The 72,089-nt window shown below is 40.8% G+C and overlaps 1 protein-coding gene across 1 annotated transcript; it reads left to right on the top strand.

The window, feature by feature from the left end:
* The first annotated feature begins 25,074 nt into the window (after positions 1-25,074).
* Positions 25,075-70,907, top strand: Fermt1 (FERM domain containing kindlin 1). The gene is made up of 15 exons (XM_045157706.1): positions 25,075-25,135; positions 29,528-29,698; positions 32,735-32,968; positions 34,634-34,780; positions 36,165-36,378; positions 38,748-38,850; positions 44,701-44,808; positions 45,722-45,853; positions 48,849-48,898; positions 57,570-57,694; positions 58,891-58,997; positions 60,988-61,209; positions 61,437-61,561; positions 65,990-66,131; positions 68,149-70,907. Exons 2-15 carry the CDS (start codon positions 29,548-29,550, stop codon positions 68,320-68,322), a joined length of 2,034 nt encoding a protein of 677 aa, XP_045013641.1. The 5' UTR covers positions 25,075-25,135; positions 29,528-29,547; the 3' UTR covers positions 68,323-70,907.
* Positions 70,908-72,089: the final 1,182 nt, after the last annotated feature.

Genomic DNA, 72,089 nt, shown 5'->3' with positions numbered 1-72,089 from the left:
ACTCCAGCTCACAGTATAACACAGAGGGATTGAGGTGGGCACTCAGCATTGGTGAGACTGGAAGTGACCCCAACAGGTAACAAGCTGACTGATTTAAAAAAAAAAAAAAAAAAACCAGGTTCATAGGCCTGCATTAGAAGAGCTAATCTCTCCATATCAGGGCAGGTTAAGGGTTACATATTCTTGGTTGGCTATACCATTTTTAGATAAGCTGCATGTGGGGGTTGAATATTGTTGCCTTTGATGCTTTCAGATTTATAGGGCCTTTGTCTTTTCCTTCTGTCATTATTGGGCATAGGGTCTGATTCAGATCCAGGCTAACTTGGAACCCAATTCAGAACAGAAATCTCTACCTCCCAGCTGACAAGATTAAGGGTGTAGAACAACATACACCCTTAGGGATTTTGGCTTTATAAGACTGTTGTTGTTGGTTTTTTTTTTTAATCTCCATACCCAGTGTTGGTTTTTCTGTTTTGCTTTTTTTTTTTTTTTTTTTTGGTTTTCAAGGTAGGGTTTTGCTCTAGCCCAGGCTAACCTGGAATTCACTATGTACTCTCAGGGTGGCCTTGAACTCATGGCAATCATCCTACCTCTGCCTTCAAAGTGCTGGAATTAAAGGTGTAGACCATCATGCCTGGTTTGCTGTGCTGTTTTTTATTGAATGTATATATTGCTCAGTTGAAGTTTAGAATTTGCCAGTAAATTGTTCCATCCAGTCCACTACAATACTTGCTTAGCAACCAAACTCAACACCTAGGATTATTTCTACAGCTGGATTGGGGAACAAGAGCTAAACCTAGTACCTTTTTATTTTTTTTAATTTTATTATTATTATTATTAATTTTTGTTTTAGTTTTTCGAGGTAGGGTCTCACTGTAGCCCAGGCTGACCTGGAATTCACTATGTAGTATCAGGGTGGCCTCAAACTCATGGCAATCCTCCTTTCTCTGCCTCCTGAGCACTGGTATTAAAGGCGTGAGCCACCATACCCAGCCTACACCTGGTACCTTAAACTCATATCCTGAAAGTATATCAAATATATCTATCAAATACATATTGATTCAGAATGCAAAAATCACATTATGATACAAGGAACACAAAGAATCAAGACAATACAATCCCACCAAAAATTGTAAATCCATCAGAAATGATCACCAATAAGACGACGTTAGATGAAATGCCTGACAAAGATTTCAACAAAAATAATATCTATACTCGAAGAAATTAAAGGAATGAAAGAATAAAATGTTTGTCCTGAGAGAGAACAGAGGAAACAAGCTTAATAAAATAAGGAGGTCATTACAAGACATGAGTAAGATATAGAAATAATGAAGAAAAACCAGGCAGAAATTTTAGCTCTGTGAACTCAGTGAGTCAAGTAAAAAACTCTGGAAAGTCTCACAAGTGGAAAAGATGAAGGAGAGAACAAAATATCTAAACTAGAAGACCAGGTGGCAGACTGATACAATCCAAAAAAGAGAAAGACAACCTAATAGCAAGGTATGAATGGGAATTTCAAGATATCTGGGACACTATGAAAAGATCAAACATAAGAATTCAGGATATAGTAGAAGGAGAAGAATTTCAATCCAGAGGCTTAGTAGCATTTTTGACAAAATCATAGAAGAAAATTTTCCCTAAATTGGGAAAGAAATGCCAGCGACGATACAAGAAGCTTTTAGAACACCAAACAGTCAAAACCTGGAAAGAAACTCTCCTCACCCTGTTATAATTAAATTACCAAACACGCAAACCAAAGAAAATATATTAAAAGTAGTTACAGAGAAAAAGCAAGTCACCTACAAAGGCAAGTCCAGAATAACAGCAGATTACTCAACACAAACATTAAACACCAGAAGGGTTTGCAATGATGTATGCCAAGTTCTGAAAGATAACAATTGTCAACCAAGATTAGTTTATCCTGCAAAGCTATCTATCCAAATTGATGGAAAAATAAGGATATTCCACAACAAAAACAGGCTAAAGGAATTTATAACAAGTAAACCAGCTCTACAGAAAATGCTTGAAGAAATTCTTCATGCTGAAGAGAAAGCAAAACACACACAGGAAGAAATAGGAAAAAAATAAACTACACTCAAAAGTTAAATCAAGTGAGTAAAGGGAAAACAGGAAATACTACAAAATGAGAAGAATGGCAAGAACAAATGTATACCTTTCAATAATAACTCTTAATATCAATGGCTTCAGTGCCCCCAACCAAAAGACACAGGCTTGCAGACAGGATTGAAAGGCATAATCCTGCCATTTGTTGCCTCCAGGAAACTCATCTCTCAATAAAAAATAGATACTGTCTTAGGGTGAAAGTATAGAAAAAGTATTTCAAGTAAATGGGCCAAGGTACCAAGCAGGGGTTGCTATCCTAATATCTAACAGGATAGACTTCAAACCAACATTAGTGAAGAAAGATAAAGAAGTTTATTTTGTACTGATTAAAGGAACACAAACAGGAGGACCTTACAATCTTAAACATATATGTACCTAACATGGGGGCTCCCAATTTTGTCAAACAAATACTATTAGACTTAAGCTCATAGATAGCACCAAACACAATTGTAGTGGATGACTTCAATACCCCACTCTCATCAATTGACAGGTCATCCAGGCAAAAAATAAATAAATAAATAAACAGAGAGACATCCAGATTAAATGATGTCAGAGAACAAATGGACCTAACAGATATAAACAAAATATTCCATCTACATGCTACAGAATATATATTTTTCTCAGCAGCACATGGAGCATTCTCTAAAATAGACCACATATTAAGACACAAAGCAAATCTCAACAAATAAAGGAAAATTGAAATAATTCCTTGTACTCTATCTGACAACAATGGGATTAAACTGCAAATCAGCAACAAGAAAAACTACAGAGCATGCAGAAATTCATGGAGACTAAATGGCATACTATTGAATGATCAGTGGGTCATTGAAGAAATCAAGAAGGAAATCAATGGGCTGGAGAGATGGCTTAGCGGTTAAGTGCTTGCTGTGAAGCCCAAGGACCCCGGTTCGAGGCTCGGTTCCCCAGGTCCCATGTTACCCAGACGCACAAGGGGGCGCACGTGTCTGGAGTTTGTTTGCAGAGGCTGGAAGCCCTGGCACGCCCATTCTTTCTCTCTCCCTCTATCTGTCTTTCTCTCTGTGTCTGTTGCTCTCAAAATAAATAAATTTAAAAAAATAAAAAAAAATAAAAGAAAAAGAATATCACTTAAAAAAAAAAAAGTTTGTATAAGAAGGAAATAGAGACTTCCGGTTAAGATGGTGGCGTAGGTACCACACCAAAGCAGCCTAGGGCGGAAAAAGACCACAAAAACTCAGCAAAATACACACTGTTACTAAAAAGTGAGGTGTATAGGAAATTGAAGTGGCAGCAGAGAAGTAGAAGAGTTCCAGAGCATCCAGAGCCTGCACAGGCGGGAAATGCGGCTCCGGCAGCTCGGCCAACCGCCGTGGTCGCGGCGCAACAGAAAACCGCCAGACTCGGCTCGAGCCACAGAAAAAGCCAGGTGCTGGACCATTCCCTCACACCGGCGCTCTCCGCAACTCGGGAAACGTGAGTGGAGAGCGGCAGCGAGCAACAGAGGAGCAGACCACGAGGTTGAAGAACGCTTGGAGCAGCAAGAGAACCAGAGCAGCTGCGGCTCCTTCCCCTCCCCCACCGCCTGAGCCCAGCTCCGGCGAACAGAGCAGCGACCCCGGACCCGGACACACCAACTTGGGCTGACAGCGTGACCCAAGCAGGAGCAGAGTTCGGCAGCAACATCAGTGGCACCAGCATTGGTAACAGCAGCCCCAGCAGCAGCAGACCCAGGAGTGGCAGCAGCAGCAGACTCGGCAGAAGCAGCTTCAGGGGGAGGAGTGGCAGTGGACAAAGCAGCAGCAGCTTCAGCAGCAGTGGTGGCTCCAGCAGTGGCAGCTATAGCAGCAGCAGAGGCAGCAGCACCAGCTCGGTTTGCCCTGCAGGAAAAGCAAGGGCACAGCTCCAGAAATCAGAACAGCAGCCCAACTATCCAGGCAGCAACTTGACTAAGACCAAAATCATCCAAAGTAACTGGGATTGCACCAGGGAAGGGTTTCACTTGGTTCCTGACTTGGATCCCTGAACAGACCAGAAATCTTAACCTCTTTGTAGATAGAGGATCTGGGCATTATAATAACTACTCTTGATACATACTTGGGGCTGTTTTTGATTGAATGTGTACAGTGTTTAGTTAAATTTCAGAATCTACCTGTATTTTATTCCACTCAGCCTGCTTGAATACTCCTATAGCAGGGAAACTCAACCCCTAAGAACATCTTTGTAGATACTCTGAGAGTCTTAAGAGCCACACCTAACACCTTAAGGTCCTACCCTGAAAATATATTACATCAAATCAATTGATACAGCTAAGAATACACAGCTAGCTAGAAAATCCAAGCATTAACTTAATCCAAGATGCAAAAATATATACATTATAAGACAAGAAACACTAAAAAGCAAGACTATATAAATCCACCTAAAAGTATTAATGCATCAGAAATGTCCTCCAGTGAGAAAGAGTTAGAGGAAATGCCTGAGAAAGAGTTCAAAAGAATGATCATAAATATGTTCAAAGAGGGGCTGGAGAGATGGCGTAGCGGTTAAGCGCTTGCCTGTGAAGCCTAAGGACCTCGGTTCGAGGCTCGGTTCCCCAGGTCCCACGTTAGCCAGATGCACAAGGGGGCGCACGCGTCTGGAGTTCGTTTGCAGAGGCTGGAGGCCCTGGCGCGCCCATTCTCTCTCTCTCCCTCTATCTGCCTTTCTCTCTGTGTCTGTCGCTCTCAAATAAATAAATAAAAATTTAAAAAAAAAAAAATATGTTCAAAGAGGTCAAAGAACACATCAAAACAATCAAAGAAGAAATCAAAGAGGAAATCAAAGGAATCAAAGAAGAGGCAGGACACCAATTTAATGAAATAAAGAAGGCAATACAAGACATAAATAGGGAAATAGAAATAATAAAGAAAAACCAGTCAGAATTACTAGCAATGAAGAACACAGTTAATGAAATTAAAAAAACTGTAGAAAATCTCACCAATACAATGGATGAAGGAGAGGACAGAATATCTAAGCTAGAGGACCAGGTGGCAGACCTAATGCAGTCCAACAAAGAGAAAGACAAACTTATAGAAAAGTATGAGTGGGAATTTCAACATATTCGGGACACTATGAAAACATCCAATATAAGAATTCAGGGCATAGTAGAAGGAGAAGAATTCCACTCCAGAGGCATAGTAGGCATCTTCAACAAAATCATAGAAGAAAATTTCCCCCAAATTGGGAAAGAGGTGCCAATGCAGATACAGGAAGCCTTTAGAACCGCAGCCAGACAAAACCCAGAAAGAACCTCTCCTCGCCATATTATAATCAAACTTCCAAACACACACACCAAAGAAAAAATATTGAAAGCAGTTAGAGAGAAAAATCAAATTACCTACAAAAGCAAGACCATCAGGATAACAACAGATTATTCAACACAAACTTTTAAAGCCAGAAGGGCTTGGAGTGATATATTCCAAGTTCTGAAAGATAACAACTGTCAACCAAGGTTACTTTATCAAGCAAAGTTATCCATTCAAATAGATGGAGAAATAAAGACATTCCATGACAAAAGTAGGTTAAAGGAGTATTTGAAGACAAAACCAGCTCTACAGAAAATACTTGATAGAATCCTCCATGCTGAAGAAAAGGAAAAGCACACATATAAGGAACCTAGAAAAAACAAGCAATACTCAAATACTAGTTAACAGAAGAGAGTGCAGGTAGAAACAGAAACACACACACACAAAAAAAATGGCAAACATAAATACACATCTTTCAATAATATCTCTTAATGTCAACGGCCTCAATGCCCCGACGAAAAGACATAGATTTGCAGACTGGGTTAAAAAGCAGGATCCTACAATTTGTTGTCTCCAAGAAACTCACCTTTCTACAAAGAATAGACATTATCTTAGGGTGAAAGTTTGGAAAACGGTGTTTCAAGCAAATGGGCCTAGAAAACAAGCAGGGGTTGCTATCCTAATATCAGACAGGATAGACTTTAGTCTGACGTTAGTCAAGAAAGATAAGGAAGGTCACTTTATATTGATTAAGGGCACACTCCAACAGGAGGACATTACAATCCTAAACATATATGCACCTAACATGTGGGCTCCCAAATTCGTCAAACAAACACTATTAGAACTAAGGTTGCAGATAACACCAAACACAGTGGTGGTGGGTGACTTTAACACCCCACTCTCATCAATTGACAGATCATCCCGGGAAAGAATAAACAGAGAGGCATCTGGACTAAATGAGGTCATAGAAGGAATGGACTTAACAGATATATACAGGACATTTCATCCAAAGGCTGCAGAATATACATTCTTTTCAGCAGCACATGGAACATTCTCTAAAATAGACCATATATTAGGACACAAAGCAAATCTTAAAAAATTCAGGAAAATTGAAATAATTTCTTCCATTCTATCTGACCACAATCGAATTAAACTACAAATCAGTAGCAAGAAAAGCTATAGAGCATACACAAAATCATGGAAACTAAACAATACACTACTAAATGATGATTGGGTCAATGAAGAAATCAAAAAGGAAATCAAAAAATTTATAGAGTCAAATGATAATGAGAACACAACATACGAAAATCACTGGGACACAATGAAGGCAGTTCTAAGAAGTAAATTTATAGCCTTAAGTGCCTATATTAAGAAATTAGAAAGGTCACAAGTAAACGACCTAATGCTTCACCTTAAAGCCTTGGAAAAAGAAGAACAAGGCAAACCAAAAATCAGTACACAGGAAGAAATAATGAAGATTAGGGCATAAATTAATGAAATAGAAACAAAAAGAACAATTCAAAGAATTAATGAAACAAAGAGTTGGTTCTTCGAAAGGATAAATAAGATTGATAAACCCTTAGCAAACCTGACCAAAAGAAAGAGAGAAGAGACACAAATTAATAAAATCAGAGATGAACAAGGTAACATCACAACAGATTCCAGAGGAATTCAAAAAATCATAGGGACATACTATAAAAGCATATACTCCACAAAGTATGAAAATCTGAAAGAAATGGATGATTTCCTTGATCTACATGACCTACCTAAATTAATTCAAAATGAGATTAATCACTTAAATAGACCTATAACAAGCATGGAGATACGAAGAGTTATCAATAATCTCCCAACTAATAAAAGCCCAGGCCCAGATGGATTCACTGCTGAATCTTACCAGACTTTTAAAGAAGAGCTAACACCATTGCTTCTTAAGCTTTAACAGGAAATAAAAAAAGAAGGAATTCTACCAAACTCCGTCTATGAGGCCAGCATCACCCTGATACCAAAACCAGGCAAAGATAGAACAAAAAAAGAAAATTACAGACCAATGTCCCTCATGAACATAGATGCAAAAATTCTCAACAAAATATTGGCAAACAGAATACAAGAGTATTTCAAAAAGATCATTCACCCTGACCAAGTAGGCTTTATCCCAGAGATGCAGGGATGGTTCAATATATGCAAATCTATAAATGTAATACATTACATAAATGAGTTGAAGGACAAAAATCACATGATCATCTCATTAGATGCAGAGAAAGCATTTGACAAAATCCAACATCCCTTCATGATAAAAGTCCTACAGAGACTGGGAATAGAAGGAACATATTTTAATATAATAAAGGCTATTTATGAGAAGCCTACAGCCAATATATTACTAAATGGGGAAAAACTGGAAGCTTTTCCACTAAAATCAGGAACAAGACAAGGGTGTCCACAGTCCCCACTTTTATTTAATATAGTTTTGGAAGTCTTAGCCACAGCAATAAGGCAAGAGACACACATAAAAGGGATACAAATAGGAAAGGAAGAAATCAAGTTATCATTATTTGCAGATGACATGATTCTATACATAAAGGACCCTAAACACTCTACTAGCAAGCTGTTAGAGCTGATCAAAACCTACAGCCATGTAGCAGGATACAAAATAAATACACAGAAATCAGTAGCCTTCATATATGCTAACAACAAACACACAGAGGTTGATATCAGAGAATCACTCCCATTCACAATTGCATCAAAAAAAAATAAAGTACCTTGGAAGAAACCTAACCAAGGAAGTAAAGAATCTATACAATGAGAACTTTAAAACACTCAAGCAAGAAATTGCAGAAGACACTAGAAAGTGGAGAAACATCCCTTGTTCCTGGATTGGAAGATTCAATATTGTGAAAATGGCGATCTTACCTAAAGCAATCTACACATTTAATGCAATCCCTATCAAAATTCCAAAGGCTTTCTTCATGGAAATAGAAAAAACAATCCAAAAATTCATTTGGAATCACAAAAAACCTCGAATATCTAAAATAATACTGAGCAACAAAAAAGAGGCTGGTGGTATCACCATACCTGATTTTAACCTATACTACAGAGCCATAGTAACAAAAACAGCATGGTACTGGCACAAAAACAGACAGGTAGATCAGTGGAACAGAATAGAAGACCCAGATGTAAGCCCAAGTAGCTATAGCCACCTGATATTCGATAAAAATGCCCAAAATACTCATTGGAGAAGAGACAGCCTCTTCAGCAAATGGTGTTTTGAAAACTGGATATATATCTGCAGAAAGATGAAAATATATTCTTCTCTCTCGCCATGCACAAGAATTAAGTGCAAATGGATTAAAGACCTTAGCATCAGACCGGAAACTCTGAACCTGCTAGAGGAAAAAGTAGGGGAAACCCTTCAACATATTGGTCTTGGCAAAGACTTTCTGAGTACAACCCCAATTACTCAGGCAATAAAACCACAGATTAGTCACTGGGACCTCATGAAATTACAAAGATTTTGCACTGCAAAGGACACAGTGGAAAAAGCAAAGAGGCAACCTACAGAATGGGAAAAAATCTTCGCCAGCTATATATCTGATAGAGGATTAATATCTAGGATATACAAAGAACACAAAAAGTTAAATAATAAGGAATCAAACAAGCCAATCAAAAAATGGGCTATGGAGCTAAATAGAGAGTTCTCAAAGGAAGAAATATGAATGGCATGTAAGCATCTAAAAAAATGTTCTACGTCACTAGTCATCAGGGAAATGCAGATTAAAACTACATTGAGATTCCATCTCACTCCTGTCAGATTGGCCACCATCATGAAAACAAATGATCATAAATGTTGGCGGGGATGTGGAAAAAAAGGAACCCTTCTGCACTGCTGGTGGGAATGCAATCTGGTCCAGCCATTGTGGAAAACAGTGTGGAGGTTCCTAAAACAGCTAAAGATTGATCTACCATATGACCTGGCTATAGCACTCCTAGGCATATATCCAAAGGACTCATCTCATTTCCTTAGAAGTACATGCTCAACCATGTTTATTGCTGCTCAATTTATAATAGCTGGGAAATGGAACCAGCCTAGATTTCCCTCCACAGATGAGTGGATAATGAAGATGTGGCACATTTATACAATGGAGTTCTACTCAGCGGTAAAGAAAAATGAAGTTATGAAATTTGCAGAAAAATGGATGGACCTGGAAAGGATTATACTAAGTGAGGTAACCCAGGCCCAGAAAGCCAAGCGCCACATGTTCTCTCTCATATGTGGATCCTAGCTACAGATGACTGGGCTTCTGCGTGAGAATGAAAATACTTAGTAGCAGAGGCCAGTAAGGTAAAAAGGAGACATAAAGTGTAGAGAAAGGAAGGGAGGAGGATACTTAATAGGTTGATATTGTATGTATGTAATTACAATGATTGTAATGGGGAGGTAATATGATGGAGAATGGAATTTCAAATGGGAAAGTGTGGGGGTGGGGAGGGAGGGAATTACCATGGGATATATTTTATAATCATGGAAAATGTTAATAAAAATTAAAAAAAAAAACACAACCAAAAAAAAAAAAAAGAAGGAAATCAATAAATTCATCGACTCAAATGATGATGATAATACCACATACCAAAACCTTTGGGACACAATGAAGGCAATGCTAAGAGGGAAATTTATACCTCTTAGTGCCTATATTAAGAAATTATAGAGTTCACAAGTAAATAATTGAATGCTTCACCTTATGACCTTGGAAAAAGAAGAACAAAGCAAACCAGAAATCAGTATATGAGAAGAAATAATAAATAATAACAATTAGGTCAGAAATTAATGAAATAGAAACCAAAAAAAAAAAAAAATCCAAAGAATCAATTAAACAAAGTGTTGGTTCTTTGAAAGGATAAACAAGATTGATAAGCCCTTAGGAAATCTCAACAGGAGAAAGAAAAGAGACAAAAATCAATAAAATTAGAGACAAAAAAGGTATGCCTTTAATCCCAGCACTGGGGAGGCAGAGGTAGGAGGATCGCTGAGAGTTCAAGGCCTCCCTGAGACTACATAGTGAATTCCAGGTCAGCCTGAACTACAATGAAACCCAAACTCAAAAAACTCAAAAAGAAAACAAAAAAAAGAATATATACATATGCCTCTAAGTTTGAAAATCTGAAAGAAATGGATGATTTTCTTGATTCACATGGCCTACCAAAATTAAATCAAAAGGAGATACACCACTTAAATAGACCTCAACAAGTACAGAGATCCAGCAGCTATAAAAAGTCTCCCAAATAAAAAAAGTCCAGGTCCAAGTGGATTCACTGGTGAATTTTGCCAGACCTTCATGAAAGAAGTAACACCACTGCTTCTCAAACTTTTCCATAAAATAGAAAAGGAAGGAATTCTACCAAGTTCCTTCTATGAAGCCAGCATCACCCTGATACCAAAACCAAACAAAGAACAAAAAAAGAAAATTCCAGACCAATATCCCTCCTGAACATAGATGCAAAAATTCTGAACAAAATATTGGCAAACAGAATACACGAATATATCAGAAAGATTATTCCCCCTGACTAAGTAGGCTTTATCCCAGACATGCAGGGATGGTTCAACATATGCAAACTGATAAATATAATACATTATATAAATGGACTGAAGGACAAAAATCACATGATCATCTCAATAAATGCAGAAAAGGCATTTGACAAAATCCAACATCCCTTCATGGTAAAAGTATTACAGAAACTAGGAATAGAAAGAACATATCTCAACATAATAAAAGCTATTTATGACAAACCTACAGCCAACATAATACTAAATGGGAAAAAAACTTGAACCTTTTCCACTAAATTCAGAAACAAGACAAGGGTGTCAACTGTCTCCACTTTTATTTAACATAGTACTGGAAGTCTTAGCCATAGCAATAAGGCAAGAGACACTTATAAAAGAGATGCAAAATGGAAAGGAAGAGATCAAATTATCACTATTTGCAGATGACATGATTCTATACATAAATGATGCTAAAGACTCCAGCAGCAAACTGTTAACACTGATAAGCACTTTTAGCAACATAGCACAATATAAAATAAATACACAGAAATCCGTAGCTTTCCTATATGCCAACATCAGACACGTGGAGGATAAAATCAGGGAATCTCTCCCATTCACAAATGCCTCAAAAACAAATAAAGTAAGGGACTTCAGGTTAAGATAGCAGAGTAGGTGCCAAGCCAAAGAAGCCTAGGAGGGAAAAAGACCAAAAGCACTCAGAAAAATACACAATTTTACTAAAAAGTGAGGTGTATAGGAGATTGAAGCAGCAGCAGAGAAGTAGAAGAGATCCAGAGCCTGCACAGGCCAGCAAAAGTGGCCCCAGCACTTCCGCCAACCACAGCAGCAGTGGTGGCACACCAGAAAGCCGCCAGGCTCGGCTCGAGCCGCAAAGAAACCAGGTGGGGGAACTTCCACTCAGACCAGAGCTCTCCACAACTCAAGAAACGTGAAGGGAGAGTGGCAGTGAGCAACACAGGAGCAGAACACAAAGTAGAAGAACACGTGGAACAGCGAGAGAACTAGAGCAGCTGTGTCTGCCTCCCCTCTCCCACCGCCTGTGCCCAGCTCCAGCAAACAGAGCAGTGGTCCTGGGACATGGCCACGGCAACATGAACTGACAGTGAGACCCAAGCAGGAGCAGAGTCCGGCAGCAACATCAGCGGCTCCAGAACTGGTAACAGGGGTCACAGCAGCAGCAGATCCAATAGTGGTAGCAGTGGCAGACCAAGCAGTAGCTACTTCAGAGGCAGTAGCGGCGGTGGATGCAGCAACATCAGCTTCAGCAGCAGCAGTGACTCTAGCAGTGGCAGCTACAGCAGCAGCAGAGGCAGCAGCAGCAGTGGACCCAGCAGAAGCAGCTTCAGCAGTAGCAGTGACAGATGTAGCAGCGGCAGCTTCAGCATCAGCAGTTCCAGCAGCAGGGGTACTGATCTACAGGGCCACACTTGCCAGGCTCGGCTTTCCCACAGGAAAAGCCAGTGTCTAGCTCCAGAAACCAGAACAGCAGCCTGATGCCCCAGGCAGCAGCTTGACTGAGACCAAATTCATCCAAGGTAACTGGAATTGCACCAGGGAAGGGTCTCACTTGGTCACAAGCTGACTTGGATCCCTCAACAGACCAAAAATCTTAACCTCTTTGTTGATAGAGGATCTGGTCGTTATAATAACTACTCTAACATACATACTCGGGGCTGTTTTTGATTGAATGTGTATACTGTTTAGTTAACTGTTAGAATCTACCTGTATTTTATTCCACTCAGCCTACTTGAATACTCCCATAGCAGGGAAACTCAACTCCTAGGAGCACCTTTGCAGATACTCTGAGAGTCTTAAGAGCCAAAACGAACACCTTAAGCTCCTACCCTGAAGATATATAACATAACATCAATTGATACAGCTAAGAATACCCAGCTAGCTAGAAAATCTAAGCATTAACTTAATCCAAGATTCAAAAATATACACATTGTAACACAAGAAACACTAAAAAGCAAGACGATATAAATCCACCTAAAAGTATGAATGCATCAAAAATGACCTCCAGTAAGAACGAGTTAGAGGAAATGCCTGAGGAAGATTTCAAAAGAATGATTGTAAATATGTTCAGAGAAGTCAGAGAACAAATCAAAGGAGTCAAAGAGGAACTCAAAGAGGAAATCAAAGGAATCAAAGAAGATGCAGGACACCAATTTAATGAAATAAAGAAGGCAATACAAGACATAAATAAGGAAATAGAAATAATAAAGAAAAACAAGTCAGAATTACTAGCAATGAAGAACACAGTTAATGAAATTAAAAAAACTGTAGAAAATCTCACCAATACAATGGATGAAGGAGAGGACAGAATATCTAAGCTAGAAGACCAGGTGGCAGATCTAATACAGTCCAACAAAGAGAAAGACAAACTTATAGAAAAGTATGAGTGGGAATTTCAAGATATTTGGGACACTATGAAGAGATCCAATATAAGAATTCAGGGCATAGTAGAAGGAGAAGAATTCCACTCCAAAGGCATAGTAGGCATCTTCAACAAAATCATAGAAGAAAATTTCCCCCAAATTGGGAAAGAGGTGCCAATGCAGATACACGAAGCCTTTAGAACCCCAGCCAGACAAAACCTGGAAAGAATCTCTCCTCGTCATATTATAATCAAACTACCAAACATAGAAACCAAGGAAAAAATATTGAAAGCAATTAGAGAAAAAAATCAAGTGACCTACAAAGGCAAGCCCATCAGGATTACAGCAGATTATTCAACACAAACTATAAAAGCCAGAAGGGCTTGGAGTGATGTATTCCAAGTACTGAAACATAACAACTGTCAACCAAGGTTACTTTATCCTGCAAAGTTATCCATTCAAATAGATGGAGAAATAAAGACATTCCATGACAAAAGTAGGTTAAAGGAGTATTTGAAGACAAAACCAGCTCTACAGAAAATACTTGATAGAATCCTCCATGCTGAAGAAAAGGAAAAGCACACATATAAGGATCCTAGAAAAAACAAGCAATACACAAATACTAGTTAACACAAGAGAGCACAGGTAGAACAAGAACCACACACACAAAAAAAAATGGCAAACATAAATACACATCTTTCAATAATATCTCTTAATATCAACAGCCTCAGTGCCCCAAACAAAAGACATAGGTTTGCAGACTGGGTTAAAAAGCAGGATCCTACAATTTGTTGTCTCCAAGAAACTCACCTTTCTACAAAGGATAGACATTATCTTAGGGTGAAAGGTTAGAAAAGGATGTTTCAAGCAAATGGGCCTAGAAAACAAGCAGGGGTTGCTATCCTAATATCTGACAAGGTAGACTTCAGTCCAACATTAGTCAAGAAAGATAAGGAAGGTCACTTTATATTGATTAAGGGCACACTCCAATAGGAGGACATTACAATCCTAAACATATATGCACCTAACATGTGGGCTCCCAAATTCGTCAAACAAACACTATAGGAACTAAGCTCACAGATAACACCAAACACAGTGGTAGCGGGTGACTTTAACACCCCACTCTCATCAAATGACAGGTCATCCCGGGGAAAAGATAAACAGAGAGGCATCTGGACTAAATGAGGTCAAAGAAGGAATGGACCTAAAATGGACCTAAAATATACATGACATTTCATCCAAAGGCTGCAGAATATACATTCTTTTCAGCAGCACATGGAACATTCTCTAAAATAGACCATATATAAGGACACAAAGCAAATCTTAAAAAATTCAGGAAAATTGAAATAATTCCTTCCATTCTATCAGACCACAATGGAATTAAACTACAAATCAGTAGCAAGAAAGGCTATAGAGCATACACAAAATCATGGAAACTAAACAACACTACTAAATGATGAATGGGTCAATGAAGAAATCAAAAAGGAAATCAAAAAATTTGTAGAGTCAAACGATAATGAGAACACAACATACCAAAATCTCTGGGACACAATGAAGGCAGTTCTAAGAGGTAAATTTATAGCCTTAAGTGCCTATATTAAAAAATTAGCAAGGACACAAGTAAACGACCTAATGCTTCACCTTAAAGCCTTGGAAAAAGAAAAACAAGGCAAACCAAAAATCAGTAGACAGGAAGAAATAATAAAAATTAGGGCAGAAATTAATGAAATAGAAACAAAAAAGTACAAAGAATTAATGAAACAAAGAGTTGGTTCTTTGAAAGGATAAACAAGATTGATAAACCCTTAGCAAACTAGACCAAAGGAAAGAGAGAAGAGACAAAAACTAATAAAATCAGAGATGAAAAAGGTAACATCACAAGAGATTCCAGAGAAATTAAAAAAATCATACGGACATACTATAAAAGCATATACTCCACAAAGTATGAAAATCTGAAAGAAATGGATGACTTCCTTGATTTATATGACATACCTAAATCAAATCAAAATGAGATTAAGCACTTAAATGGTCCTATAACAAACATGGAGATCAAAAAGTTATCAATAATCTCCCAACTAAAAGAAACCCAGGCCCAGATGGATTCACTGCTGAATTTTACCAGACTTTTAAGGAAGAGCTAACACCATTGCTTCTTAAGCTTTTCCAGGAAATAGAAAAAGAAAGCTACAAAGAGTTGGTTCTGTGAAAGGATAAACAAGACTGATAAACAATTAGCAAATCTGACCAAAAGAAAGAGAGAAGAGACACAAATTTAAAAAAAATCAGAGGACTGGAGAGATGGCTTAGCGGTTAAGCGCTTGCCTGTGAAGCCTAAGGATCCCTGGTTCGAGGCTCAGTTCCCCAGGTCCCACGGGTAGCCAGATGCACAAGGTGGTGCACGCGTCTGGAGTTCGTTTGCAGAGGCTGGAAGCCCTGGCCCGCCCATTCCCTCTCTCTCCCTCTCTGTGTCTATCTCTCTGTGTCTGTCACTCTCAAATAAATAAATAAATAAATAAATAAATAAATAAATAAATAAATAATTTCAAAAAAAAAAACAGAGATGAAAAAGGTAACATCACAACAGATTACAGAGAAATTCAAAAAATCATAGGGACTTACTATAAAAGCATATACTCTACAAAGTATGAAAATCTGAAAGAAATGGATGATTTCCTTGATTTATATGACCTACCTAAATTAAATCAAGATGAGATTAATCACTTAAATAGACCTATAACAAGCATGGAGATACGAAGAGTTATCAATAATCTCCCAACTAATAAAAGCCCAGGCCCAGATGGATTCAGTGCTGAATTTTACCAAACCTTCAAGGAAGTGCTAACGCCATTGCTTCTTAAGCTTTTCCAGGAAATAGAAAAAGAAAGAATTCTACCAAACTCCTTCTATGAGGCCAGCATCACCCTGATACCAAAACAAGGCAAAGATAGAACAAAAAAAGAAAATTACAGATCAATCTCCCTCATGAACATAGATGCAAAAATTCTCAACAAAATATTGGCAAACAGAATACAAGAGTATTTCAAAAAGATCATTCACCCTGACCAAGTAGGCTTTATCCCAGAGATGCAGGGATGGTTCAATATATGCAAATCTATAAATGTAATACATTACATAAACGGGTTGAAAGACAAAAATCACATGATCATCTCACTGGATGCAGAGAAAGCATTAGACAAAATCCAACATCCCTTTATGATAAAAGTCCTACATAGACTGGGAATAGAAGGAACATATCTCAATATAATAAAAGCTATTTATGACAAGCCTACAGCCAATATATTACTAAATGGGGAAAAACTGGAAGCTTTTCCACTAAAATCAGGAACAAGACAAGGGTGTCCACTGTCCCCACTTTTATTTAATATAGTTCTGGAAGTCTTAGCCATAGCAGGCAAGAGACACACATAAAAGGGATACAAATTGGAAAGGAAGAGATCAAGTTATCATTATTTGCAAATGACATGATTCTATACATAAAGGAACCTAAAGACTCTACTAGCAAACTGTTAGAGCTGATCAAAACCTACAGCCATGTAGCAGGATACAAAATAAATACACAGAAATCAGTAGCCTTCATATATGCTAACAACAAACACACAGAGGATGAAATCAGAGAATCACTCCCATTCACAATTGCATCAAAAAAAATAAAGTACCTTGGAAGAAACCTAACCAAGGAAGTAAAGAATCTCTACAATGAGAACTTTAAAACACTCAAGCAAGGAATTGCAGAAGACACTAGAAAGTGGAGAAACATCCCTTGTTCCTGGATTGGAAGAATCAATATTGTGAAAATGGTGATCTTACCTAAAGCAATCTACACATTTGATGCAATCCCTATCAAAATTCCAAAAGCATTCTTCATGGAAATAGAAAAAAACAATCCAAAAATTCATTTGGAATCACAAAAAAACTCGAATAGCTAAAATAATACTAAGCAACAAAAATAAGGCTGGTGGTATCACCATACCTGATTTTAACCTATACTACAGAGCCATAGTAACAAAAACAGGCATGTAGATCAGTGTAACAGAATAGAGGACCCAGATGTAAGCCCAAGTAGCTGCAGCCACCTGGTATTCAATAAAAATGCCAAAAATACTCATTGGAGAAAAAACAGCCTGTTCAGCAAATAGTGTTGGGAAAACTGGATATATATCTGCAGAAGAATGAAAACAGATTCTTCTATCTCGCCATGCACAAGAATTAAGTGCAAATGGATTAAAGGCCTTAACATCAGTCCTGAAACTCTGAAACTGCTAGAGGAAAAAGTAGGGGAAACCCTTCAACATATTGGTCTTGGCAAAGACTTTCTGAATACAACCCCAATTGCTCAGGCAATAAAACCACAGATTAGTCACTGGGACCTCATGAAATTACAAAGATTTTGCACTGCAAAGGACACAGTGGAAAAAGCAAAGAGGCAACCTACAGAATGGGAAAAAATTTTCGCCACCTATATATCTGATAGAGGATTAATATCTAGGATATACAAAGAACTCAAAAAGTTAAATAATAAGGAATCAACCAAGCCAATCAAAAAATGGGCTATGGCACTAAATAGAGCATTCTCAAAGGAAGAAATACGAATGGCATATAAGCATCTAAAAAAGATGTTCTGCGTCACTAGTCATTAGGTAAGTGCAGATTAAAACTACATTCAGATTCCATCTCACTCCTGTCAGATTGGCCACCATCATGAAAACAAATTATCAAAAATGTTTGCAGGGATGTGGAAAAAGAGGAATCCTTCTACACTGCTGGTGGGAATGCAATCTGGTCCAGCCATTGTGGAAATCAGTGTGGAGGTTCCTAAAACAGCTAAAGATTGATCTACCATATGACCCAGCTATAGCACTCCTAGGCATATATCCTAAGGACTCATCTCATTTCCTTAGAAGTACGTGCTCAACCATGTCTATTGCTGCTCAATTTATAATAGCTGGGAAATGGAACCAGCCTAGATTTCCCTCCACAGATGAGTGGATAATGAAGATGTGGCACATTTATACAATGGAGTTCTCTCAGCGGTAAAGAAAAATGAAGTTATGAAATTTGCAGAAAAATGGATGGACCTGGAAAGGATTATACTAAGTGAGGTAACCTAGGCCTAGGAAGCCAAGCGCCACATGTTCTCTCTCATATGTGGATCCTAGCTACAGATGATTGGGCTTCTGCATGAGAAGGAAAATACTTAATATCAGGGGTCAGTAAGTTGAAAAGGAGGTATAAAGGGAAGAGAAAGGAAAGGAGGAGGGTACTTAATACGTTGATATTGTATATATGTAAGTACAATGATTGAGATGGGGAGGTAATATGATGGAGCATGGAATTTCAAAGAGGAAAGTGTCGGGTGGGAGGGAGGGAATTACCATGGGATATTTTTTTATAATCATGGAAAATGTTAATAAAAATTAAGAAATCAAAATAAATAAATAAATAAAGTAAGCCAGGTGTGGTGGTGCATGCCTTTAATCCCAGCACTCAGGAAGCAGTGGTAGGTGAATCACCATGAGGTCGAGGCCACCCTGAGACTACATAGTGAATTCCAGATCATCGTTGGCTAGAGTGAGACCCTACCTCAAAAAACAAAATAATAAAATTAAGTACCTTAGAATAAACATAACCAAGGAAGTGAAGGATCTCTACAATGAGAACTTTAAAACACTCAAGCGAGAAATTGCAGAAGGCACAGGAAATGGAAAGACATCCCATGGCTTCTTGGATTGGAAGAATCAATATTCTGAAAATGTCAATCCTGCCAAAAATCAGTGTGGTGGTTCTTGAGACATCTATAAATAGATTTACCATATGATCCAGCTACAGCACTCCTGGGCATATATCTTAATGACTCTTTTCACTACCTTAGAGATACTTGCACACCCATGTTTACTACTGCTCTATTCATAATAGCCAGGAAATGGAACCAGCCTAGATGTCCCTCCACAGATGAATGGATAATAAATATGTGATACATTTATACAATGGAGTTCTATTCAGTGGCAAAGAAAAGTGAAATTATGAAATTTGCAGGGAAATGGATGGATCTGGAAAGGATCATACTAAGTGACGTAACCCAGGCCCAGAAATCCAAATGTTGCATATTATCTCTCATATGTGGATCCTATCTACAAATGTATAGATTTTTGTGTGAGCTGGAAACAAAAATGGGTAGCAGAAACCAATAAACTAGAAAAAGGCTGCACAGGAGTGCAGAGAGGGAAAGACTGAAGGGGATGGTATTGTATATATGTAAGTAGAAGAACAGATTACAGGGAGAGGAAAGGCCTAAGCCTTTAGGGGAAGAGATTGTGTAAAAGAAGGACAGAAGGGGGAGCATCAATCAAATTTCAAGATATTCTGAATAAGACACATGAAAATCTACTTTCTTGAATAATGGCACATCCAGAAGCCATAGACTGTTACTAGAAAATGTTCAGTGCTAGGAATGGGATACCTTCCAGTGAGTTGTTGGCCAGAGACGTCCCTGTTGCCTCCAGAACAGTATAGGCTATTGCCAATGCCCTTGCTTTCCCATGAGACAAAGATGGTAAGACTCTATTGCTGAAGATTTCACATGTCTGAGTGGCAAAGTCACTGAGAAATTAAGCTGGTGCTGAGCAGAAAACCTTCTCCCTGTAGCCCAGACAACTGAAAGCTGAAAAAAGCTGCACAGTATGCAGCCCTATGGGTGACGGAAGTTATCAGTGGTTAAAACAGTGCACACTGGAAGCTTTGGCCAGATAGGCCAAATGACTGAATGAGTGCAATAGTGGCATGTCTGCTCTGGGGGAAACCAACTTCTCTCTAATTGGACTGAAGCCCTGCTCTATGGGATGGAATACATGCCTGGTACTGAAAACCTGATCAAAAGCCTGTGGCAGAGGAGGTCATGAGACTTAGGGGTATAAAGCCTGCTCTTGTCTGGATAAATGCATATATTACTCTTGCCAAATGGCCCTGAAAGCACTACACTTAATATTCATATTCATATATTAATGCTACTCTCACTTCTGGTTAGAGAAGCTTCTCTTTTCAGATTGTGATGACCACTGGGATGACCCAAAAAGCAAGATAGTGCTGAGAAGAAGGGACAGAGGAGTGTCCAGCACTAAAACATCTCACACCCTCCAAATCTCAGGGTCCATTGCGGAAGAGGTGGCAGAAAGAATGTAAGAGCCAAAAGAAGGATAGCATTCCTTACATGCAACTGTCTGGACAGAAATTGGCCTCAATGTCCATGATCTCGCAGCGCCTAGCAATACCTACAAAAGACCCTCATAATAGGAGAAAAAGATGATGACATCAAGTTAAAAGAGACACTAATGGAGAGAGGGAAGGTTTATTATGGAAAGCAGAGCTATGAAGGAGAAAATGGGGGAGGGGAGAGAAATATCATGGTTTGTTGTCTGTAAGTATTGAAGTTGTCAATAAAATATATATATATATATATATAAGCCGGGCGTGGTGGCACATGCCTTAAATCCCAGCACTCAGGAGGCAGAGGTAGGAGGATTGCTATGAGTTCAAGCCCACCCTGAGACTACATAGTGAATTGCAGGTCATCCTGGGCCAGAGTGTGACCCTACCTCAAAAAAATCAAAAAACAAAACAAAACAAAAGAAAAAAATATATTATATATATATATATATATATATATATATATATATATAGAGAGAGAGAGAGAGAGAGAGAGAGAGAGAGAGAGAGAGAGAGAGAGAAAATGCTGACAAGGATATGAAGAAAGAGGAAGAAAACCTTATTCACTACTGGTGGTGGTGTAAAGTTATGTAACCACTATGGAAATCAGTATGGAAGCTTCTAAAAAAAAAAAAAAAAACTAAAAATAAAGCTACCATATGACCCAGCTATACCATTCCTGGGCATATAACCTAAGGACTCTACATTTTACTATGGAGATACTTGCTAAGCTATGATTATTGCTGTTCTATTCACAATAGGTAGGAAATGGAATCAGTCTAGATGACCATCAACTGATGAATGGATAATGAAGATGTGGTACAGATATACAATGGAGTTTTATTTGGTTGCAAAGGAAAATGAAATTCACAGGAAAATGGATGAATCTTGGAAACTAAACTGAGGCTCAAAAACCCAAGCATCACATGTTCTCTCTCACATGAGGAGCCTACATTCTAATTTTTAGATTTGTATGTAAGTTGGAGTAAGGGTCAGTAAAAATCAGGAAGCTAGAAAGGGACCACGGTGGGAGAGAAGGAAGAAGGGTTTAAGGGGAGGGGACCAGTAGACATGTAAGTAGAGATACAGAGACAACTGGGGGTGGAAAGATTCAATCTGGCCAAGGGAAGAGGATTAAGAAGAGGGTGGGACTGGTGGAGGGTCAATAAAATCTAAAGACATTATGAAAAAGCCATATGGAAACCTACTTCTTTTATTTGTTTAGTTTGTTTGTTTGTTAGTTGAGAGAAAGACAAAGTATGGGTGTACCAGGACCTCTTGCTGATGCAAATGAACTCTAGGCACATGTGCCACATTGTACTTGTGGCTTTACATGAGCACTGGGAAACTGAACGCTGGCTGGAAGACTTTACAAGCAAACAACTTTAACTGCTGAGCCATCTCCCCAGCCCAAGAAACCTACTTCTTTGCTAACTAACCTAAAACTATGATTAGAGGGCTAGAGAGATGGCATAGTGGTTAAGCGCTTGCTTGTGAAGCCTAAGGACCCGGGTTCGAGGCTCGATTCCCCAGGACCGACGTTAGCCAGATACACAAGGGGGCGCATGTGTCTGGAGTTCATTTGCAGTGGCTGGAAGCCCTGGCACGCCCATTCTCTCCCTCTCACCCTCTCTCTATCTCTCTCTCTCCCTCCTTCTCTCTGTCATTCTCAAATAAATAAAAATAAACAAACAAAATTAAAAAATCTATGATTAGAGAGGGCTAGAGAGATGGCTTAGCAGTTAAGCACTTGCCTGTGAAGCCTAAGGACCCCAGTTCAAAGCTTGATTCCCCAGGACCCACGTTAGCCAGATGCACAAGGGGGCACATGCGTCTGGAGTTCATTTGCAGTGGCTGGAGGCCCTGGCGCACCCATTCTCTCTGTCTCTATCTGCCTCTTTATCTCTCTGTCACTTTCGATTAAACAAATAAAAATAATTTTTAAAAATTCTTTTTAAAATTATGATTAGAGAGAGAGGGACAGAGTTAGGACAGTAGTATCCTCAAGGGGTGGATAATGCTGCTCCCAGAAGCCATATGTTGTTATAGAAAAATCCTAAGGCCAAAGGTGAGATATGTCCCAGTTAGTTGTTTGTCAGGGAAGCCCCTAAGACTCTAAAAATTCAAGGGGCTGGAGAGATGGCTTAGTGGTTAAGGCTTTGCCTGCAAAGCTTAAGGACCCATGTTTGATTCTCCAGATCCCAGGTAATCCAGATGCACAAAGGTGAGGCAAGCAGAAGGTGGTGCATGCCCACTAGGTGGTACAAATGTCTGGAGTTTGGTTGCTGTGGCTGAGGCCCTGGCATGCCAATTCTGTCTGTCTCTCTCTCTCTTAAAAAATAAAAATAAAAATAATAAAATAATTTTAAAAATTCAGGCTATTGCCAATGTTCTAGGTTTCCCACCAGAACTAGAGCGCAGGGCACTACATTTGCTTTTGCTATTGCTGAAGACTGCTGGAGGAGAAAGGTCATCAACAGTCTTCACTAGCAGTCTGACCCTGTGAGCTACACAACTAGCCAGCTATGTAAGGCATGCCCACTAATGCAATAGTGCCATAACTAGGGCTGGAGAGATGGCTTAGCAGTTAAGCACTTGCCTGCGAAGCTTAAGGACCCCGGTTCAAGGCTTGACTTCCCAGGACCCACGTTAGCCAGATGCACAAGGGGGCACACGCATCTGGAGTTTGTTTGCAGTGGCTGGAGGCCCTGGCACACCCATTTTCTTTCTCTCTCTCTTTCTCTCTCTCTCAAATAAATTAATAAGTAATTTAAATTTTTTTTAAAAATGTTGGCCATAGCTATTAAAGAAGTAGCCAAGTGCTGTCTGGTTTGACCTGAGGCCTGTTGAGACCAGCTTTACAAGACAGAATTCAAACCTGGTGCTGAAAACCTAATCAAAGGCCTGTGAAAAACAACAGGCCCTAGAGAGGAAGCTGCTACTGCTATTTGGCTAAATGCATATGTTGTGCCCACCAAATTGCCCTGAAAATATCTATGTTTATGCCCATATATTTGTGCTGCTCTCACTTTTGATCAGAGTGATTTCTTTTCGCAGTTGGCAGTGGCTACTCTCGGAGAGACTCAATACTCATCAAAGTGCTGAGAATAAATGACTGTTGAGTGCTCAACACTAAATGAGACATGTCTGTCAGACCCTCCAAGGCTCAGGCAACATTGCAGAAAAAGTGGCTGAAAGACTATAACAAAGGATGGGGAAGAGTGCTTCAGCAAACTATCTTCTGGACTCCAAGTGGCTACTACTTCACCTGACATTGGCTGTACTACCTACACAAGACATGCACGATGTTGGGCCCATTAACATTTTGCCATGGATGATTGAGTAGGGGGGAAATAAATGGTACCAAAATAGAAAAGGAGAACCTGGCGTGGTGGCACGCACCTTCAACCCCAGCACTTGGGAGTTCAAGGCCACCCTGAAACTACATAGTGAATTCCAGGTCAGCCTGGGCTAGAGTGAGACCCCACCTTGAAAAAACAAACAACAAAAACAAAAAATTGAAGAGCAACTAATTGGAAAGAATAGATTCAATGGAAAGGGGATCTGAGACAAAAGAGGGTACTGGGAAGGGATTATAATCAAAATACATTGTGAACATGTTTGAAAATTGTCATTAAAAAGCTTTTAAGTCAGGACTCCAGCACTCAGGAGGCTGAGGTGGGAGGATCTCAGTAGTTTGAGGCTAGCCTGATTGAGACTACATAGGGAATTCCAGGTCAGCCTGGGCTAGAGCGAGACCGTACCTCGAAAAACCAATAATAATAACAACAGCAATAAGATTTAAAAATAGCTGCATGGAATTTTCCTACGGGATGGCTGTGATGCCATTCTTCTGCCCATTTTTCCTGATGAAAAAAACTGGTGTTTTCAGGTCTGTTTGTCCTGTCCTCAGAGCTCAACTGTATGCACGCGAAGGGAGGGGTCTGCAGCAGGTGGTGTCCTGGCCCCGGTGGCCGCCTTCCTAGGTAGCCCAGTTCTTGGAAGTAAATCCAGCAGGAAGGTGACAGGTGGGACTGTCTGGAGAGCTTGCGGTGAGCCACCCCAGGTGCAGCCCGACTTCCGCCTAGGGCCCAGGCTTGGTCGCCGGGGTCTTTCGCCCCGGGCGCCTCGCCCTGCCTGGCAGCCTGCCTTCCCTCTTACTCAGCGGTGAGTCCGTGTCTCCCGGGGCGGCGGCGGGCGGGCGCTCCGGCGCTACAAAGGCAGGAAGCGAGACCGGGGACGGGCGGACCTGGAGGCAGCGGCGAGCCCCCGGCCAGCCGCCCACGCCGCGACCCCTGCGTGAGCCCCGCGGAGCCGTGCGAGGCCGAAAGCGGCGGCAGGTGGGCGGGTGCCCCAGACCCTCCCGGCCGCCCTGCGGCTGCCTTTCGCGCTGAAAAACTAATCCGCAGCCTGCGCCGCCGCGGCGCGGGAGCAAGACCCAGCAAGCCCGGGCTGGGCGTGCCCTCGCCCGCCCGCCCGCCCGCCCGCCGGGCCGCAGCTCGTCCCCGCAGCTCGGCCCGCCGCCGCCGCCGCCGCCGCCGCCGCCGGGCCTGGGCCGCGGTCTGGAGACGCCGCTCGCGGAGGCGCGGGGAAAGCAGGTGAGTGTGCCGCGGGGGCCCGGGACTCCCGCCCCTTTCTTTCCCGCAGCCCCTCGCAGCCAAATGGCTGTTGAATGGAAACCCCAAATTGAAAATAACTTTGCCCGGCTGTGACCACCTTCTCCAGCCGTGTGAATCCGGCGGCGCAATATAAATCTTTCATCCAGCTCCTGCCGTTAGTGGTTGATGCGCGGGCACCGGTCCCTCCAGCATCGGTCCCAGGACCCTGCAGCGCGGGCAGAACCCAGTCCGGGGGCCTCCGTCAGCAACCATTCCCCCATCTCCCGTGGAAAACATCGGGACCCCCCCCCCAGCTTCTCTTTCGTTTCCTGCTTTCTTCCTTTCTTTCCTTCCTTCCTTCCTTGTCTCCTTTCCTCTTTTTTCCTTCTCTCCTTCCCCTCTCTCCCTTCCTTCCTTTTCTTGCATTTTTTGTGGAGTGAGCCGTCCACTTCGCACCGTGTGCTTTGCTCTCCCAGGTGCGTTTTCCCTTACTGAAGTGTGCTGTTTGTTGCCTTCAACAAGTAACAACTTGCTAACCATGAGAAGTTCAGGCCCAGATGCAGGCGAAGGGAGCCAGCAGAGGAATGTAGGGAAACCAGACTGTCTTAATTTTAGGTAGAATTTAGTTATAAGGGAATCACTATTGATTGTTTATATGATCTCTCAGGTCAGGATGAGGAAGGGCTCTGTGTCTGATCGCTGGAATAGGGAGCAGCAAAGAATCGCCTTGAAGTTATTTCTTTATGTACGAAACATTTGTTAAGACCGGAAACCTCGAGTCATAGCGTTTTTGAAACTGTAAAGCACTTCAAACATTTCAATGCCAAGTTTACAGTTTAACTATGACCGGGGCGTCTTGACTGTCTACTTACTCAGAAAATTTTATGTTGATAGAAGCGCTTGTGTTGCCAAAATCTACAGCTCCACGCGTGTGTTTTCACGGCTTTTCCTTCCTGTTGTAGACGCAGATTTATCAAGAACATTTCCCAGTAGGCTGTGTAAATTTGGAGTAGGAAAGGCATGGATTAATGTCTCAGTTCCACCACCTAGTTTGTGTGACTCAGGATAATTACCCTACCCTCCCTCGGCTATGGTTTCCTCGTTTCTAGATAAGAACTGCTGAGAGGGTGGAAGAGATGGCACAAGGGTAGACCACACCCAGAAATGGACCAGGCTGATGACGGTGGGCGCGAGCAGTCAGACCCCCTAAAATCACGGCGTGCAAGAAGTCGCTCAGAGGGCCTCTGCATTGACAGGCATATTGATATGCACTGTCTCCTCAAGGTTCTCCTCTTTAACTTTTGAATTTGACTCAAACACCTTACATCATCCCTAAACCTATTCAGAGTTGCAGTGAACAGTTGGTTCATCTGCAGTATTCCATTTATCTATCTAGTCTGGATTTTGAGATTCTCTTAATATTTACAAATATGAGTCAGGCATGGTGGTGCACACCTTTAATTCCAGCACTTGGGAGGCAGAAGTAGGAGGATCACCATGAGTTCTTGGCCACCCTGAGACTATGACTACATAGTGAATTCCAGGTCAGCCTGAGCTAGAGTGAAACCCTACCTCGGAAATCCAAAAAAAAAAAAAAAAAATGAATATTCAAATGAACACAGAGGGTGAGACACTGGCCGTTTAATTGATCCTTATAACACTGTTTCTCAGATGTCTTCATAAACTAATCCCAGTTTCATACTGCATTGATAGGTTGAAGGGAGATGTGGGGTCTAGGAGCTGATGTTTCACTTGGCTGTTATAATTCAGAGTGAGAGCCATAAGCAAGCTCCCCTGCAGCTGGCTAGATGCAGTCTCTGGCTCCACCCCCAGACCTGTGGAAAGGGCATTTCGGTAAATTTCACTTGGGATTGGTCCCACCATGAGGAAGTACTGCCTTAGCAGTGAGAGTATGACAACATTGGCTTTGCATAAGTTGTCATTATCGAGTAAAGTGAAAAGGGCTCGCAGTCATATAAATGATTTTTATTTTAAATCTTTAAAACACAGGCTGGCGTGCCCATTCCCTCCCTTTCCCATTCTCATTCTCTCTCTTTCTCCTCAATCTTTGCTTCTGTCTTTGTATATGAATAAATACATGAAATATTTACCAAAAAACCCTATCATCAATTGGCATCATTATTTTCTTCTGTCCCAAAGTCAGAACTGGCATCTCAAGTTTTGTTTAATTTCTAACAATTTTGGATTCTGCTGGTCCTATAACTCACCCCCAAAATAAACTATTTCAGTGTTAATATTGCTTATTTTCTTTCCTCCAATGAGGAGGAAATTATGGGACTGAACTTCCCATCCCCATGTATACTTTGAAGACTAAATTTTCTTTGTCACCTGTATTTTTAAATCTTTTGCCAAAAACTTACTAGAGCTGGGCATAGTAGCACACACCTGTAATCACACCATTCAGGAGGCTTGAGGTAAGAGGATAACCATGAGTTCAAGGCCAGCCTGGGCTAAGACTGTACCTCCAGAAAACAAAATAACAATGACAGTAATAGTTATAAATAAGTAAATTTGTTTTTAAAAAATATTGGGGCTGGAGAGCTGGTTCAGCAGATAAGGCAGTTGTCTGCAAAGCCAAAGGACCTCGGTTCGATTTCCCAGGACCCATGTAAGCCAGATGTACAAGGTGGCACATGTGTCTGGAGTTCATTTGCAGTGGCTGAAGGCCCTGGCATGTATCCATTCTCCCTTCCTCTCTCTCTCAAATAAGTAAATAAAGTATTTAAAATAAAATAAAACCTGGGTGTGGTGGTACACACCTTATAACCCAGGGTTTAAAAAAATCTTAATTGATGTAATTTATATATCAATTTTATATGCTCTGAAATAGGAACTTGGATTGAAGGTTCTCACTCAAAGGTAAGAAAACGTGATTAAGCCAGGCGTGGTGGTGCACGCCTTTAATCCCAGCGGAGACCCTACCTCGAAAAACCAAAAAGAAAACGTGATTAGCATGTGTAAAGCCCTAGACTTGATTCCTCACACTGGAAAAATAAAACATTAACTTAAGTAAATCAAATACATGGTGATAATTATTTTTTTCTTGGGTTTGGTTTTTGTTTGTTTGGTTTTGGTTTTTTTGAGGTAGGGTCTTGCTCTAGCCCAAGCTGACCTGGAATTCACTTTGTAGTCTCAGGATGGCCTCGAACTCACAGCAATTGTCCTAGCTCAGCCTCCTGAGTGCTGAGATTATAGGCGTGTACCACCACGCCCAGCCATCTGGCTATGGTGATAATTATTAATGACATGTATCTTTATATGCATTTAAGGCAAGACAATGACTGATATAATATGACTTTCCTATATTTTTATTTTAGAGCCTTCATGCCAGAAGATACCAATATTAATGGGAAAAGTGTACTGGAGATATTAAAGTTATAAAGAATTTCAATGGGAATTTTCTAAAATTCTAAAATTCAACTTTATTGAAACCTAATTTGTATACAACAAAATGTATTGAACTATATGCACTAAAATTTGGGTAGTTTATTGTACACAAATTACATCTCCATAAAATTCTCTTAAGATATCATGGGAGATTACCATGGTTTATTGCCCTTTGTTGAAATATTTCAAATAAAGTCAAGAAACATCAGTAGAAAGAGAATTTTAAGACTTAGGTATTAGAGGAACAAAAAACAAGTGGTGCTGAAAGAACCGGTGCTTAGAAAAAAAATAACAAATTTTGGCAGTTAGAGAGTACTTTAGAAGACTCTTTTTTTCTTTTGGTTTTCAAAGGTAGGGTCTCACTCTACCCCAGGCTGACCTGGAATTCACTGTGGAGTCTCAGGGTAGCCTCGAACTGACGGTGATCCTCCTACCTCTGCCTCTCAAGTGCTGGGATTAAAGGTGTGCGCCACCACGCCTGGCTGCAAGATGACTTTTAAAAATATTTTATTTATTTGCACACAAAGGGAGATAGAAGGGAGAGAAAAAAAAAATAGAGGGTGTGAGAGAGAATGGACACTCCAGGGCCTCTAGCCACTGAAAACAAACTCCAGATGCATGTGTCACTTTGTGTCTGGCTTTATGTGGGTACTGGGGATTAAATTCAGTTCGTTAGGCTTTGCAGGCAAACACCTTAACCACTGTTCCATCTCTCCAGCCCTAGAACACTTTCTGTCTGTGTGCTGGATTTAATATCTAGGTGCTAAGTACTACAGAAGTTTTTAAAAAACAGATGAAAATAAAAGCAAAAAGTTTTTCAGTAGTGGGAGGGGATTATTATCATGGCATGTTGTCTTTAAGTATGGGGGTTGTTACAAAAAGTATTAAAATGTTTTTTTTTTTTTTAAATGTTTCTGTATGGAAGCTGTTGGCCTATTCCAGCCTCCATCTCCTGTTCTGACTTGTGTCTGCCTTTTATCTCAGAAGACGCTGCCTATGCCACAATGCTGTCACCCAGTGACTTTGCATCTACTTCATGGGAGCTCATGGTCCGAGTAGACCACCCAAATGAAGAGGAGCAGACCGATGTGACACTGAGAGTGTCCGGAGACTTGCATGTGGGGGGAGTGATGCTCAAGTTGGTGGAACAGATCAGTAAGTTACTCTTCCTGGGTGGCTTATCTATGTTTCTTTCTCTGTTACATCCCCACTCCAGGGCTGGCCCTAGGCTACTGATTGTGCAGGTTTTTCTGATTGTCCATCTAACACTAAGCAAGGGGCATATTCTTCCTCCCTGCCCCCAGTCTCTCCCAGAAAGAAGAGAAAGAGGTGCCTTCCAAGCACCTCAAACTGAATTCAACTAAAGCTCTCAAGCAGATTTCCTTTTTTTTTTTTGGGGGGGGGGGGTTTTCGAGGTAGGGTCTCACTATAGCTCAGGCTGACCTGGAATTCGTTTTGTAGTCTCAGGGTGGCCTCAAACTCATGGCAATCCTCCTGCCTCTGCCTCTGCCTCTGCCTCTGCCTCTGCCTCTGCCTCTGCCTCTGCCTCTGCCAGTGCTGAGATTAAAGGCGTGTGCCATCACACCCGGCCTCAAGCAGATTTCTATACCCCCACAGGGGAAAGGCCCATCCCACTGGTGACATCTAGGGTAACTTTGGTGAGAAGACATTAGGCTACTGTGCCCATTCTCTGGTCATTCTTGGTTGCTCATGCTGAAGTCAGCTTGCTCCTGATGTGACCCTTCATACCTCCCACCATGTTCAGATAAAGAAAAAGAGAGGTCTTCAGGTCAGATATTTCATTATAGACTTGGGATTGAATAATGTCTTATTTTACACTCGTTTTAATTTTTTTAATTTAATTTTGTTTATTTGCAAGGAGAGAGAAAATGGGCATGCTAGGGCCTCTAGCAACTGCAAACAAATTCCTGATGCATGCACCACTTTGTGCATCTGGCTTTACATGGGCACTGGGGAATGTAACCCAGGTTGTTAGGTTTTGCAGTCAAGTCCTTATCCACTGAGCAATCTCTCCATCCCCTCATTTTAATTTCTACTTAAGGCTTTAAATGCTGGATTTTCCTTTATACTGATGAGATAAAAGTTTGTTAAGTGAGTATTGGCTGGAGAGCAATATATAAGTGGAAACGTGTACTGGTGAGGTTATAGTAATGTGTCTCATATTCATATATATATATATATATATATATATATATATATATATATATATATATATATATAAAATGTCCATAGACTGGTAACCATTACTGTGATCAAGAAAGAATGTGACCTGCTCCCCTTCCTCCCATGCCTGACATTGCTCAGTCACCATTTCAGCAAGGATGACCATGTCCTGGCTTCTTACTGGAATCACTTTGCTTCTTTTTAAACTTTATGTAAATGGACCCTTAGAGGATAGAGTTACTCATCTGCTTTCTTTCACTCAGTATTATGATTGACATAAATCTGTTTTGTTGTGTGTAGTTTGGGTTCGTTTAGTGGTGTTGCTTAAAATATTCTACTGTTTAAACCTGCCACAAATTATCCACTTACTCCTTGATTTTGAGTTATTTCATTTTCATTTCTTACAAGTAGTAGAATACATAATAATTATATTGTCATGAACATGTCTATTTTGGGTATTAAATTAGTCCAATTATTTATTATTATAACAAAGTGCCTAATGTTTGCTGACTTCATAAGAAAGGAGAGTTATTTTGGTACATGGTCCTTGTTAAAGGCTTATACCTGATGATAGCCTTTTGCTGAAAGACTCAAGGTAGCATGGCAAGAAGCAGTGAGTGTGAGTGTACATTTGTCTTTCTTTATCTTCTTATAAAGCCACCAGGAGTCACTCTGAGGGGCTTCACTTTAATACTTGTGTCTAATACTAACCGTTTTCTAACCTCAACTTCCAAACATCATAATCAGGTTGTTTCCACCCTCTTAAGTTTTTAGCAGTGAGGATCAAACTATATCCAAACCATTGAGAATAATATAACGCAGAGAACTAATTGATAAGTTATAGCTTTTCAAAATAATTGTAGCAATTTATGCTTCGACTGAGTCTTCAAAGAAAAATAATTTTTTTGTAATTCAAAAAGAAGCTGAGGCTACCTAAAGAAGAACAACAAGTCAGTAAAAATTAATGTCTCTCAGCCTGGAGAGATTGCTCAGTGGTTCAAGACACTTGCTTGCAAAGTCTAATTGCCTGGGTTCAGTTTCCCAGTGCCCATGTAAAGCCAGATGTGCAAAGTGCTGCATGGGTCTGGAGTATGTTTACAGTGGCAGGAGGTCCTGGTGTGTCCATTCTCTCTCATGTCTCTGTGTTGCTCTTATGACCTGTTAGAGACTGTCATTACCTGCATAAGGCCTGCACAACATTGGTCCCATCAATATTTCAACTTGGTGATGGAGGAGAGCACAAAGAAAAAGAGATACAGAGAGACAGACAGCAAAGTAGAAGTGAGGCTAGTTGGAAAGAAGAAAGGGTTTGGTGGAAAGACATGGGAGAAGGGAGACAGAAGATAGTGGGGGGTGATTATGATTAAAATACAGTTTTGTGCATGTCTGAAAATTGTCAGTGTCTCAGTTTAACAAAATGAAAGGTTGAAAATTGACTTCAATGTTGGCAAAACTTTGGTATAAATGTTGAGCGAGAGATAGTGTTGGTGCTCACACTGGGAGACAGAAACCCCTCAACTCTGATGTCAGAGAGATGTGTTAGAAACTGGGAGCATGTTGGTACAGCTAGAAATATTGGACATTACTGAGATGAGCATCTTACAGTAGTTTTGAATAGACTATAGAAGCCATTGGTATTCCTTTGTGATCCAGTGATGTAAGCCTTCAAGTCTATAGTTAAATTAAGGTTGACTAAACAATTGAGATTTATACACTGAAGGATCTTAGGAAAAAGAACTTTAGCATTCATCATGGTCAGGATGTTTGTTCTTTTTCCATAGTACATAAATGTAAGTGATGGTAAGGTTCAGGCATTGTTTTCTACCTACCCCACCTGGCAGACTTTGGAAGGAATCCAAGGACTATTGAGCCTTTAACTATAAAAAGGGATGGAGAGATAAAGGTCACTTGTTTGTTTCAGGTTTTACACATCATGAATCTAAGTTGCCTGAACCCATCCATGTTCAGCTCTCTCTCATATACTTAACTGTTTTTGCATTTTTGCAGACCTAGCCCAAGACTGGTCAGACTTTGCTCTTTGGTGGGAACAGAAGCGTTGCTGGCTTCTGAAAACCCACTGGACCCTGGACAAGTGTGGGATCCAAGCAGACGCCAAGCTCCTCTTCACCCCTCAACATAAAATGCTTCGCCTCCGCCTGCCCAACATGAAGACAGTGAGGCTGCGAGTCAGCTTCTCAGCCGTGGTATTTAAAGCTGTCAGCGATGTCTGCAAAGTCCTGAGTGAGTGCCCTATGGGGCCCCTGTGCCCTTTAGACTCTTGGCAAAGGAAGGCAGGAAAATTATGTGTACTTTCTCAAGCACTGGCAAGAGAACCCTTCCTTACGAGGAAGCACACTTCAAAGCCCAGTTCAGAGTACCACAACATTTTAAGTGGAGTGAAATGAACTGGAACATCATTTGTATAAATCAGAGCCATTTCTACATGTTCAAAATGGCTTCAAAAGACATCTGTAAACAGAAGAGACAAGCTGTGAAGATTGCCTACAGAGATTCATTTCTCCAAGCTATACCCGATCATTAAGAAAAAAACAGAAAGGGGGGGCATGACATGTCAAATCCCTCCTCACCATAGCGTTGATGGTTCTCTGACTTAGGGATGATGCAACTGCAAATCTTAACTTCTCCATTAATACCTGGCTCCAGTAAATAAGTGTATCCACAAAATCCATTTGTAAAGCTTAAGCAGAAAAAAAAAAAAAAAAACTTTAAGCAGGAAAGTACACTTGGTAAAAGTGATTGTAGTGCTAATTAGTTCTTTGTTTTGGGTTTTGGATTTTACTCTACCCCAGGCTGACCTGGAATTCACTATTTTGTCTCAGGATGGCTTCAAACTCACAGCGATCCTCCTACCCCTGCCTCTACCATGCCTGGCATGAGTTCTTTTTTTTTTTCCAATTATTTTTATTTATTTATTTGAGAGCAACAGAGAGAGAGAGAGAATGAGAGAGAGAGAATGGACGCACCAGGACCTCCAGCCACTGCAAACGAACTCCAGATGTGTGCCCCCTTGTGCACCTAGCTAATGTGGGTCCTGGGGAATCAAGCCTGGAACCGGGGTTCTTAGGCTTCACAGGCAAGCGCTTAACCACTAAGTCATCTCTCCAGCCCATGAGTTCTTTTTATAATGGATTCTTATTTCATATTTCTTGAAAGTGTTCAGGTGCCCTTTTTTGGTACCAAGAGTATAGTCAGCATATGAGTATTATATATCAGTGAGTAATCACTCGACTCCATTGAGCTTTAATCTGCTTCATTCACTTATTCACAAAATACTTGAGTCTCTCCTATGCAGCAGGTGGTGTGCTGAGGGCTGGAAAGACATTAGTGAAGGCTGCAGGGCAGGAGGGCATCTACCATAGTAGTGGAAGCAGCTATTGGGCAGTGTGTGAATAAAAGCTATTAGGGTCTGTGTTCCACACAGAAACTGGAGGCAAAAGATTTGGTGGTAGTTTAGGAAAGAGAGCGGGGGGGGCAGGGGGAAGATAGCACATGGGTGACAGAAGAATGGTACAGTGGTGGAGCTGAGTTGTGCATACATGCAGAGGACATTATACCATTCCCTTTGAGTATATTTAAAGTATTTCATTACAAATTAAAACCCAAACTAGAAGTTATCTTAGATTGAATCCTTCTCCGCTAATTGTTCCCCCAGCCACCTTAAGAGTCTCTGTTCTCTCGTGTGTAAGCAAGCACTTTTAACCACTGAACCATCATCTTCCCAGGGCCTTTGTTTTCTTCCATTTCTTCAGAGGCATGCAGTGCAGCTCCATCTGCTTCTCAGCAGTGCCCTGAGGCACAGCCTCATTCTCAGCTGCAGCCAGGACTCTGAGTCTCAGAAGGAGCCCTCTTTTCACTTTTTTTTCTTGCTATTTTGTTTTATTTTAGATATTAGAAGGCCAGAAGAACTTTCCTTATTAAAGCCTTCTGGTGACTATTTTAAGAAGAAAAAGAAGAAAGAAAAAAATAATAAAGACCCTGTAATTGAAGATATCCTAAACCTGGAGAGTTCTCCAACAAGTTCTGGTTCCCCAGGTGAGGCATGTTATTATGACTTGTGAATTAAAATGCAAAAGAAAATCTCTCTCTCCCCCACAAAGGAGGATTAAAATTGCAAGATTTATGAGTTGGGGAGGGAATATTTAGTTAAGTTTTGAAATTTAAAGTTTATATATGTATAAAAAACATCAGACATTTTATAATAGATATGCTGAATAATTCATAGTTGAATTATATACTTTCTGTTGCTTATGAATGTAAATGTGGGTCCTTCTGGTCCTGAACTTGAGATGAAAGGTGACATTTAGAAAGGAGGTAAGTAAGTTAGATCACTTTAATATACTTCTCTCTTCCTGGTTTGTCTTTGTGATTCTTTCCTGAATTTCATTTTACATTGGTCTGTCAAGGGAGGGCAGGAACAGTATCATTCCTTTCTTTTTATATCAAAATTATTGTCTCTAGCTTCCTTGAGGACTTTCTTGTTTTAATGCAAAAAATAAGCCAGGCGTGGTGGCACACAACTTTAATCCCAGCACTCGGGAGGCAGAGGTAGGAGGATCACCGTGAGTTCAAGGCCACCCTGAGACTACAGAATGAATTCCAGGTCAGCCTGGGCTAGTGTGAGACCCTACCTTGAAAAACCAAACAAGAAAAAAAAAAAAAAAAGGGTATTTGTGCTTTTTGCAAGAAAACCCAAGCCAGCCTGCTTGGGTTCTTCAAGTAGTATGTTCTAGGCAGGGAGATGGCTCAGCAGTTAAGTGCACTTGCTGCTTAAGTATGAATGCTCTCTGGGATGAAGACGTTCAAGTTCTCCTCCCCAGAACACACATAAAAAGATGGGTGTGGTCACACATGTGTTTGTAACCCTCGTCCACAGGGGAGGCAGGTTGGACACCTGATAGTTGCTGGAGTTTACATACAGATAGCAGCTATGGGGAAAGATCCCATCTCAAAGATATCACAGATAAGCAGTAAGAGAAAGATACCTGACAGTCCTCTGGCCTACACACAGATGTACATGGGGTGCATGCACTTACCCACATGTGCAACCACCACACACATACTCTACCTACACACATAGTAGCAAGCTCTTCTGTTTGCTGTCGTCTGTGTGGTCTTCATCCTCTAATAGTACTAGGACTTCTGCTGAAATAAAAGAACTTTGAACAACTAGAAAAGAATAGTTTGCCATCATTTTCTGTGTCAATTCTTAGAAACTTTCATACCGTTGGGGTCCCAGGAGCTAAAGATCCACACAAGATCTTTGCCTGTGCGTAACTAGTCTCCTATCTACCATCCTGATCCCCATGAATATTCTACATTTAAAGTCGAAATTCATTGTAGTAGAAGTCGTGTTTCTTTTTCTGTAGATTCCTACTCTCAATTTTCCTATCATTGTACCTCTCATCTTCCCTCATAGCAAGTCCTGGCTTATACAGTAAAACCATGACGCCCACATATGACCCCATCAGTGGTACACCAGCGTCCTCCACCATGACCTGGTTCACTGACAGCCCTTTGACGGAGCAGAACTGCAGCATCCTTGCATTCAGTCAGCCTCCCCAGTCACCAGACGCGCTCGCTGATATGTACCAGCCTCGGTCTCTGGCTGAGAAAGCCAAGCTGAATGCAGGGTAAGGATGGGGTTCTATCTTACATCCCTCTTGACTGGTGTTCATAGAGTTTAAAAAAAAAGTCACAAATATGGGAGACTGATTTTTAAGTTAACTGGCCTCAAGATTTTGTTTCAATAGCAAAATTCAGAGTGCTTGCTTCAACAATAAAAAGGGTTTAACACAGCCTACAGCCAGTGATCATCTCGGTACCTTAAAAGTGTGACAGAATTGGTGAGCTCGGAAAGCTCAGTGGATTACCATATTTGAATATAATTCTTTGAGGGGCTGAGGCAATGGTTCAGTGGTTTAAATGTGCTTGCTTAACCATAAAGTTTTGCTGCTGAAGGTGGGCAAGAATTATTTTATGGGACAGAGAGCAGAGGCATTGTGAATTCTATAAGCCAGCTGGGGACATTCAAAGTGGTTGACATAGCTCATACTGTCTTTTATAGAATATCACTTCTTGGCTTCCCAAGAAGTAAATCCTGGACTTCTGTTTGACATGTTTTCAGAAATTACACCCAAGCTATTGCCTAAGCTATCATTTGTTTTGCCTTCCATTGCCCGCTAAATGAAGACAAACTTGTTAACACATTCACCTCCCAGCAATGTGTGACCCAGAAAGTGGCTCTTTATGTTATGTGGCCTATGTCACCTCTCTGCAAAGCTGTTAGCACTTTGCTTGCTCTGTCACATTGTTCTCTTATCAAGTGGCCCCCTTCTACCAGACTGTCAGTCAGCCCCTGTAGTGCAGAGAATACATCTTGTTCATTCTTCATTCTTGTTTCCATGCAGGGCCTAACAGACTTGATGCTTTTGTGGTAGTAGATGATAGCCATTCCCTTCTTGGTGTTTTACTTTAAATCTCCACTCTTTACCACTACCCAATTTTTGTTTTGCCAACATGAAACTGTACTATTGAAAAGAGGAACCACTAGTCATATGTGAATGTTTAATTTATTTTATACTTAATTAAAATTAAAATAGGGCCAAGCATGGTGGTACAGGACTTTAATCCCAGCACTAGGGAGGCTGAGGTAGGAATAGTGTGAATTCAAGGCCAGCCTGAAACTACATAGGTCAGCATAGACTAGAGTGAGACCCTACCTCAATAAGACAAAAATTGAAAAAAAAAATTAAGATGAGACATTATTAACATTTAAGGATTTATCAGCCACAACTGGCTAGAGGCTATTGTACTGCATAGATATAACTGTGTTCTCCATTGAAGACTGGGGTAGACACTGAGCTTGTCTGAACCATCTGGTATCATGGAGAAGCAATGTGGACAAGTCAGAGGCATAGACTTTTATGCTGTCTTCTCCATGAAGTTGTGACCCTGACCTCTGATGTCACTGAGGCTCCATCACTTCATCTATAAAACTGAGATAATTCCAGGCATAGTGCATATATATTATCCTTGCATTCATAAGATCATGAGTTCAAGGCCAGTTAGAGCTATATAGTATGACCCTGTATTTAAAAAAAAAAAAAAAAACCTATTGGGGAGGTAATATGATGGAGAATGGATTGTCAAAGGGGAAAGTGGGGGGGGGGAGGGTATTACCATGGGATTTTTTTTTATAATCATGGAAAATGTTAATAAAAATTAAATTTTAAAAAACTAATAATAATAACTTCTCTGGTTTTTCAATGGATTACTTTACTTTAATGTGTCCATGAGAATATGTATTTTTCCACCTTAAAAACTGTAAAGTGTAAATATAAGCTATTATGTGCTCACGGTTTTGTTGATATTGCTTATTCTGCCTATGTTCAAAAGTATTTGCAATGTAGACCTAGGGAGGTGGCTCAGCAGTTAAGAGCACTTCTTGTCCAAGCATGGGGGCCTGAGAGACTGCTCAAGTTCAAGCCCCGGGGCCCACAAACACAACTGGGTGTGGCCAGGCAAGTCTTTAACTTCCATCCTATAGGATAGCAGAGATCCAAGAATCACTGGAGCTCACACAAAACCAGCATGCTCCAGGATCAGTAAGAGACTCCAGCTCACATGAGAAGAGGTGAAGCAGTGATGGAGCAGGACGCCCAGTGTTCCTTTCCACCACTGCAGCCACATGCATCCCACCACAAGTGAGTGCATAGTTAGCCACACCACATACACACAAACAAAAGCAAATAAATAAAAAGTATGCATGCTGAGCATATTGTGCATGCCTTTAATTCCAGCACTCAGGAGGCAGAGATAGTAGGATCACTGTGATTTTGAGGCCACCCTGAGATTGCATAGTGAATTCCAGGTTAGCCTGAGCTAGAGTAAGACCCTACCTCAAAAAAAAAAAAAAAAAAAAAAAAAAGTATATGTAATATAAGAAGTCAGCATGGATGTAAATTGATTGGCTTTTAAATCCAAACCTGTTATTTCCTAGCTGGCTGGATTCCTCACGTTCCCTCATGGAACAAGGCATCCAAGAAGATGAGCAGCTGCTGTTACGATTCAAATACTACACTTTCTTTGACTTGAATCCTAAAGTAAGAAAAGTTTTCTTTGTTTTCCTTTTGGTGTGTGAATGCATGGAAATGTAAAGCAGTCGTTGTCAAGGATACGGTTGATTTGTGTCATCTTTTATCACTGCAGGGTAGACTGATACTTGTCTATGGACCTCCGAATGACCATGTTCCCTTCCCAGCAGGCATGCTAAGCTACCCCTGAGTTAGGAGTCTCCTGGGGTCTTGGTGCTCAGCAACTCTCTGCATTCACAGTGTTGAAGGAACAAGGTGGCTAACAGAGATAAAAGGAAGGAAACGAGGTTTAAGAGGACAGGGTTAAGGCTTGTTCCTGTGACAAGCCAGGACTACAAAGTGATTCACACAAGAGCCTCCACTGCAATATTAACATATCTTTGAGGAAAATGGGTCATCTATTTAAATAAAGACCTTACTGGCCACCAACTCCAACTCAGGGCATGCCTTCCACCTAAACCCTTTTAGGACATGTCCCTTGGACTTCTGTCCCCTCTTCCTTGCTCCCTCTTAGCCACATTGTGGATCTCAATCTCAGCAGCTAAGTGGACCATAGTAGGAAATGTAAACTGGAACTCACTGCTTAGTCCTCCAAGTAACCAGGGCAACTTTGCCATTCCTCGGCATCCTGGTTTGTGCTTTTCGTGCTTTTCCACTTATTGCTGGGCTCTGGTTTGAAGAGCCTGCCTCTGCCAGCCTCAGTGCAGGCTGTTTTCTCAGCACAGCATTTCTGCTTCCTGGATCCTGACTTTAGTCCTTCAGAGGCCCTTCTCAGTTCCCCTAGCATCTCAGACTGATGTCTCCTTCAAAATAAACTGGATGCCTCATCATTTCCAAGGGAATGCATCTGCTTGACCTTTGCTTTAGCCCCAAGTTAAAGATGACGCGTCTGACTTTTGCCTGGAATCCAGATCTCCCAACAAATGATGGCCAAAGAGCAAATTTGGCTCTTTGGTTAAACCTTCAGAGAGCATGACAGGACCACTCTCCTAACAAACACATTTTGTTCTGTTTCATTTAGGTTCTTTTGGGTTCCCTGTGTACCATCAGTTAGGGTTTCATTTTTTGCATTATTTGCTAAACACAAGCCTGTAATGTTGTGTGATTGTGGTTTTTTTCACAAGTGTATGTGTGTGTGGTGTGCATGCATGCATGTGTGTCAGTGTGTAAGCACAGGTATGTATGTGTGTGCATGTGCATGGGACTACAGACCAACACTAGGTGTCTTCCTCAATCACTCTTCACCTTATTTGTTGAGACATGGTCTCTCAGTTGAAACCAGGGCTCATCAGTTCAACAAGTCTAGCTAACCAGCTGCCCCAACTTGACCCTAACTTTGAGTCCCCTGTCTCAGACTCCCAAACTCTGGGATGACAGGTGGACAACCATACCATAAAATACCATACCCACCTGGCATTTATGTCATTTCACTTTTATGCCTCATTCCTCAGTCTAAGTCTTTCCTTGTCAATTCCCAGTTAATTTAAGATACATTGTTGTATGCTATCTATTGTTATAACCTGTTTTAATTTTTTCCAAAATTAGATAATACATAAAATATATTTATACATTTTCTAATTGCTAAATATTTTTGGCCTGATCTTAGCTATTCAAAGTTATCCACATATATTTATTTACTCATTCATTATTCTTTAAACAACAGTTATGGCTGGGGAAATGGTTTAGAGGTTAAGGCATTTGCCTGCAAAGCCTAAGGATCCCAGTTCAATTCCCCAGGACCCATGTAAACCAGATGCACAAGGGGGCACATGCATCTGGAGTTCATTTGCAGTGGCTAGAGGCCCTGGTGTGCCCATTCTTTCTTTTTTTTAATTTTTAATTTTTATTTATTTATTTGAGAGCAACAGAGAAAGAAAGAGGCAGATAGAGAATGGGTGTGTCAGGGCCTCCAGCCACTGCAAATGAACTCCAGATGCATGTGCCCCTTGTACATCTGGCTAATGTGGGTCCTGGGGAATCGAGCCTCAAACTGGAGTCCTTAGGCTTCACAGGCAAGCTCTTAACTGCTAATCCATCTCTACAGCCCACATTCTCTCTTTATATCTGCCTTCCTCTCTCTCTGTAATAAATAAATAAAATACTTTTTAAAATAAATAAATAATAAACAACAGTTACATGCTAAGAACCAAGTGAAGTGCTGGTAATCCAAAACTGTCAGACACTGTTTGAAAAACTAATGAACTGAAGTACATAGGACCACCAAATGAAAAGTTTATAATGAACTGTAGTAGCCAAAGTCCTTTTCAAAGTGGATATAGTGATATATTTGTCTCTTAATAAACAAATAATAAGCTCTAAGGAACAGGTCTCACACATTGATTGTATGTCAAGATACAACTTAAATACCAATTAGCCTCTAAGAAAGCAATGCAGTAAAATCAGGATTACAACTGTGCACAGCTTTGGCTCATAAACCTACTGTGAAGTATTCAGAGAACAGTGATATTTAACACATGCAAGTCATGTGTGTGTGCAGAGAAGGTTACTACTACAGTATTTCTTTTAGGGAAAGACTGAAAACCACATAAATGTCCTTTGAGAGAGAACTGGTTAAATTATTATGATCCATACATATTATGTTGTTAAAAAGAATGAGTTGGCTCTCTTCTTTCTCTCTAAAATAGAAATTATAATTTAATCTTAATCATAATCATAATCTTAGCCTTGCAAGATGAAAAATTCTTGGGAAATGGATAGTGCCAAAATGTGATTGTACCTAATGCCACTAAACTGTCCATTTAAAAATAATAAAGATAAATTTTTATTTTAACACAATTAAGGTTTTTGGGGTTTTTTTTTTTTCTTTTTTTGGTTTTTCGAGGAAGGGTCTCACTCTAGCCCAGGCTGACCTGGAATTCACCATGGAGTTTCAGGGTGGCCTTGAACTCATGGCAATCCTCCTACCTCTACTTCCTGAGTGCTGGGATTAAAGACATGTGCCACCACGCCCGGCAAGGTTATTTTTTTGAAAATAAAACTTTTAAAGCAATATTTACAATTAAAAATAGAAAATAGTTTAGTTTTCTAGATGATGTTTCATATATATGTATACATGTGAATATTATTTTGCCTTAAAATGAGATCTTGTCATGACACTCATGGGTCCTGAGGGCACTTGTACTCAGCAAAATAAAGCAGAGACAGAGAGAAAAACACTGAATGATTTTACTTATACATAGAATCTAAAAAGAAAAATTAGAGAAAAAACTTAAATATACAGATGTAGAGAATTAATAGTGGTTATCAAAAGATGGGAAACAGGAAGATGTAGGTCAAATGATACAAAAAAAAAAAGATCTGGAATGAATACTTCTAGAGATCTCCTGTAAGACATGAGGTCCATCGGCAATATAGTTGTATATATTATATGTTCTTGTAAATTAAGAGTTTGGTAAATTAGTTGCTCTTTTCACATACAAAAAGTAACTATGTGGGTAACTGCATTACCATTCTACTTCTTACATGTATTCCATAGTTTTATGCTTTGGACCTCAAATACAAACAGTAAACTCTCCTGGGAGGAAGCCACAGTTAACTTCATGACTGCATTTGCTTGCACATTTTTCAGACATATTATGTGTGTGTTCATGTGTACACAGGTGTGTGTGTGCAAGTGCATATGCATGTGTGTGGAGGACAGATGTCTATGTCAAGTGTTTTCCTCAACCACTGTCCACCTTGTTTGGAGATAGTGTTTCTCTCTGGGCCTAGAGTTCGCTAAGTAGGCTAGAGCAGCTGTCAAGTAAGCACTGCTGTGCTCAGCTTTTGTGTGGGTGCTGGAGGCCTTGGCTTACATGGCAAGACATTTTTTAAGTTTTTCTGTTCACTAGGCAAGTTATCTTCCACTGAGCTAAATTGCCAACTCCTAGAAACCAATTTTTTTTTAACCAGATTTTCAAGGCCTTGAAATCCCTGTCTGTTCTGAGTTGCATCTTTCTACTTTGTAATACATCATGGTGATCTTTCACAACAATATTAAGTCTAATTCACTTCTCTATCCACTGAAAATAATCAAAAGAAATGCCAAACTCTGGGTTATCAGGACCCAAATGTAGTGAATATTCTTGTATGTATGCTGGCACTTATTTCTACACCACTCATCAAAGGACAAGAGGTTATTAAGAGATGGGGCTGGGCTGGAGAGATAGCTTAGCGGTTAAGCGCTTGCCTGTGATGCCTAAGGACCCCAGTTCGAGGCTCAGTTCCCCAGGTCCCACATTAGCCAGATGCACAAGGGGGCGCAGTGTCTGGAGTTCATTTGCAGTGGCTGGAGGCCCTGGCGCGCCCATTCTCTCTCTCTCTTTCTGTCTTTCTCTCTGTGTCTGTCGCTCTCAAATAAATAAAAAAAAAAAAACTTAAAAAAAAAAAAAGAGATGGGGCCTGAGCTGGGCGTGGTGTCGCACACCTTTAATCCCAGCACTTGGGAGGCAGAGGTAGGAGGATTGCCATGAGTTTGAGGCTACCCTGAGACTACAGAGTGAATTCCAGGTCAGCCTGGACTAGAGTGAGACCCTACCTTGAAAAAAAAAAAGAGAGAGAGAGATAGGTCCAAATTGCCTGCTGATAGCCACACTTGTAAAAGTGACAGTTACCCCTCATCATTACCAACACCACATACTGTTAGCACTTATGATCTAGGCAAATCTGGTCAAAATTAGAAAGTGGGTCATCTTGTTTTAGTTTTAATTCTCTCATTATTAGTGAAACTGAGCATCTTTTTAAATGATTTTTTTTCTTTATTGCCAACTCAATATATTTATACCAGGTATCTTGTCATAATCCTCCCCTGTACCTCTCCTTTGTCCTCTCCCCCATTTCCCTTCTAGCCCTTCTTTCCACATAGCATGTCTTCTACTTTTTTTATTTTGTTTTGCTTTTTGTGGTAGGGTCTCACTCTAGTTCAAGACCTGGAATTCACTATGTAGTCTCAGGGTGGCCTTGAACTCACAGCAATCCTCCTACCTCTGCCTCCTAACCATTTTCTATTTTGAGGTCCTTTTTTTTGCTCTCCTCTCTCACCATGACAACATGTTGATGGACCGATATTATGCAGGTCTTATGCAGGTAACAACAGTTACTGTAAAGCCATGAATGTACCGGTCACTGTGTGTCTGGAAGACAGTATTGTAAGCTCTCCTCCCCATCCCTTGGCTCTTACATTCTTTTTTTTTTTTTTAAATATTTTTTGTTCATTTTTTTATTTATTTATCTGAGAGTGACAGACACAGAGAGAAAGACAGATAGAGGGAGAGAGAGAGAATGGGCACACCAGGGCTTCCAGCCTCTGCAAACGAACTCCAGATGCGTGCGCCCCCTTGTGCATCTGGCTAACGTGGGACCTGGGGAACCGAGCCTCGAACCGGGGTCCTCAGGCTTCACAGGCAAGCGCTTAACCGCTAAGCCATCTCTCCAGCCCGGCTCTTACATTCTTTCCACCACCTCTTCTGCACTGGTCCCTGAGCCTTAGAGGGTGTGATATAGAGAAGTCACATTCATTGCTGAGGACTGCGCTGTCACTTTTTCTCAGCATTTTAATGAGTTTTGAATTCTTGTAGTCACCATCATCTGAAAAAAAGAATTTTCTCCACCCAAAAGGGAGAACAACACTAATTGGGTTAAAATATAAAATGAAAAGGGCAATTTAGTGGGCATAATATATTCACTTAGCCAAGCCACAGTTGCAGCTTCTGCCTTAGGACTTAGGCCTTCCCTTGCCATAGGCTTTTAAATAGATTTTCTATATTAGGCATGAATGGTTTCAGTTATTCAAGAATTTTGTATTGTAAATATAAGTAGCACCCTACACACACACATACACACGTCTGTTTCTTTCTCTAGTACGATGCTGTTCGAATAAACCAACTCTATGAACAAGCCAGGTGGGCTATTCTCTTAGAAGAAATTGACTGCACAGAAGAAGAAATGTTGATCTTTGCAGCACTACAGGTATGGTAATGGTACCTTTTCTCTTGGGGAAGACAAATCAAGCCTTCTGTTAGTTTCTTTGATGAAGGAAATGAAAATGAAGTGAGTAAATTTAAGATATCCCCCTGGGAAGCATTGAGCTGGGAAGATTGCTTAATGGTTAAAGGCACTAGCTTTCAAAGCCTGCTGGCCTGAGTTTAGTTTCCAAGCCACTCACATAAGCCAGATGCAAAAAGTGGTATGTCAGGCATTTGTTTGCAGCATTAGGAGGCCTTGATGCTCACATACAGAAATAACTTTTATTTATTTATTTATTTATTTTGGTTTTTTGAGGTAGGGTCTCACTCTAGCCCAGGCTGACCTGGAATTCACTATGTAGTCTCAGGGTGGCCTTGAACTCACAGCGATCCTCCTACCTCTGCCTCCCAAGTGCTGGGATTAAAGGCATGCGCCACCACACCCAGAAATTTTATTTTTTAAATATGCTCCTCATGATCCACACATGTGCACATCCTGTGTGAGGCATTCATCTGGCAATTCCTACCACCTTGCTGCTGCTGGGGATGAGGAAAAACCAGGTTTGAATCTGGCCAACCATCATCTCAGCATGGGACTTACTAAGTGTCACTTTCCCTGTACAGGCACATCTCCTTTTTGATGCTCAGAATTCCAGGGAAATTCCCCTCAAATAATGGCCAGTGGACCCATTGGTGTCCATAACATTTCTAATTCCTTTGTTTAGAGCCAAACATGCTGGGGTACACCATGTAATCCTAGCTTTGGGAGACTGAGGCAGGAGGATCACAAGTTCAAGGCCAACCTGGGCTACCACAGAAAGTTTGAGGCCAACTTGAACAACTTGTCTAGATCCTGTCTGCAAAAAGACCAAAAGAATAAATAAACGAATAAATGAAGAACCTTCATTTTATTTTAGTATCACATCAGCAAACTGTCATCTTCTGCAGAAATGCAGGATTTTACGATGGAGGCTGAGGCTGATGAAGTTGAAGCAGCATTGTCTCACTTGGAAGTGACCCTTGAAGGGGGAAGGGCAGACTGCACTTTGGTATGAACTTTAACTTATTTTTAAAATTTCCACATATTTAGACAATATACCATGATCATAATCTCCTCCCACCATTCTCCCTTCCCCTCCTCTATTTCTCCTGCACTGAATGAATTCCTTCTTTCCATCTACACTTTCTTCTATTGTGATGACATCCTTTTCCCTCCTTATTATGCAGTTCTTGTGTCCATAGCATCAGCTACTGTGACGTCATTTATATCAAGACCACTTTGTGCCTGGAAGACAGTATTGCAGAGCTGTCCTCCTCTTCCTTTGGTTCTTTTTTCTTTCTGCCTCCTCTTCTGCAGTGGTCCCTGAGCCTTGGAGAGTGATAGAGAGAGCTCAGTGCTCAACACTGCACTCTCACTTCTCAGCACTTCGATAGTTTTGAGTCTCCCCAGTGGTCACAACCATCTACAAAGAGAATTTTCTCAAACCAGAAGTTAGAGAAGCATTAATATATGGATATAAACATAAGATTCATTCACAACTTTTTCCAAGAGACAAATACAGATGAATTTTTTAAGGTTACAGTTAAGAAAAAGATCTCATCTGAAAGGGAAAACAGATAGTGCACATGACAAGTTTAAACAGCAAGAACTGCCCAGCTTTTCTCAGTTTAGCTCTTTCAAGTGACTATGAGATGTTTTATCACCAATGATGACAATCTTTCTTAAAAACATTTTTATTTATTCATTCATGCATTTATTTATTTCTTTATTTTGGTTTTTTGAGGTAGAGTCTCACTCTGGTCCAGGCTAACCTGGAATTAACTCTGTCATCACAGGGTAGCCTTGAACTCATGGCAATCCTCCTACCTCTGCCTCCCATGTGCTGGGATTAAAGGCGTGCACCACCACACTTGGCTCCATTCATTTATTTATGAGAAAGAAAAAGAGGCAGATAGAGAAAATGGGCACACCAGGGTCTTCAGCCACTGCAGAGGAACTCTAGATGCATGCACCACCTTGTGCATCTGGCTTACATGGATACTGGGGAATCAAATCTGGATCCTTAGGCTTCACAAGCAAGTGCCTTTATGGCTAAGCCATATCTCCAGCCTGACAATCTTCTTTTATTGTGTTTCTTCCTGAATATCAGTTGGCATGTATAGCAATTACCTTTTTTGTTTGTTTTTATTTTATTTTGGGGGGCAGGTTCAAGGTAAGGTCTCACTCTATCCCAGGCTGACCTGGCACTTACTTTGTATTCACAGGTTGGCTTTGAACTCACAGCATTCCTCGTACCTTTGCTTCCTGAGTGCTGAGATTAAAGGCATGTGCCACCACACCTGGCTGCAGTTACTGTCTTGTTGCTGGGACAAAGCAGCTAATGGGAGTAAAGGGTTTATTTCAAGCTTATAGTTTTGAAGGGAAGCTTCATCATGGTGTAGAAAGTATTGCAGAGTAAGCAACCTGATCACATATTCATACATCAGCAGGAAGAAGTCACCTGTGTAAGCTAGCTTGTCACACACAGTTGGGCTAGACTAATAAACCTCAAGGCCCACCTTTAAAACTCCTCCAGCAAGGCTTTACCTCCCAAATGTCTCACCATCTGGGGATTAAATAGGACTAATCACAAATACTTGAGGCTGTGAAGGACACTGTATATTCAAAGTATCATGCATGATGTGGAGAGAACCTAGTTTTGGGCTCCACTTCACTAGCATTGAACATGGAGCTGGTTCCTTAAGTCTAGAAAAGGTCTCTTGCTTATGATATAGGGCAGCTGAGAATGGAAAGCAGGCTTTGCAGATATAAAGTCTTATTATTTACTTTCCAGGTCATACGTTTCCACTGGGTAAGCCTGAATGAACAGAGAGCCTTTCTGTAAAACATTATCAAACATTCCTGAACACTTTTCATTTCTGAAAAGAAATAAACAAAACAATCCAGAAAAAAAACATAAGGAAAGAAAACCGGTTCATCATTCTTGCTCTCTGTTCCCAAGAGTGCCTGAGTAGCAGCTTCAAAATCAGAATGCCTCTCCTGTTTGATCCATTCATCAAGCACTACTGTTTGGTTTAGCTTCTTTAGTCATGGGAGTATTTATTGGTGTAATCACATTGAATCAGACAGGTGGGCCCACTGTAGTTGGATCTCACTATCTAAATGGAGATGACAGATCAGAATGACTCAGTATATTCTGACCCACTCCTTGTATGTTCTCTTATCATTAATGCCTTAAAATTGATTTTAAGAGAAAGCAAATACTTAAGAACAAACTAAATCCTTTGCTTGAGCAGTTAGCCAAGACAGAAGTGCTACGAATTGGAGTATTTGTTGTTGTTGTTGTCTGGCTAGTTGGTTGGCTGGTTGGATTTTTTCATCTGTTTTCTACCCTAAGTCACAGGAAAGCAATCCTTCTTGGAAAAAATGAAAAATTCCCTCTTTCTTCTCTCAGTATTTTTATGTTACTCTAAACAATGGGTGTCTCAGTTCACAAACAGGTACCAACCTGCATTGCAGAATGAACTTTGAACCAGTTCATTTTGAGTTTAATCAGTGACCCAGATAACGAGCAGAATCCACTTCAATGTAAAAAATACAAAAGCTCTCCTTTGTACTTAGAGGTCACTGTTTCCTACACAGAGAATGGTAAGAAGATATAGGGACGGCTAGGCAATTTTTAAAATCTCTTTCTCTGTCTTTTACACTTTGTCCTGACACTGAAAAGTGAAAAATATGTAAGTGTACAGATTAATAAATCAGTATTGTTAGCCAAGTCACAATCCCAAATCAGAAAATAGTACTTTGCCACCTTCCTAGGAGCCCCTACATGCTCTCCCTTCTGCTCCCAATCCTCTCCCCTCCCCCAGAGGAAAGTACTGGAAATGTGGCATGTGGCTAAGGAATCAAGAGAACATTCTGTTTCATTTGAATGAATTCAGACTTTAAAAACTGCATGTGGTGAGCAGCTGATGTATCAGATGGGGTATAGCGCAGATCACATTTGTGCTATCCATGCTGACAGTTGTCATGTTTTTCCTTAGGAGGACATTACTGATATCCCTAAACTTGCAGACAACCTCAAGTTATTTAGGTAAGTAACCTTTAAAGGGAAAGGAGTGCCTTATATCAAACCTTTGCATGGGGTGGGGAAATGTCTCAGTGGTTAAAAAGGTGCTTATTCCCAAAACCTGTTGGCCCCAACACCCACATAAAGCTGGATGCAGAAAGCGGTACATGTGTCTGGTGTTTGCAATGGCAAGAGACCCTAGTGTACACACACACACACACACAAAATAATCAATTTTAAAAAACAGCCCTTGCATGTAGAGGCCAGATTCGGACATAATTGCATATCCAGTATGCAGGCTCATGGGTTAAAGGTGAACATATGAGCTTTGGCATCAAACAAGTGGCATGACCCTAGACCCAACGCATATACTGGTGGTCTTGGGAGGTTTTAATATCCCTGAGCTTGTTTACTAACATATAAAATAGATCAGATCTCTTCTTGGGCTTGTTAGGGGCATTAGGTAGAATGGTGCATTTAAAAGGTTTGTTGCCAGGCATGGTGGTACATTCCAGAGGTGGAGTTAGGTGGATTGCTGTGAGTTTAAGGCCTCTCTGAGACTACATAGTGTCAGCCTGCGCTAGAGAGTGAAACCCTACATCAAAAAAAAAAAAAAAAAAAAAGTTTGTCATGGTACATGCTGCTAATTAGGCAGTGGTGTAAACATGGACAAGGTGAGCAATCACGATCATGCATGCCAGAATGGGGTTTCCAGTGAGGCCCTCTGAGAGGCTCAGGACTCCAACACCATCTGAAGGCTATTTGACAGTGAAAAAATTGTCTCTAGAACTCGGATCCTATGCTTGTAGGTGGAGTCACTTTCATTCTTCTACTTTTGCCTGGCTAAGTATTAGTTGATCTGATACTGATAGAAGAGCATGTTCCTGTCTTCTTTTCATGAAGAGACTGGCTGCCTCCTTTGTGAAGGAGTCCAGGTTACTGGGATGAAAGGAATAAGGCCTTTGAAAATTCTGTCAGCTGCTGTGTCACCTTATGGTTTATTGACTTTTCTTAAACCCAAAACTACACTGAGGGCAGCTGGCTTTAAAGGGAATTCAAGTTATTTTTGATAATACAGGAGGCAAAGAAAGACTTGGAAAGATTGAACAATGTGTTAGGTACAAATGAAAATCAAGTGTCCCATAGGGAATGATATTTTGTCTCAGGATTTCTATAGCTTGTGTGGTTGTTGTGATTGCAGAATATAGCCTCAGTAGAGTCATTAATTTAACTTCTGTGGTATTAATACTTGTAACTACAGTGGACTCATCTTGTCACAGTCTTTGAGGCAGAAAAAAAGAAATAATTTGAAGTCACAAGTGCAGCTTTATAATGTATGGCTAGTTGTTCTGCAATGAAATTTGGCTTTCATTTTTCTGTGTAGAGTAAAACCAGTTCTCAGACCAAATGATGAAAGTCCCTTCCCATAGATAGCTGGGTATTTTATGGAGGACATGGTATGTTAGTATGCTCCCACTTCACTTCTGCTGCATGAGTGGCTTTTGGTATAACTGTAATACTCAGATTCACAAAAACTGTTCAGCATCTGACGACTAGACACCTTAGGTACCAAAGACAAGTCCAGGACATTGAGTTTAATATAGAATATTGTTCCTAGAAGGAAGAATACAAAAAGGAATGTGAGAGAGAGGGAGAAAAAAGAGAAGGGAGGGGGAAATTGAGGGAATTGGAAAGGAGAACTGTATTCCTAATAAGAGTGCCACATTTACGAGTCCCTTCATTTCCCAAGCGACCTTCCTCATCAGTATGACAGCAGTGGAATAATCCCTGAAATTCAACTTACTGCAGTTTTTACAAGGAAGCTTTCTAGTTTTTCTAAACAAAATCTGCTGACCCTGCTATCACTGTTGAATGGTAGTCTTTAATTTCCAGCAACATGCCATCAGGTATAGTGCAAACCCCATTATTATTATAAATACACATGCATGCTGTATGGAGTAATAGAACTGGGAATAAAACATTGTTCCTAGGGGACTGGGGAAATAGCTTAGCAGTTACAGCACTTGCCTGTGAAGCCTAGGGACCCACGTTCAATTCCCCAGGACCCATGTAAGCCAGATGCACAAAGGGGCACATGTGTCTAGAGTTTATATGCAGTGGCTAGAGGCCCTGGCGTGCCCATTCTCTCTTTCTCTCTGTCTCTTTCTCTCTCGAAAATAAATAAATAAAATATTTTTTTAAAAACATTGTTCCTTAAGTAAAACTGAGAAATATCAACTTTTAGGAAATAAAGAGGAAACCTAGTTTTACAAATGAAACCTGAGCCACACAGAGACTTAGGTTCTCATGGATTGGGCTGATATTTTAATTTTTCACTAAGGGATATGAATAAAGCTTTATGGCCCCTATACAGCAATAGGCCAGATTGAAGTACCTGGGTAAAGGTAGAAAATAACAGTGGCTACCTCCTGTATGTAGAGAGTGGAAAAACTACCTGTCAGCCAGGGAAAGCAATAGGAAGTTCATCCCTCGGATGGCTTTTTCAGAAAGGGGAAAGTCTCTCTTGAGAAATCAGAGCCATCAAATGTGCCACCCACAGATGATGGACTAAATTTAAATGTCTTCAATGATAAAAGAATCCTGGGGAAAAAGAGTAGTAGAAGGTAGTTCAAGACCACAAAATTTATGAAGCCCCAGCAAGTGTTGTTATAAAAATACTTAAGGTAAGCTGAGTTGATGGCTTAGAGGTCAAAAGCACTTACTTGCAAAGCCTGACAGTCAAGTCTGATCAAGTTAATCAAGCCAGATGCACAAGGTAGCACAGGCATCTGGAGTTCATTTGCAGTGACTAGACGCCCTGGCATGCACATTCATATTCCTTCTTTCATTCTCCCTCCCTCCTTCCCCCTCTCTTTCACCCTGTCATTAATAAATAAAAATATTTTTAAAATAATTACCTGAGATTGTAGAGTGAAGTCCAGGTCAGTGAGTGAGACCTTACCTTGGGAAAAAAAAGAAGAAAAAATACTTAAAAGTAAATGTCCATTACAAGACATTCACACACTTTATATAGCAAATAATAACCATCTGAAAATGAGCTCCCACTAAAAGCCACAACCTTGTGAGTCAATGGACCTCCATAAGCAAGAGTAGTTTCAATAATTTTAGATAATAGGATGATATGAACAAATCATCAAATAAGCATGATTACAAACACTATATAAATTAAAAATGAAAAGTTAAATTGAAAGGGAACATGTAAGAGAAAGCTCCAGAATGGAAATTCTAGAAATAAAAAATATAACTGTAGAGGATCTGGAGAGATGGCTCAGTGGTTAAGTGAACTTTCTGCACAAGCATCATGGTCTGAGGGGGCCTGACTTCAGACCCCATGTAGAACAGCTGGGTATAGCCACATGTGCCTGAAACCCCAGTTCCACAGAGGAGTAGAGACCTGAGAATCTTCAGAGCCCAGAAAGCTCCAGAATTAAAAAATGAAAGAGAGAGAGAGAGAGAAAGGGAGAGAGACTCTCTGGCTCAATAAGACCAGGTGGAAGAGCAATGGAGCAAAATATCAAAACATCCAAAATTTAACTCCAGCCACTGTATGCAAGTAACCCCTGCTGCAGGCAAGTGTATGGGGTTTCACAGTAGCACATGTACACATGCATACACCACATACACACATTACATTATACATATTCACACAAGCAAAATAAATTATACACACACACACACACACACACACACACACACATACACTCAGAAATTTTAAATTATTAGGCATAGGGAAGAAAGTTGCTGCAAGTGTAAGGACAGCCTGGGCTACATAGCAAGACTCTTGTCTTGATAAAAAGTTAAATAAATAAACAAACAAGAGAAAGAAAACAAATTTTAAGTTGCTTATGTATACTATACATGAAATACAGTTGAAAAAGAATCAAGAAAGCTATAAATGAAAATCACGATTTATCTAGAATAAGACCAAACTATGTCTACTGAAGGTTCTAGGGAATGATTTGGATAGAATGAGATATTCACAAGAGAATACTTGAAAATTTCCATATATCATGAAAACAAAATCCTTAAGTTCAGAAATCATAAAGCTCAAGCAAGATAAATCAGAGGAGAGGACATATTCATGAGTATAACCCAATGGAAATGTGACCTATATGCAATATGTAATGTTTATAATTTTAAAAATATATAAATCTGTAAGTCTTGGTAAACCCAACTATTGATGAGAGAAAGTTAGAAGGGGGACATATTTCCTACAGAAGAGCAACAGGTAGCCCATTTTACATTGGCAACAAATACAGACTAGAAGATGTCTTAAAAGTGCTGAGAGAGGGCTGGAGAGATGGCTTAGCGGTTAAGCGCTTGCCTGTGAAGCCTAAGGACCCCGGTTCGAGGCTCGGTTCCCCAGGTCCCACGTTAGCCAGATGCACAATGGGGTGCACGTATCTGGAGTTCATTTGCAGAGGCTGGAAGCCCTGGCGCGCCCATTCTCTCTCTCTCCCTCTATCTGTCTTTCTCTCTGTGTCTGTCGCTCTCAAATAAATAAATAAATAAATAAATTTTAAAAGTGCTGAGAGAATAATCAATCTAACATCTCTACAGTGTACTTTCTTTAAATTCATAAATATATACCAGATAATATAATCCTAATGCATTGTATGTTTGATATAAACAATAATTGGTAAGGTCTAATTCTACTAGTAAATGATGAAATATGAGCAATGTTATGTGCCAGCACTGTGTCACTTGTGGAATATAAAAAGTAACTACACAAATAGACAACAAGGATAAAATTCTTACACTGAGTTTTTTATAGGCAGATAAAAAAGTGACAGTCAGACTTCCACAGTAAGCTAAAGGAGTTGTTATATTCATTTCACAAAACAAGTCTTAAAATATTCTAGAATCTTTGTAGTACTTTATAAGTAGATGATGAATGGTCATGAAAATCTTGACTATACTATAAAAGCTCACTTGTTTGCAAATGGAGAAATGCCTGTAAGTTGTGTTACATGGTTTGGGTTTTTGTTGTTGTTGTTTGGGTTTTTTTTAACAATATAAATGTTCCAAACTTTTTACCTATGGTCATTCTTTTTAAGCTCCGAGATGTTTCCAAAATAATACAGGCTTATTCCTCCTTTAAGTAAATGGTGATTATAAAATAAATAACAATATAACTAGTTTTTAAAAGATACTAATGTTATAACATTTTAAAACATCCTGAAACATTTCCCTTGTAACTCGGCTACCAATAATGATACCACCTATTAAAAGATAAATCCTATGTGATCTTATTTATATGTCTGTAGAATCTAAAATAATCAAACTCACAGAAGAAGAGGGTACAATAGTGACTGTTAGGGGCTGGAGGGAGGAGGAAATAAGGAAAGATATAGAGATTCAGTATACAAGAAAGTTATGAAGGCTTACAATACAGCATAAGGCAACTTGTTAAGAAAGTTAATGTAAAACAACAACAAAAAAAAGTTAAATGTGCTCACACATACAAGAAAATAGTAAAGAAAGAGTAGGAGGAAACTTTGAGAGGTGATGAATATGTATATGGCATTGGTTTCACATCACATAGGTGCCCCAAATTCATCCAGATTTATACATCAAGTATGCACAGCTCTCTGTATGCTAATCACACCTCAATAAAGTTAGGTATTAAATTACTTCTTAGGTTGGCATGCAAATATTGGCTTGCATTATGGCATTGCCATACATGATTGTCATTATGCTCCATTTTAATTCATACCCTCTCCTACAGTCCTCCCAATAAGGTGATTAAAAATAATAACTAATTAGGAATATAGCTCAGTGGTACAGCCCTTGCCCAGTGTGTGCCAAGTCTCGGGTTCAAGTTCCAATACCCCCAAAATATTATTTACATACTTTAAAAGTTGGAAACAAAAGTAGTTAGAGAGATTTTCTATGCTAAACATCATAGGAAAGCTATATGTTTGAAACCTATCTGCTGAAAATGTTAAAGTGCAACATATTCTGATTGATTTTCCTAAGTGAATAATTGATATCAGCAAAGGACAATTTAGCAGCTTTGTCTCCACAAAAGCTTTTAACAATAAGTATATAGCTTGATAATGGGAACATTATCATGTAATAACCATAGTTAAGATAATTCCATTGGGATATATGTAACTAGATGAACTGAACTTTTCAGCTACTTTGTATTTATATTATTGTGTAGGTTTTATAATATTTATAGTAGTACAAAGGTGCAGTTTACAAATAATTACATATATGTTAGGGGAAGATGCTATGCCCGTCCATTGTTTGAAGACATCTGGTCTAGTCTGGTGATTCTCAAATAAGCCTGGGATAGGCGACCTGTATCTGCTGGGTCTGGTTGCCTGGGACTCACCATCTCTAACAATCTCCCTTTCAGTTCTGATGAACACCAGAGTCTGAATTATCCTAAAATATGAAGTCTACCTCCTTGATAGGACCCCTTCTATCTTGTTATTCTTGTCTCTGTCCTGCTCCACACACGGAGACGCTGCAGCCACAGAAACTCCTCTCTCTCCATTGCACGACTCAGCCCATTGTCCAGCCTGAGGTGGGTGCTTAAGAAGCATTTCACTCAAATCTTATGAACAACTTACTCAGCTCTGACTCATCTGTGCACTTTGCATGTGTGAATGCCTCCTTCTGAAAATTCTTTTATTTCCCTGTTCTTCTGATAAGAATTGGAAAGACAGTTGTGTTCTCACGTAAATCATTCCCAAGCCACCTGTTCTGTCCCCTGTTCCACCCCACCCCAGCCATTGGAGCACAGAACCTGAACGATCAGTATCCGCTTTGTCAAGGTGTTAGAAGCAGCCTGAAAGACCGAACTGAAGGAGCTTGTAGAAAGAACCAAAGACCAGTTAAGACAGAGGAAGTAGGCTTCATTCTTAATTCTAAAGACTAAACCAAGGCCATGTGATTTATGTCTTTTGATTTGAGGCTGACTTTAGATTTTCTTTTTACAAATGCTGTTAATTTCTAACAATCTGGGTATTAGACAAATAATGTTTAAATACTTTCCATAACCTATATTGACTATAACTCTCTATAATAAATATTGCTTGAATGCAGTAGTTTTAAATCCCGAAGATGCTAACTCCACGTAATCTTTTTAAAATTTATTTTATAATGGTTATATAATATTCTCCTGTAATATACTGGAGTTGTATTGATATTTTAGAGGTTTGAGAGTTTATTTATTTATTGTTTTGAGGTGCTAAGGATCAAACCTAGGGCCTTGTGCCTCATGCTAGGCAAACACTCTACCATTAAGCAATATCCCTAGCTTCTCCTTATTTGAGACAGAGTCTCACTACTTGGCCTAGACTGGCTTTGAACTCACAATCCTCCTGCCTCAGCCTCTCAAGTGTTAGGATCACAGACAAACACAACCATACCCAGCTATGTTGGTTTTTAATTTATTTTATTTATTTGAATATATTTTTAAAACTCCAGTTTTTTTAATTTATTTTTTTATTTTAAAGAGAGAGTGATTGTGTGTTCCAGGGCCTCCAGTCACTGCAGATGAACTCCAGATGCATGCACCACCTTGTGCATCTGGTTTGCATTGATCCTGAGGAATCAAACAGGATCCTTTGGCTTTGCAGGCAAATGCCTTAACTGCTAAGCCACCTCTCCAGCCTGTTTTTATATTTTAAAAAATATTTATATACTTATTTGTTTGTTTATTTATTTATTTAGAGAGAAAGAGGCAGGCAGACAGAGAGATAGAGATTGAGCAATGCTAGGGCCTCCTACCACTGAGATCTCAAATGTTGGCAGAGTCATGTAGGTTTCCTAGGGGCAGCACTTCAGATGTGCCCGGCACCACAATAATCCCTTGCCATAGATAACCTTATTTTCTCTTCCCAAAAGCCATGTGGAATGCAGACTGCTAGTGTCACCATCACCGAGGCAGAACATGCAGCCCAGGCATGTGTCAGGTCTTTCCTAGGAGAAAAGGGAGAGGCAGTGGCAGAGACTGAGGTGTGGACACAGGAGGTCTGGCTGAGTTTGAATCTTTGCATTAACTTTTGCATCACATAGCCACACCACATTTCTAGCCTTTAGAAATGACTTAGTGGGCCAGGCATGGTGGCACAGAGCACTTGGGCGGCTGAGGTAGGATGATTGCTGTGAGTGTGAGACGAGCCTGAGTCTTATTCCAGGTCAGCCTGGGCTAGATGGAAACCCTACCTCAAAAAAAAAAAAAAAAAAAAAAAGGAAATAAATAAATGAGTAGTGGGCTGAGGATGTTAGAGCACATGCTCATCAGGAGTGAAGCTCTGGATTTGATCCCAAGCTCCAGGAAAAAAAAAAATTAGTATAGCACCAGAAAAAAAAAGAAAAAGAAATAAAATCAGCAAGCCAGGTATAGTGGCACATGCCTTTAATCTCAGCACTCAAGAGGCAGATGTAGAAGAATCATTTTGAGTTTGAGGTCAGCCCTGGAGGTACAGAGTGAGTTCTAGGTCAGCCTATGCTAGAATGAAACCCTACCTCAAAAAAAAAAAAAAAAAAAAGAAAGAAAGAAAGAAAGAAAAAAAGAAAGTTTTAAAAAAGAAATCAGCCATTTGAAAAAAATAAACACATAAAGATGTTGTCCCCAAGGCTTGTTGTACTCAGAGTTTGTGATGGGTTGTGCAGTTTCGATTCATGGTTTAAATGTTTACTATACTTTAATTTGCAGGCCCAAGAAGCTAATATTAAAGGCTTTCAAACAATATTGGTTTGTCTTTAAGGATACATCTATAGCCTACTTTAAAAATCAGGAGCTTGAACAAGGAGAACCAATAGAAAAACTAAATCTTAGAGGTAAGGACACCCTGCTTCTCTCTGTGGCCCCTTGTGATACTGTGAACAGAGTAAAAAACAAGATTTCAACAGAACCTGAAGGAACAAGGTGCTCTCACAGCTTCCAAACAGCAGCCTGTCTTCCTCCAGGAGTTTGGACCTTGCATGGTCATAGAGAATGGAACTCTGTTTCCCTTCTTTCCTGACATAGCCAGTCAGTGATTTGTGGTTATAAGTGTCACAGATGATAAACTGTAAGATCTGGAGGAGCTTTCTGAGTTCAAGGACCATTATGTCAGGTTTGGTGGTGTGGCTCATTGGTAGAGCACATGGTTTTTATTAAAACTATATGTTTATTTGAGAGAGGGGGGGAGAGAGAGGCAGATAGAGGGAGAGAGTAAATGGGCATGCTAGGGCTTCACAGCCACTACAAACAATCTCCAGATGCATGTGGCACCTTGTGCACCTGGCTTTATGTGGGTATTGAGGAATCAAACCTGGGTCCTTTGGCTTTGCAGTCAAGTACCTTAACCACTAAGCCATCTCTCCAATTCAAGCATGTGCTTTTGTACAAGGCTGCAGGTTCTACCCCTAGCACTGTAGGGAAGAAAGGAAAAGCCAAGAAAAGTTATATTTAGTTCAATGTCACATTAGTGCCTCTTCTGATTTCCAAAAATGACCATGAGTCTATATCTATAGTCATTAAAATACATGATCAGCCAATGGACTCAGTTCAGTCATTATGGTGACAATCAGAGGATTATGTCTCCTTTGATCTCTTTAAATTTTATATTCATGTAAGGCATGGTGGTCCACAGCTGTAACCCCAGCACTCAGGAGTCTAAGGCAGGAGGATTATGAGTTCAAGGGCAGCCCAAGTCTACACAGCAAGTTCAAGGCCAGACTGAGCTACGTAGTGAGATTCTGTCTCAAAAGAAATTTTTCATTTTTATCATTGTGCCTAACAAGAGATAGCCAACACCATCTTGGAAAAGAATTCAGTGGAATTTTTGAAAATCATAAAATCATTGTCTTTACCCATATTAATTGCCTTATGTATAAATTTCTTATAATATTGTTAGTTACTTCTCCAATTTTTCAAGTAGAAACCAAATTTGAGGGACTTATGTGTGAAGTCTTTATTTCAGATAAATGTCTGATATTTATTATAACAGATTCCTCAGAACTTAATTTTGTCCTTGCCTCTTGTCCTGCAGGCTGTGAAGTTGCGCCAGATGTGAATGTAGCAGGGAAGAAATTTGGAATCAAGTTGCTGATCCCTGTTGCTGATGGTATGAATGAAGTGTATTTGAGATGCGACCATGTAAGTACAACCATGAAAATCTCATTAGTTCCTCTTTGTTAAGACCAAGAGCAAAGCAAAGATGTTTCCTTGACTTACTTATGGGTTAGGTCCCAGTGAGCAGATCCTAAATTGTCAGTTAGGTGTATTAGATGTACTGTCAACCTAAAAACATCCTAAGTTAACCTACCTTAAGCATGTTCAGACCTCTTAGATTAGCCTACAGTTGGGTTAATCATCTAATACCAAGACTGTTTGACAATAAAATATTAAATATCTTATGTAATTTATTGAATTCTGTACTAGAAGTGAAAAACAGTGATTGTGTAAGCATGTTTTTACATTATAAAATTTAAAAATCTTAAGTCAGAAGATTCTAAATCAGGGGCTGGAAAGATTGCTCAGTGGTTAAGGCAGTTGCCTACAAAGCTTAATGACCTAAGTTCAGTTCTGCAGTACTCACATAAAGCCATATGTACAAAGTGGTGCATACATCTGGAGTCTGTTTGCAATGGCTAGAGGCCCTGGCATGTCCATTCTCTTTGTCTGTCTCTCTCCTATCTATCTCTGCTTGCAAATAAATCAATACATTTTTTTAAAACATGCTAAATTGGGTACTACCTATTAGGTATTTGTATTGGCCAGTTGTTACTTTGTAGCAAAGAAAAATCATAGTATAATAGTGGCACAATAACACTCAACACTAAGCATCTGTTTCCAGAAGATCTGCATTTTAGCTGGGGTCTGATGTTCCAAGACTAGTGTTAGCTGGTCACACCCTGTGGTGAACCATGGGTCTCATAATCAAATAAGGCTTGTCCCCTTTCCACAGTTTGAGCTTTTTACCTACTCTTGGTCTTAGGCTATCTGGAGGAAGTAGTGATAGGAGAGGCACAAGAGGCCAACTAGCAGCATAAGCAGTCTCCCAAAGCTTAGGTTTGAAATTGGTGTACCGTCACTTCTACTCACATCCCACTGGCCAAAGCAAATCACATAAGAGGGAGAGAAGAGGGCAGTAGGACGGAAGCTAAACTCTGTCTTGAGTGCGATGAACTATACATGAGGGATGTGCAAGAGGGATGGATACCAGGAAGCTGAGGGTCGAAGCCAATAGCTCAGTATTGCTTTGAGGAACTTTCCTTTCCACTTTACCTGCTGGGGACCATTCCTGTTGTCTCTCTTACATTAGCATGACAGAAATTAGAATGACAGAAACTGCCACTAACCAATTAAAATCCCATCTTAGCCTTGATTTCTACCTTAGAGTTAGAATCTTTACTAAGGATAGATGAATGCGCAAACAGTACAGAAAATTGGTGGCTTTTTAAAAGTCATTTTATTTGTTTGTTTGTTTGTTTGTTTATGTATTTGAAAGTTAGAGAGAGAGAGATAGACAGACAGACAGAGAGAATGGGCACGCCAGGGCCTCCAGCCACTGCAAATGAACTCCAAACACACATGCAACCTTGTGCATCTGGCATATGTGGGTCCTGGGGAATCAAACCTGGGTCCTTTGGCTTTGCAGGCAAATGTCTTAACCACTAAGCCATCCCTCCAGCCCAAATTGGTGATTTTTCACTGTTTTCTTTTGTCGTGGAGATCACCCTGTTATAGAGATAGAAATATGTGTCTCCATTTGGAGTTTCATCTGTTTATGGTACAAGTGCTTTTTTGTTTCCTTGAATCATCTTTTAGTGAAAACTTTCCTATACACCAAGGATTAAAGCTGGCATTCCCATCTTCTAGTCCCTCACCCTCTAGAAACTCAATACAACCTCAAAAGTGGCTGCTGGGTGTTACCATTGATGGTTAGTCATCACGCAGAGCTTGTGTCACCTCACATTATTCCTTGACTGGAAGAGGATAATGATTTTATGTTATAAAACCCAAGCTGTCTATTACTTCTCAGCCTTTTGGTTCTGGTCAGGTATGCAGTCCAAGCTCTGCTCTGTTTGCAGTGAGGTGGCCTTGTACTTGAACTTGCTTCTGAGCCCTCTGGCATTTGTTGCAGGAAAATCAATATGCCCAGTGGATGGCTGCCTGTGTCTTGGCATCAAAGGGCAAAACCATGGCAGACAGCTCCTATCAGACAGAAGTCCTCAACATCCTTTCCTTTCTGAAGATGAAAAACCGGAACTCGTCGTCTCAGGTGACCTCCAGTCTTGAAAGCATGGACATGAACCCAGAATGTTTTGTGTCACCTCGGTGTGCAAAAAAACACAAGTCTAAACAGGTAATACTGCCTAGTCAGTTCATTGTACAAACTGCTTAAATTCTGAAATAAAAGAAGGACTCCATTTCATTAGAACCATCGTCGTGAAACAGAGGTTGATAGAGAAATTTGACTATGTACTGAGTATTAGCTATATTTTTTGCTCACCCTGGGGATCAGGAGCTGATATGTTTACTAAGCAATTGGTAAATGCTACCAAGAGTTTGATGTCTCCTGTTTTTGCTTAGCTGGCAGCCCGGATCCTGGAAGCACACCAGAACGTGGCCCAGATGCCTCTGGTGGAAGCCAAATTGCGGTTCATCCAAGCATGGCAGTCCCTTCCTGAATTTGGCCTCACCTACTCTCTTGTCAGGTGACTGACGTCTTAACCTACTGCCCACTTTTGTTCAGTCGTAGTGGCTCTCTGAAAGTCCAGTTTGTCTAAAATATCAAGCTATTTTGTTAAATATTTTGTTGACTGATTGACTGAATGAATAAATGATTGATTGATTTGTGAGAGAAAGAGGGAAAGAAAGAGAGAGAAAGAATGGGCACACCAGAGCCTCTAGCCACTGGAAACAAACTCCAAACACATGTGTCATCCTGTGCATCCTGCCTTATTAAGGCACTGGGGAAGCAAACCCAAGTCCCTAGGCTTTTCAGGCAAGTGCCTCAGCCACTGAACCATCTCATCAGCCCTCAAGTTCTTTTTATTTTAGAATATTACTATTTTACAAATATCCCAAGCACTTTTGTCTGCTATTAAAAAAAAAATCCATGCATCAACAACTCTGCTGAAACTTAGCTAAATGATGGAGAGGAAATGTTAAGATTGCACAGAATTTATTTGAGAATGACCATCTTTAGAAAGCCAGTGTCAGTCCCTGGGTTTCTGGCATGTGTGACTTCCTTTCATGTCAGGCTCCTCCTGCTGTGGTGTATCTCACAGTGTAGCCACGTGAGGCTTTGTGGGACTTTAGGTTTCCAGACAGGGACCCTGAAGACAAGCCCCAAGTCCTATGTTCATCCAGCCTTTTCAGGTACAGACCTGGTTCCTGCTGGTCTCTGAAGATATCTGGGACTGAACTCCCTGTAGGTAGCCCATCTATTACTCCATATTTAGAGTTGAGAACACAAAAATCAAACAAACAAAAAAAAAAAAACAAGTGATTTGTTCAGGTTTTTCTGCTAGTGAGAGCCATCCCTTGCATAGAGCCCAGAGTCCTCTTGGTAGTCTGCACTGAATATGATGGCTGTGCCACACCATATAAAATGAATGGCTTCTTTAATTTATGTGCATAAACAGGCTTATATTATACTCTGTAATTCTTCAAGGAAGACTTGATGCATAAGCAAACGTTTTTGTTGTGGCTTTGAAGTAGGGTTTCACTATAGCCCAGGCTGACCTAGAAACATGACAGTCCTTTCACCTTAGCCTTCTGAGTACTGGGATTATAACGTGAGTCGCCACACCCCACCACAATTTATACTTAATCCTGAGGCCACGAACAGTGTGTTACTTTCTCATTTTAAACATTGACATACACAAAAATATAGTTTTAAGTGTTCTCTTGGTTCTTTCCAAATCCCTGGTTTGTCCTGCCTCTGTCAACAAGGTACTGTATTCAGACCTTTTCAACACTGAAACATCTCATTAAATTTATGCCCCCTCCATTTATTTAAAAAAAAAAAAACAAACTCCTGCTTTATTCACCCTAACAAAACGGTGAAGAAGGTGGGGCAGCACATCCCTGTCTATAATCTCAGCACTCAAGATACAAAGGCAAGAGGACTGTGAGGCCAGCCTGAAGATCAGCTGAGCCACATTAACAAACCTTATCTCAAAACACCAAGAGCTAGGGATGTAGCTTAGTGGTAGAGTAGAATATTTGGGTAGCATTTGCCTAGTATGTTCAAGGCCTTAGGTTCTATTCCCAGAACTCCAGAGGGAGAGGGCAGGGGTAGGAGAGAGAGACAGACAGACCTGCTGACCAAAGTTGTGCTGGATGCCCACGTATGTGCACGCACATGTGTGTATATGTACCCCAACTCACACAGACACACACACATTTACCTGTAGCTCTGAAGTCAGCATAGTAGAAACAGCCAGAAACACTTGAGGTAACCAGGTCCAGCTCTCAGGCCCCCGATTCCCATGCTAGCATTTGACCTGGACATTTGTAGTAGCTTAAAGCAAGATTCAGCTTCTGAACTTGCTCAGTGAGTATCTGAACTCACTCTGCTGAGAAAAATCCAGTGAAGCAGTGCAAGTCAGTTGTGAGGTGTGAGTGAGCCTGTACAAGCTTCTGAGGTCAAATATTTCTTTATACCACTTCCCCTTTGGCCTTCTGCTTGCCCTTTACCTCCCACTGTTCATACCTCCTGTTGATAGATCTGGTGATTGAAACAAGACTTTGAGGCAGCAAGCCCACATTTGGTCAAAAGCATCTATCTAAGTGGGGTGTGAAGCACAATGCCTTTCTGACATAGGAGGATCACCATGAGTTTAGACTATAGTGAGATAACCACAACCCCAACCCCCACTTCAAAAAAAAACACAGAAAAGTCTCTACCTTTTCAAAGGCCAGTCAGAGGGCTGGAGCAGACCCTGCATACAGGGTGACAGGCAGCAGCAAGGAGCTGCCCATCCTGAGAAACTTAGGTCTGTGCTTTACAACTCTCTGGAGGAGAGAGCAGCCCAAGGACTTTTCATGGGCTATGGAAATGTAGGTGGACACAGAAGTGGGTTAATTTGTGATACTAATATTAAGAGGCTGGAAATGAAGCTCAGTTGGTAGAGTGCTTGTCTGACATGCATAAAACTGTGGGGTCAGTCCCCAGTATTGCAGGTGTGGTGGTGTATCCCTGAAATCCCAGCACTCCAGAGGAAAGGGAATTGGGAGTTCAAGGTTATCCTATGCTCCGTAGTGAGTTCAAGGCAAACTTAGCATATGTGAGACTCTTTCTCAAAAAAAAAAAAAAAAAAAAAACTATTAAACCACAGAATGAGGGCTGGAGAGATGGCTTAGCGGTTAAGGTGTGTTTGCCTGCAAAGCCAAAGGACCACGGTTCGATTCCCCAGGACCCATGTTAGCCAGATGCACAAGGGGGCGCACGCATCTGGAGTTCATTTGCAGTGGCTGGAGGCCCTGGCATGCCCATTCTCACCTCTCTCTCTCTCTGTCTCTCCGCCCTCCCTCTCCCTCTCCCCCCCTCTCTCTGTCAAATAAATAAAGTATTTTTTTAAAAAGCACAGAATGAATAATAAAAGGTATGGGAATGGTTCCAGAAAAGTAGAGCCAGCTTTAAGGGATGGTGGTAAGGAGATAAAGCATTTTTCTTCTCTTCTACAGCATCCACACTAACATCAACATCTCACCCATCTTCACATTGCTGTCGCCATCTCCTACCGCTTTTAGCGACCTACCTGAGCATATCTTAGTACTGTTCCCAGTTCCTTTCTTCTGTTCTCTCTTGATCTATTCCTAACTGGTCTCTCTACACACCTCAGCTCTGCCTTTTGCTCTTATCAAGGACACCCATGGCCTCCATACTGCTTAATCCAGTTGTCACCTGACCTTTCAGGAGCATGGGACTGTGAATCATTCCATCCTCCCTGACCCACTGGCTCCTCTTGACTTCCCATACAGCCCATATTCCAGGCTGTCCTTCACAGGCAGGTTCTTTCACTCCTCTTTCATTGTTCTTTCTCATCTTCCCAATCTTTGAGAATGCTGAGTGCACAAGCCCTGGTGTCTTAAGACACTCTTCAATCTATGCATCCTGTCTTGGGGCTCAGACATGCATATGGCTTCCTTTATGTTCTCATTACTTTCGCATGTGTATCCAGAGCCCAGAACTCTCTCTTAGACTGCTGAGTTACACAGCCAGTTACCCTAGAGTGTTTAATGAGTGACATCCCATTTTACCATATCCCAAATTCTTGTCCCTCCGCCTAAAACCAGCCCCTCTGTACTACTCTATGACAAACTAAATGACAACTTCTCCCTGTCAATGTTTGGGCTAAGGTGCTGAGTCATTTCTGACCCAGCAGCCTCTCTTGCACTGCAATCCATTCTATTAGCAGATCCTATTAGTTCTCTCTTTAGAACATACACAAAATCTGATCACTTCTTTTTGCCCCCCACTGCCATCACCAGGACCCTAACTGTACATTTGTCTTCCAAGGTGTGATCCCTATAAAGCCTAAGTCAGGCCACACCAAACTTCTGCATTCCTTACTACTCAGAAATATTCTACTGGTTCCTATATTCTATATTTCTATAATCCTAAGCCTAGAACATAGTGAATGATGTTTTTATGTGAGGTGATTTGACCCTCATGCTTCTTATTTTGCGTTCCTCTCATAAGAATTTCACTTAAAAGAATGTCTTCATGGGCTGGGGAAATGGCTCAAAGGTTTAGGCACTTGCTTGCAAAGCCTGCTGGTCTGGGTTCAAGATTCTAGTACCCATGTAAAGCCAGATGCACAAAGTGGCACATGAATCAGGATTTTGCAGTGGCAAGAGACCATGGAGTGTCAATATTCCCTTTCCTTTCTCCCTTCGTCCTTCCCTCTCCCTCCTTCCCTTTCTTCTTCTCCCTAGCTCTCCTTCTCTTTAAAATAAATAAATACAGTAAAAAGAATGTCCTCAGGACAGTCCTAATTCCCTCCATTCTTATCTTCTTTATCCCTGTAAAATTATCCACCTATAGAAAGTATTTAGAAGTGTTATTATGTAATGTTTAAAAATTGTATGTGAATAGCGATTGCTTCCATTAATTACTATTATTTTTGCAGATTTAAAGGAAGCAAGAAAGATGACATTCTGGGAGTTTCCTATAATAGGTTGATTAGAATTGATGTAGCCACTGGGATTCCAATTACTACATGGAGATTCAGCAATATGAAGCAGTGGAATGTCAATTGGGAAATCCGGCAGGTAATGTGAAAGTGCTTAATATTCCCTGCTCATCCTGTAAATGTGCATTCTGGTAGAAAATCAGATTCATATTTTTAGAGAGTGCCTTAGGCTTTGAACTAAGAAACCACAGGCATGTGGCAGTTGCCTGCTAAAGTCATCACTTGCAATTCTGGGCAGTTTTCTCACAAGAACAGGCTGAAGGTGCTCCAGTTAATGCTGCAGGCGGGCCTAGTCTCCATGCAGGTTTTCCTTCCACAGACAGATTATAAACTTTATCACCTCACCATAGGAATATATAAGGTTCATGCCAGTTATTACTTAGCAGAAAGTACTTTAGATGAAAATGATACACAAAATAAATCAGAAACAGGCCTCATCTGATTATCTGCCAAGAACTCTAACTGGTTGTGGACCCAGAGGCTTAATTGTCCACCTATAGAACATTCTAGAGGAAGTGATAAAGGAGCAGTTGAGCTGTACAAAGATGAGGAAAGCTTATCCCCTGAGATGAGCCCTCAACTCACCCTGGTGACAGCTGCCACCATTTTGCATCCTAGAAACTATATTCAGGCCAAGGCCAAGCCTGTGTCATGGAAAATTCTAGATAAAGTTAGAAGCACTTTGGTGCCTACTGCTAATGAAGAACAGTCTCATGTTGCTGATACAAGTGTCTATCTTCCTTTGTTTCTTTGGCATTCTCATTTTTCTATAAAAAAACTCATCAGCATGAAGAACAATAAGCTACCTACACTTTTTTAAGAACCTTGGATTCCTCTCAGCAGTGTTAGTAAGCAACTGGGAACACGTGTAGAATAAAAGACAGAAGGGAGGTGGAAATAGGAGAATCTGCCAGAAGTTGGGGACCAGCTAGCCTGGCAAGAGCAATGGTGAATGGCACCTTCAACGGAGGTGAAAAGTGAGGACGAACACCGACAGTCGTCCTCTGACCTCCACGCACATGCATGAACACACACGAAACACATCATACACACAACATGATGCACACCAAAAAGTACTATTGTTCTAACCACACCCAACACCAACTAAATCTAAGTCACATGGAGTAGAAGCTAGGCATCAATTCCCAAGGGAATTCCATGAGAATAAGACCCAGGCATTCTCTATAGCTTTTCCTAGTGCTTGGAGTTTTTAAACTTTCATCTGGGAAGGGATATAAAGCAATAACTGTAAAAAAAAAAAATCAAGCCTTGTGTGCCCTATGAGAGTCTGCATGCAGCAGTGGTGGGTCACACATGTAATCCCAGCACTCATTGTAGTGCTGGGCTGCAGTAGTGAGTTCTAGGCCAGCCTGGGCTACAGAGTATAACTCTGTCTCAAAATAAAGAAAAGAAGGGGCTGGAGAGATAGGGCTGGGATTAAGTATACTTCCTGTGCAAGCATGAAGGCCTAAGACCACCCAAGTTCAAAACTCCAGACTGCATGTAAACAGTTGAGTATGGCCACACAGACTGAAACCTCAGCCCTGTGGGGAGCAGAGACAAGAAAATCACTGGGGGGAAAAAAAGAGAGAGAGAGAGAAGAATGACTAGGCAATTTCAAAGGGCAAGCTCCAAATTATTAAGAGACTCCATTGCAAAGAAAAACCAAATGGTGACTGATGGAGGGGGATACCAGGAGTTCTCTTCTGCCCACCACAGGCCAGTGCACAGGGTGCTGCATCAGCACATATATGTAACTTGCCCATAGAGAGAAAGAGAGAGGAGGGAGGAGGGAAGGAAGGAGAGAAGATGGAGTCTGCAGAGGTCTTGGAAAGTTCTTACCGGCAAAGAGACAAATGAAAATAGATGGGAATGCTTTTCAGGTGTGATCAAAGCTGACACAAGGGGGCGCAGAAAGCAAAGGCATGTTTTCTGAAAGTGCTGCCTGCCGGGAAGGGATTTTCTGTATGTTTTGGGAGCATGCATCCATCAGACACCTTGGCAGTGCCGAACTCCAGGGACTATCTCCGGCAAAACAGCTTCTTTCTCAGCCTTCCCTGGCAGAGTTTAAGCCTATCCATGACTTCCTCTTCCAGGTGGCGATCGAGTTTGACCAAAATGTTTCCATCGCGTTCACCTGCCTGAGTGCAGATTGCAAGGTCGTGCATGAGTACATTGGTGGCTACATTTTCTTGTCTACCCGCTCCATGGACCAGAACGAGATGCTTGATGAGGACCTCTTTCACAAGTTGACTGGTGGTCAGGACTGACGTAAAACAGGCCTGCAGGCGGTGAGCCCTGCTGGACAGATGGGATTTGTGTTTGTCCAGTATGTAGATTCCAGGCTAATACAGCATATAGTCACCATGGGACACCCAGATCCTTACCTCATGTAAACACACTGCCAGTGCACCCCTTTCCTTATTTTGCCCCCTATTGCCAGCAGTAGAAGAGGCCTGTGGTGCCTTTCGCATAAAGTGGTTGGGGGAAAAATAGAGTGGCACTCTAAGGTTACCCTAAAGGCCATCTTGTGGCTCCAGTTATGTAGCCTGCAGCATGTGAATGCGCTCTAAGAAGTTGGCCTTAGGCTTGTTGCCCCATGCTAAGTGTCAGCATTGAAGGCAGTAGGGTAAAACACTCATGTAGCAAGTGTAGCCTCTTCTCCAAACTCAGGTATGAAAAGGAATGGTATTTTCCATACTGAAACTGATCTTACTGAAACCAATCTTAATTCTGATCTTATCAAGATGGCAGAGGGAGTCTCCACACACCCTTCACACCCTTGTGTGCACATCCACAGGAGTCCACACCCACAGGAGTACAAACCCACAATAATTCACACCCACCAGGGTACACATCCACAGGAGTACACCACCACAGGATACACACCCACAGGAGTGCACACCCACAAAAGTAAACACCCACAGGAGTCCACACCCAAGCAGTAGACATCCACAAGTGTTCATACACACAGGAGTGCACATCCACCAGTGTATATACCCACAGGAGTTCACACCCACAGGGTCCACACCCAGAGGGGTACACATCCACAGGAGTTCACACCCACAAGAGTGCACACCCTTCACATCCTTGGAGGTCAAGAATGTAAAGGGGGGACAGAGCTGAATTACTTGGTGCTCATTGGCAACCAGCATCCAAAGCAGTGACCCTCAGTGTCATCAGTTTACAGTGACATTGTCATACCTGTTAAGGTGACCACTGACCCATCTGGTCTTAATCATGGTCCTCATATTTTTGCTGACTCAAAAAGCAAAGTATAGTATAGGAGTATAGCCTAGTATAGTATAGTATAGTATAGGAGTATAGCCTAGCCTAGCCTAGCCTAGTATAGGAGTATAGCCTAGTAGTAGAGTGTTTGCCATAGACTCCCTTAGACACATTAAAGCCCTTAAAAACAGTGACCAAAAAAAAAAAAAAAAAAGCAGTGGCATTGGGGTGGAGGGAAACCGGTTCCTCAGCTGAGTTCCATGTCTCAATTCCTTCTGCTCTGGACTGGGCTTCCAGAACAGAGGCCCAGTTCTCTGTTAATGTAAACAAACAAATTCTTCTCAGAGACCACCATGTACAAGGTCTGAGGACTAGTGGCTACCTCAGAAACCTTGGCTGGTCTGGGTAAAAGAGAATTTTCTTACAATTCCTCAGAGTTTTCCTAGAATTGGTGTCTGTTTATATGATTCTTGGCCATTCTGGTCTTTTCCCTAAAAACACCTTTGGCTTTGTAAATCACAAGCCAATAACACACTTTCACCACCAACCCCTCTGGTTTTTGTTGAGTCATCCTTGCCCTGAGCTGAGCTTGAGCCATTCACAGGCTCCTGAGCTGTAATATTCTGATGAGGTTTGTTAATGCTGGAAGAGGTGTCTGGGTTTTGAGAAGCTGAAAAAAAGTATCAGAGGTAAAAGAGTTGTTTTATTTTGTTCATATAAAGCCTTTTCCTACCACACAAAGATCTCAGGTTGGAAGGACAAGGCAAGAGCTTCACAAGTCCCGGCTGTCACTGTTTTCCAGTAAAGCCACTGGGGTGGCAAGCTCTCAGCATTTTAAGAACTACATAGAGATGGCCTTGGCTTGAGATTCCCTAACCCTGAGCCAGAAGCATCTTATGGAAATTCCCTTTAGCTTCTCCTTGGAGGTGCATGGTTATGACCCTTTCAGATACCCACTGAATTTCTGAGGTATAGCTTAAAGCTCAGAAGTGGTTTAGACACTTGGAAAGACTTGTTCTCATCATAAAGAACTTAATTTGGGATGTTTATGTGGGCACTGGTGTTAAAAATACTGCATTAAGCAAGATGTTCATTATTTCTCTGTAGTTTTAGAGCCTACACAGGTCTTTAAGATGTTCTCTACATCTGTATATCAAAATGGCATGTTACCTGTTTGCTGCCAAGCACCGCTCTGCCTGCTCAGTTCACCAAAGCTGAGCATTCCGTTTAGTTCTCTTTCTTAGCTTTTCATGGTTGGCTGACATTTCCATGAAATTCTCAAAGGAATTGACTTGATTTTAACCAAATTCTCTGATGGGTTACAATTTTCAGGGGAGCATTTCATTGGTGATTACATAGCAACATCCCAAAGGAATAAACACGTGTGAAGAAACTCTCAAGTGCTGCTGTTCCAAAGAGCAACTTGAGGACTTTAGGGGTCTAAAGGCCATTTGTTCTTGTTTTAACATTGGATGCAAGAGGTCAGATGTCTTATCTATGATGAAATTTTGAATTAATATGTACCTTTCACTACTATTTGCTGACTTATCAGCCATGGATGCCCAAATCCACATTCTGTTATTTTATGACCTTTATAATTAAAAATTTTATGTGAATTAGAATGCAATCCAGTTGTGCCTGTCCAGAGTGCTGTCTCTTTTTAAAATTTTTTGTTTATTTTTATTTATTTATTTAAGAGCAACAGACAGAGAGAGAAAGAGGCAGATAGTGAGACAGAGAGAGAGAGAATGAGTATGCCAGGACCTTCAGCCATAGCAAACAAGCTCCAGATGCATGAGCACCCTTGTGCATCTGGCTAATGTGGGTCCTGGGGAGTTGAGCCTCGAAACGGGGTCCTTAGGCTTCACAGGCAAGCACTTAACCACTAAGCCACCTCTCCAGCCCAAAGAGTGCTGTCTCTTTTTAAAAGATGAACATGTTCTTTGTTTTGAAGGAGGAGTACCCCTTTCAGGTCTACTGTGTGCTGCCTCTGCACAGAGTTCCAAGATCCCAGCTCATTCTACCCAGTGGTTAGAGACAGGCTGATCATGAGTCCTCAGAGATTGTCTTAGAAACTCACTTAACCTTTGTTTTATCTCATTTCTCACTGGCTTGGTCATTAGACACCTTTCCTAGCCTGCCTGTCTGTGACCTATCTTCACTCTTACTAAATCTTCTCCTTGAAAACATACCAGAAATAAATATCCAGAGAGTACACACCCACAGGAGTACACACCCACAGCAGTTCACACCCACAGAAGTCCACACCCACAGGAGTACACATACACAGGACTTCACACCACAGAAGTACACACCAACAGGAGTCCATACCCACAGGAATACACATGCACAGGAGTCTACACCCACAGGAGTTGACAACCACAGGAGATCACACCCACAGGAGTCAACAACCACAAGAGTCCACACACACAGGAGTCCACATCCACAGGAATTCACACCCACAGGAGTTCACACTCACAGGAGTCCACACTCACAGGAGTCCACATCCACAGGAGTTCACACCCACAGGAGTCCACACCCACCGGAGGGCACATCTACAGGAACTCACACTCATAGGAGCACACACCCACAGGAGTCCACACCCACAGGAATGCACACCCACAGAGGTACACATGTACTAGAGTCCACACCCACAGGAGTCAACAACCACAGGAGTTCACACCCACAGGAGTACACATCAATTGGAATTCACACCCACAGGAGTCCACGTCCACAGGAATATACACCCACAGGTGTATACACCCACAGGAGTCCACACCCACCTGAGTCAACACCCACAGGAGTACAA

Source organism: Jaculus jaculus, chromosome 8 (genome assembly GCF_020740685.1).
Source record: "Jaculus jaculus isolate mJacJac1 chromosome 8, mJacJac1.mat.Y.cur, whole genome shotgun sequence".
NCBI lineage: Eukaryota > Metazoa > Chordata > Mammalia > Rodentia > Dipodidae > Jaculus > Jaculus jaculus.
Note: the sequence above shows the minus strand (reverse complement) of the source record. Positions and strands in the feature narration are given on the sequence as shown.

What these genes read in the sequence shown, in the direction of transcription:
- Fermt1 (XM_045157706.1), top strand. Translation starts at nt 29,548, where the DNA reads ATGCTGTCACCCAGTGACTTTGCATCTACTTCATGGGAGCTCATGGTC. An exon ending in GACAACCTCAAGTTATTTAG is followed by an intron (nt 48,899 to 57,569) that starts GTAAGTAACCTT and finishes TTTAATTTGCAG; the next exon opens with GCCCAAGAAGCTAATATTAA. An exon ending in TGTATTTGAGATGCGACCAT is followed by an intron (nt 58,998 to 60,987) that starts GTAAGTACAACC and finishes CATTTGTTGCAG; the next exon opens with GAAAATCAATATGCCCAGTG.